Genomic DNA, 72,089 nt, shown 5'->3' on the forward strand with positions numbered 1-72,089 from the left:
ATAGTAAAGCTCATCAGCTGATTGCTCAGCCGAGCCCCAGCATAGTATGTCAAAATACATATGAGAATCAATACATTGAAAAGTTAACCATGCTAAAAGCTCCACAAGACAATTCTTAATTTACGTGTCATGTTAAGTGCCTATGGTCAGCTAATCCAATTAATGTCTGACCATCCCCACTGACCAGGGGCTACTGAGAAGCTGACCCTTGCAGCAGGAGAAACAATATCATTAGCTATGTGCTGAGAACTCAAAGATACATCACACAAATATATTAACATATTAGGTCGACCAGCTGCAACATAAACCTCCCTTTGTGAGGTACAATAATACCTCACAAAACTCGACGAACTAATATGTACATACATCAACTCGATGTCCCTGTCAAGGACTAATGAATACACAAATTGAACATCAAAACCCATTAAAATACACCTACAACACTCACACGATCACAATAAGAACAAACATATAGAAGACATAGAATAAAACACAAACTAGTGAGACATAATCAAATACAACCTTAATAGTCCATCAATTAAATCAAAAATTCCCCCATGAACTCTGTTCCTTACAAACCCTGGGGACAAAAGAAATTCTCAGCCACCGTAAGTGAGCAGTCCATGGCTTCATTATTTGGTATGTAAATGAATAAACCTCCGATCAACAATCAGACACACACATCATATACCAGAGGCTGGACACATATAAGGGTATTAGTTAGAAACCCCCATTTACTCTAATTATGTATCCCACTTTTGTTGATATGGGACACCTCCCTTTTATAATTTCTTCATCCCAAGATATATCATCATACCCAATATATGTATGCCTCAGGTATCAACATAAACATCATCCTTAAATAACTTAAATCAGTACAGTACAGAAATGCAAACAAAAGAAAGTTACTAACATTCCTGATATATCAAAGTACTTCATATCAGCCCTCTTGCAAATCAGATATCGTACTACTGCATTACCAAATTTGAGAAATACCGCACTGCACTATTCAGATTAATAAAATCAAATCAATTAAACACATGAAGTAATCATTGTACATATTGTAATATATGTATCAGTTAGTATGCATGTCATAACCTAAATAACTCCGTTGGTTGCCTACTTAAACATAGAATGAATACACTTTGCTCACAAGCCTCACATCTTTACCCATCTCTACTAGTGTATATTCTTTTCTTCCAGAGATTCTTCCAGTACTTCAATAACCTTAGTCCCATTTTCAAAATCCATTTTGACCTACGTTTTAGACACACATCTATCATTCCCTTATTATGTACGCTTATTCACTATGAGTGTCATGAGTATTTTTGAGCCTAAAGATTTCCAAGTCTGTGTTGTGGTCTTTTATTTAGTCTCATCAAACTTCTAGCCATTAAGTTTCACTGCAAAACATCAATTCTAGTTAGCAGTCTCAAACCTTAAATTATCGTTGCCATGTTCATTCTTCAGTCAGGAACCTGTATACGTGTAACCATTATGTGTTCTTTAGTCTGGGTATACATATATATATATATTAACCTACGATCATGTGGACTAGCAATTATATCACGATAAACAATAAGAACTCTACTCGTTATGTGTAGGAGGCCTCTACCTCACAAGGTCATTAATTAGAGTACCCTATTAATTCCTATACCGTTATTCCCTTTTTAGTACTCCTAAACAAATTTTGTTACACACACCCATGACTGAATATTTGTATATTCCATTACCTCATTATGTTCAAAGTACATCATGAGAAATTAATTTTTCCCATCCTATGACTTCCCTATACTTTTCGGAAGGTCAATTATATACTCTTACAAGTCAGATTCTCTCTTTCTTTTCTTTCCAGCAACAATGCAACACATACATTTTTGAAGATCTCCTAATCAACCAAACTGTACAAAGCAGCATAAAGTCTTAGCACCTTGATGGCCTATACATCTAAAATATATTTCTGTCTGATCCATGAGTGAGATAATTCATACCAAACACAAGCCTCTCCTGGCCACACCTCCACTCAAAGCACATCCGTCCCGCCTTCAAAACAATAACTCCCTAGCAATCCACCAAGATTGCAGCCATATAATCCACCTTGCAATTAACTTCCCCAACATACTTAAATCCTTCCACTTATTTCAATTCAGATATTAATTATCCCAATCAGATATCACTCATTCGCATCAGATATTCATTATTCTATTCTATCTTGTGATACTTCCTTCCAAAAATACTCTCCCTGATAGTTTCAATAGTTTCAAACATGTAATTTATTATCAAAAATCTTTTTGTAAGATTATTTATAATCATTGTAAATGTATTCATGTAACCCCCTTGTCAACAATACTCATCCACCCCTTTGTCTACATGAAGAAAAATGTAGACAAAAAACAGTAATGATATGAACCTAGTACCGAACCTCGTACGATGACACCATAACAGCAAGAAAATATCTGAGTTGAGATATGGACAATACAACACTTAAGATCATTCAGACATAAATATCAGGAAACAGGACGTGACGACTTACATCTAATGCGTTAATTCCATACTCAATGGTTAATTCGACTGACTGCAGAAGGCAAATCACTGTACCCGCCGTAAGCCTAATAATAGTATCCAAAATACATCTGCTTCTGAGCGTCTCAAATTTTCAGAATCTAGGATATGTGAGATAAAATATTTGTTAGTACTTTCAAACTCATCTTGACAATCCTACCTTTTCCAACTGTCAACTTCCTCTAATAGTCCTCATGTTAATTTGTTCAGCCAGAAATCAACAAAACACATCTCTCACACATAGGTAATGAAAAAACAAAACAATACCGATATTAGAGTGAAACATGTTAACGCTTCCACCCGGTCTTGAATTATTGAGCTCCTTCGTTAAAGCCGATGTAGAGTCAATTTGCTAAATATCAGTTTCATCCCCATAGTACTTCATGCAGTTCCCCTTGCTAGCACCCTCATTGGGAAAACTGAATTGGAAACACTTAATAACTCCCCATAACAAAAGGCTAAAACAATAAACCCCCCTCAGTAAGCAGGAGCCGACGCCCCCACGTCACATCATGTGATATATACTCTGCTTAAACTGAATGCTCACTACCACAGCAGCGTCGACACATGCATAGAATGCCAGAGGTCACTCCACCAATGCAAATCCCCCGAAATTCATTCATCACACCAGTAGGCCCAATCCTACGTTAACAGCACTTCAATGGTGAAGGCATACGTTCACTTTAGCCTGTCGCCCATACAACAGAGCAGCAAAACCCACAACAAAAGGACACTCATAAAAGTATAAATCATAAAGTCCTCGTCGAATGAACACAGCTCCAACAGTGCGTTCAAAAGCCCCCACCCGTCAACTCGTCTGGAGTCGCGAGCATACGGGCTCAAACCTGCGACCTGCGCAGACTCTGTCAATATAAGTCACGTCACATAGCACTCACTTTGTTGTATGTTTTGCAGCTCACTCATCTCTTTCCACCAGGCTCAGTATCACAAATGCCAAATACCAGGAGTTATTGCACTACCCCTCCATAACTCCTGCCAAAATGCCTGTTAGACCACTTGAGGGTCCCCCTCTAACAGCCACATGTATTCTTGCTTTGACAATACACAACACTACAGTGGACAACCACACAGTAAAGACCCACTGGGGACGCAAACTAATTGTCAGAAGGGTTTGCTGTACTCAATGATAAGAGCACAAACCTCATTATGAATGACAAAAAACACTCCAAATATGGTTAACAGTCGGAACCTCGTAAACCATGCATAGTTTCCGAGGACAATGACAACACAGTAAGACTCGGGACTTAACTCCACCCACATTGCGTCCATTGACATTGCTAAGTCTGTAAAGCACCAAGAGCAGTCTATAGTCTCCCTTTGTCTAGCACAACTTCACTATATCCTATGCACCACGTAAGCAGACCCTTCGTAGTCATAGTTGTGAATTACCTTATGAGAGTGGTTTTAACAAATGAGTTGTCATCCCAAACCACAAATATCCAGTACTGCAAGTACCTTAGGCTTTGCTCCCATTTCAATAAACCCCATATCTTAACAAAATGTATATTGTCTGTGGTACAAATCGCAGAAGCCCACAAATGTGTACTGACATTTCCAGAAACTAACTATATGCTAAAGTGTACAATAGAGCACAGGTCCAAAAAATAACTTCATTAAACAATCTCAAACGAATCAACAAAAACCTTTAATAATTCTAGCCATAGCTATAAGCAGGAAAACTAAGATCAATAATCAATTGAGGTAACACAGCAGCAAAAAGAGAAGATCAGGAAGGTCAAGGGCCACTGCCCCGTCCATCTCTCTGCGTGCCCGCGTGTGTATGTAAGAACAAAAGCCACAGAGCAGGGACTCTCAATGCACTCAGTCCCCCCAAGAGCCCAATAAAAAGGGCAATAAATTTGACGGGGGACCAAATGACACAAGGAAAACCCCATTCACTTACTACACATCAGCCGGAACAAAAGACCTCCCTTAACCAACCCTCACACAAATGTTGTGACCTACACCAGCAACGTCTTATCAAATATTATAGAATCAGCCAATTAATATCCACCATCATGGAATCCAGTCACCTCCTAATTATTACTCCAGGAAAACAGAACATGAAACACCCTATCACAGCCAAATTATATATTAACAGTCCCAATCAAACCTCTAATAGCCTACCTAACATCAACATCACTCCTGTGTCATAGTTCTCAAGAGTATGTTAAAGCAATCTACATTGTCACTGTATCAATTTATTTTCCTATCACTTCTAACCACCATAAACCATTTCAAATCAGATTGAGCTATACCTCCAGACTAACATCAAGAAGTCATTTGACAAAATTCAAAATCACAAGACAGAATAATCTCTCATTTCATTTACACTATGTTAGCACACTCATTGCTGGAAAGAAAAAGACCTTCATTTCAAATCACTACTTAACCACAAATGAACTGTTTGCGGTTATCCCATTACATTAGAAACACATACTGTAAGCTATAAATGATCAGATACTCAGTATGCTTTAGGCTTCTTTAACTTCTTTCTACCTGAAAACTGATCCTTATTACCAATTAAATACTTCATCAAAATAGAGTCCACCAACATTGTTGGAATGGATGGCCACCATGTACTTGAATCAAACCCAAAGTGCATTATCCCAAATGTCAGCATAATTGCTATCCTAAGTCTGTTCATTATACCGTGAAGAATGTAGTTACTTTGTCACTACAGGCATGGGCATGGGTACACTTAATAAATACACAACTACAAAATATGTATGACCGCTTATGTCAGTAACATACCAATTAAGTGTTCTGACAGATTATATATTAGTTTAATATCCCTATAGGCAATTCTAACTATAGTACTTGTACCGGTTCGTCACTGCAAAGAATGCTCTTTTATTGTGTACTCAACTCAAAACCATTGTGGTGCACGGGCCAGCTGTCAAACCACTCCTTTCGCATAATCACTGGACCCATGTGCAAGCAGAAATTTAGACTAGAATAGCACAATACTAACTCATAGTCTCCGTTTATGTTTGCCTCACATGCAAATATCTTTGTGTAAGTATAATCTATCAATATATATTATTAACCTATATTGTGCTCAGCTGTTGTGAAGAGTCAAACAAGTACAATGTCTCACACACTAATGGTCCTCTAAGTCGATGGGATGTAAGTCAAGTTATAATCAAACACCCAATCTAAATTTTAGCTGTGGTAAAAGGTTAAAAATATCTTGCATGATTCAGTGGGATGAGCCTGTCAATGTCCCAAATCGTTTGAACTGTAGTTAAAGTCATCATTACAACTTGTTTAGTTTATTTCCATCACTATCATGTAATTTTCACTGTGATGTAGTTGTCACCGATTGGGCAAATACTTTAATCATCAGCTTTTTGATTTGATGTCCGCAAAGACGAACATGCGTTTTGAATTAACTTAGTCTAAATATATGAATACTAAACTCTCAGTAACATTGTCGGGGCATAGACTACTTACATACGGACATGCATAACATATGTTTTTTTTTCTCTAGACACATTTCTATTGACAGTACCTAGTATGTATCATATATGCAAACCCACACTTGCTCTGCTCTCCCTTATTGTCAACAGGAATGTAATGTAATAGTAACTGAATTGAAAAATCTGTTTAAACCTATAATGGACTACTATATTGACAATACAGAAAGGCATACATAATACCTTAGTGTTTAACTTAAACAGCACCAGCATTTTAAAATATTAGTTCATGTGTTCAATGATCTATCTCCATAATAATAGTTTTTCCTCTTTAAAAAGAAAACATGTATTAACCCCTTTCGCACAGACTTTAATTTGCTCACTAGTTGCGCTATGACCTCAAATCATTTTGAAAATATAACGTTACACCAGTCATGAAATCCTTAAGAGGATGTATTGTCAAGTATTTGAGGCAGTTGGACATGTCAGAGTTGGACCACCCGGTTTCTAATCAGCAAATTGACATTGGTCGTCAGTGAGATCAATATGATATCTCACCTCCCTACCACCATACAATTCTGGTTGAGTATTAAATTAAGTGCCTTCTGGCCACTTCTTCTTTTAGCTTTGCCAATTTGACCTTTAACCCGTGATTTACAACCACCACTATGCTTTTTTCCACTTCACTTGTCTTTTAGATTTTTGTTTCTCAATTCACGGAAAACATTTTTTGGAGACAACAGGAATTTGCTGTTGTCGGTGTCTCACATGAGGGCCTTCATTCATGACTGAACCATCTCTCAAATACTTCTTCACTACAGTGAGAGTCACGTATAGTCTGTGACTCCATCTCTCTTTCTGAACAGGAGTTAAATAACATTCCTTCAAATAAAATCACTAAAAAACAAAAGACTTATCTTCCTAATCTATAGTTCCAACATTTGTTACTTGTGTAATTTGTCTTTTTTACAATTTAAACACCAAAACTATACTGAACCAGCCCATGTTTTTCCTACATTAACAGTTAATACTATTAAAATACAGGTTACTGCCCTTTAAACACTTTTCATAGCCCCCAGATTGATGTAGTTCGGTCACGGCTGGGCGTGTCACACCAAAAAACCTCGTCCTTGGTGTCATTGGGTCATGGATCAGCATAGCTTTGGGGTCCAGAACTTCAGTCCAGTCCATCCAGCGTATTCTCACCATAGACAAATACAGAAGAAAATAACAAAATTAATGCCAAATCAAAACACTCTTCAACCAATTTACTCTAAAGTCCTCCTCAGGCAAGGAAGACCCCAAAACATAATAGACCCATCTATTACCGCAGTATTTAAGAACACACAGACTGCAGACAATATGTTCCCAAATAACCACAATAAATTACAAAAAATATCTTTTTAAAATCATGAATACTCAGTAAACTAGTTAATAAACTTCTAATCAATTATATTATAACCAAATAAAGACTTCATAACCACCTCTGAAGATTTAAAACACTAGCACATGAAAATACATAATGGCATTCTGAGACATTTAAAAAACACAAAAACAAACAAACAAACAAACAACTATAGATGTTTGGAACCCTGGATGTCTAACTGGGTTCCTATCGCTTCTCTCCCCCCCTCATCCACTGGTGGATGACAACGAGAGAGAGAGAGCGCCACACACGCACATGAGAGGTGCACACTCCCACAGGGCCCACAGCCACACACACACACACACATACACACGAGAGGGAGGAGAAAAAATGACAGCCCCAAAAAAGGAGCAGGCCGCTCTTGCGTAGGCAAGCGAATTTAGCAACTATCATCAAATTGAAACAATGGCAGAATTGAATAATTAAGCCAATCATATTATTCAACCAACCATCCAAAAATATTTTCTTTTCCGTTTTAGAGAAACACATAAAGACAAAGACATAGACAGACAAACAAAAACCCACCAAAAAAATCACTGACCGTGCGCAAAATCTAAATTCAATAGGCCCTAAATCACTTAACGTACATGTAGGCCTACCACTAAATTTCCCCCTTGGGATAATAAAGGTATCTATCTACCAAACTTCCTGGTGCACCTTATGTCACCAATAGCGCTTTTCTCTTTTCAAAACCACCGGTCTCAGACTGTATGCAAATCTCAACTTCTCTGTATGCGCGTCACACGATCCAACTCTATCTACCAATACGCACATCACATAATAAAAACCCACTTTATCAGGTCCAACTCTATCTACCAATACTGACCTCATTAGCAACCGTTATACTGACCATACAGCGTCCTATTGGCCTTCCCCAAAGCAGAGTATTTCGCATTCTCGTCAGAAAGCCCGAAAAAACCCTCTTAACTCCCACACATATAACGTTGCAAAGTCATGACTTAAAACACATATTGCATACAGGCGCAAAGTACAGCATACAGTTAAATCCTAACACACACTGTGGACACACCCATCCCTTCAACATAATCTAAGTCCGTTGCAGATGCAGCGTAAATAACTTGGAAAAAATACAGTATTACCCAAAATGATGGAAGGACAGGAGGTAGGGTGATCAATCGTGAGGAGGAGATGAGGAGATCAGCTACGCGCTCCACGGAGGTCAGGCCAGGGCGAGGGTAGAGCCGGATGCCTGAAAGATGTAGTAGTAACAGCAACACGCACCCCCCTCGCAGGGCTCACGCTTCACTGTTGGGCCCCAACTGACACAGCTCCCTCCGTGTCGGCTCTCCGCAGTCGTCCACTGACAGGCACGGCACCAAAGTTCACAGAGTCAATATTGAAAATGTTCATGTAGATTCGTTGAAAATCTCTGACTTCATCAACCAAAAAACAGCATCTTGATGTCGTCCAACCATCTTTGAACAAATGTCCAGTTGTCGCAGCAGTTGTAACTTTAGGGCTGCAGGCAAGCAGTCAAAAAAAAAACAATTAGTGTTCCTTCTTTCTTTCTTCAGTCGTGATGCAGTGGTCAATCTTCAGGGGCCGCGGACACCGCTCACACACCCAGGTCTCTTGATATGCAAAAAGGCCAGTTTCTTTGTCAAACAGGCAGTAAAGCGCACAAGACAAAGGCACAGGCCACAGGGGCACCACTCGCAACGCACAAAACCAACACTGGCTCTCTTCCTCCGCTGAAGTATCTTGATCACAGTCCAAAAAAACAGTTCTCCGTCCTCCGTCGCAAACAAACCCTGATCACAGACTCACAGTCCCCCCTAAAAAAAAATCTGCTTTTCTTAAAAAGTCATAAAATACGCCACAAATCACTCCTGGCTCGCGTCGCCATTTTTGTAGCATCTAACATGAAAAATAATACTAATATCAATGATAGATACTAATATCAAAAATAGGGATTGTCCACAAAAACTTCAGAGTTAAAATGTTGCTTCTTGTTTATTAAAGCCTTGATCAAAGTAAAAATCTTCTTCTACTGAGGTTCCTTTTCAATTCTCAGCACATAGCATATTTTCCAATTAGAATTTATTTAGAATTTAGCTCCCGTTACGGAGGGCCATTCCCACTAACATTTCTGGGGAATGAGCCCCGATTCTCAGTTGCGCATTCCTTTTATGGCTCAAACCAGACCATAAAACACACCATAAAACAGGCACGCACAAAAGAGAAATAGTAAAGCTCATCAGCTGATTGCTCAGCCGAGCCCCAGCATAGTATGTCAAAATACATATGAGAATCAATACATTGAAAAGTTAACCATGCTAAAAGCTCCACAAGACAATTCTTAATTTACGTGTCATGTTAAGTGCCTATGGTCAGCTAATCCAATTAATGTCTGACCATCCCCACTGACCAGGGGCTACTGAGAAGCTGACCCTTGCAGCAGGAGAAACAATATCATTAGCTATGTGCTGAGAACTCAAAGATACATCACACAAATATATTAACATATTAGGTCGACCAGCTGCAACATAAGCGAAAGAGAATCTTTTTTTAACTCAAATCCTTTGAACAACATATTTTCACCCTGCTAGAAAAAACAGCAGACCAGCACAATTTTCATGCTGGTCTGTGCTGGTCTATGCTGGTTCATGCTGGTTCATGCTGGTCTGTGCTGGTGCTGGTCTGTGCTGGTTCATGCTGGTTTAGATGGTGGGACCAGCACCAGCACAGACCAACATGAACCAGCATAACCCAGCATAGACCAGCACAGACCAGCACAGACCAGCATGAACCACCATCTAAACCAGCATAAACCAGCATAGACCAGCATGCCCACTAAACAATGTCCGTCTATTATACTTCTAGGCTAAATTTATACCGGCTATTTTTGGTATATTTTTAGACCGAATCTAGACCTTTGAATTTTAAAACATTATTCACTAAATATTGATGAATAAAACAATTGTACGTTACATATATGATCTCCAACTATTGGATTAAACTTTTGCCATTGATGCCATTGATCCATATACAGTTCAGTATATTTTTAGACCTCATTTAGATGTTTAATCCGCGTCTATAACGTTAGAATTATTTTAAATAACCTTTTTATTCGCTGTTTGAAGAAAAATAAATGAAGCCGGAAAAAGCTCTTGTCTATAAAGTGCTCCTCATGTGCCTATTCAATATATATTGATTAAATAAAATCATTTTAATAGCTATTCATCAATACAGCTAGAGTGGGTACTCGGGACCAGCCTGGTTCCCCCGGGGGGTCCCTGGAATTCCTGGCCGGGCCCCGGTGCTCGGTGGTCGGCTAGGGACCACTGGAAGGCCCCCCTGGAGGAGCGGCGGCCTAGTGGTGCGCCGGCAGCCGGCCAGAGTGCGTGGAGCCCCCGGCCGGGTCCGGGGCAGCGAGCCGGACGCGTGGGCGCCTGGCTTGAGTCCGAGGCCCGCACGGCACTGGAGCTGCGGAGCGTGTTCAACCGCTACACTTTGGCTCATTTTCCCACGTTTTGAATTTTTACCATTTTCTCCATGGGCGGCCAGGGACCCCCAGGGGACCCCCCTGAGAAGCGGACCCCCTCCCCGGCCGGGCCACGGCCCGTGGAGTGGAGCATTGGCTTGTAGATCGGCTACTTTTGGCTATTTCTTTCCAGCCCAACCCCCTGGGTGCCTGCCCCGTCCCTCCTGGTCGCTCGGGGGCCGAGTTACGGCCTTTTTAGTTGGCTGCAGTGGCGGGGGTCTACCACTAGGTGGCGCTCCGGGGCGCTGAGGCCGGCGCGTGGGTACCACCCCCGGCTCTCCCGGCTGCTCCTAGCCCGAGTTATGCCATTTTATGCGTGCTGCAGTGGCGGGTCTATGCGTGGACGGCTATGGGGCGCCGAGGCAGACGTGTGGGTACCGGCCCCCGCTCCCCCGGCCGCTCCTAGCCCGAGTTATGCCCTTTTTGAGCTCTTTGGCGGCGCCGCCAGGGGGTCCCTGGGGGTCCCTGGGGGTCTGAGGGCCCCCAGCCACTCTGCGGCCCCAGGCAGAGGCCCCAAAGTCGGACAGGAGCGGAGCGGCGGCCCGCCTGGTTCTCCAAAGCCATATCCCCAGGTCCACGGTCATATCGCCAGGGGTCCCTGGAGGTGGTCCCCGACCAGGGGTCCCTGGAGGTGGTCCCCGACTGGGGGTCCCCGGACTCTGCGGTCTGAGGCCGAGGCCCCGGAGTCAGATTCGAGTCGAGCAGCGAAGGCCTCTCAAATCCCACTCATGTTGTCAATGATAATGTCATTCAAATAGGGCCAAACACCCATTTTAACTAACATGTTCCGGTGGCGCAGAGGATCAGTACCGGACTCAAGATCCAGAGGTAGTAAGTTCAAATCCCACTCACAATGTCAATAATAATGTCACAATCTAATATGGTCACACCCATGGAGCAGAGCATCAGAACAGGATTCAAGCACCAGAGCAAAGAGCAAATTAAACCAGCTAAACCTAAACCAGCTAATAATACCAGCACCAGCACAGACCAACACCAGCACAGACCAGCACTAAAACACAACATGTGCTGGTTCATGCTGGTTTAGATGGTGGGACCAGCACAGACCAGCACCAGCACAGACCAGCAGTAAAACACAACATGCGCTGGTTTGTGCTGGTGCTGGTCTTACTGCTGGTCTTGTGCTGGTTTTTCTAGCAGGGCAGATGGGGTTCCCCATTCAAATCCATATCATTTTGGGGGTCCTTGACATGAAAACGTTTGAGAATCACTGTCCGCTTAATTAAGCGCTATTTCCACCAGGCACGGTAAAGATAATTATCTTTAAGATAATTATCTTTACTTACCCATCATAGCCTATCCTTCACCATTGTATTTGTTTTTCTTCAAAGTCAGTGTGAACACTGCCACCCACTTGACTTTGCCAATGACGATTTTTTAACCCATTAAAACATGAAATTATTTTATGCTTTAAACAGTGAAAAATAGCAGATATACAAGCTCACAGCGTGCTGTGAGCTTGTATAAGCTATTTTACAATATTAAAGCATAAAATAATGGTTAAAGTAAAACTACATTCCCGGCCTTCCCGGATTAAACTATTCTTTTATAGTTCTAGACAGTGAATGGCCCTTTTAGGCGTGTTTTTCGTAGACCTTGTCTGGAAAAAGATCCTGGCAACCCAGTGAATGAACCTCCCACAACGGACTGCTGTCAGTGTTGCCAGGTGGGCTTATTATAAGGGACTTTCGGCTTGTTTCTCTGTAAGGTTGCTCGAAGCCTAAATATGAGACATTTTTTTGTACACTATTTTTTGCATACTATTTAAATTGCTTTTAAAATAAATAAGTAAATACATAAACGCTGTTATTTGCTCCAAAGTGACTGCAAAAGAGTCCTGCTATTTGTTTCAAAACGCTTTAGCCTACCCTGACACATTACTGTAGGCCTACAATGACTCAGTAGGCTATGTGACATAGCGCTGTTTACACAATGTTGTACCCCCCCACCCAACTGTATGTAAGTTCCCCTTACCCTTGTTCTGTTGTTTTTCATTATTATGTTATGACACCTGCTTTGGCAAGCGATAGGCTATTCTACTTTCATGATGATTGATTGATTGATTGATTGATTGATTGATTGATTGACTTTATGTATCCCATATAACATTGAAAGACAGACGGATAGAACACAGTATAGCCTACTTTGCATAGGATAACATCAACAACAAAAGGGAAAACAGCATTCAAAAAAGGAGGGGAAATAGATAAATAAAATAAAAACAAAAGGAAGATATTTCGATTATTTTAAAATATAGCAGATCTACAAGCTCTGTTATTTTCAAATATCCGATGCATATAGGTTTATAAAGTGGTTCTTATAACTCTATGGGTGGACTAGGCATCTGGCACATCAGGCATAATGACGGTGGGCCAACTATATAAGTAGGCCCGTGGGCGCTGGGCCCCAAAACGTTTTTTTTTTTCTCTTCCAAAAAAGATCTTTGACACCGTTTTAGGACAATTACAGTCATTTTTAGGCAGTGCGGCCATTAAGTGGAGAGAGCCAATCCTTCGGTAGCACAGGCCCACAGAGCAGAGAGCAGGGATGTAGTGGGGGGGAACGCGGGGGTACGGAGTGCCCACACTTCTCTCAAGTCAAGTCAGTTGATATTATATTTTCAGGTCGTTCTGACCCAGCAATTGGTTGAAATAAGCTTGCCAGCCATGCTGAAATGAGCATGACTAACAGCAGATGGTAATATAAGATTTGAAAATGGATTAATTAATTGGAAATATCAGTTGTGGAGCTATTTTGCATGGGAAGTTTGGCTGATGATCCGGTCATCAAATTATTGGTTGAGAACCACTGGTCTAAGGCTATTTCTGCTGCCGCGCAGACCCGCTTTAAGCCAGCGAAAACGTTATGTGCACGTGCACGGACGCACGTGCGTGCACGCGCGTCAATGCGCGTGCACGCACGTGCGTCCGTGCGCGTGCCCACACTTCCAAATTTAGCACTACAACACTGGCAGAGACATCACATGATTGGCCCACTGGCTTGCCTATCATGATTGATGTGGCATTGTGGCGTATGATGATGATGATGATGATGATGATGATGATGATGATGATGATAACAACGATAATAACAATTGTTGCTTATTTTGGGGGCTTTGTTTTCCAGTTGTAACTTAGTAGGCCTACATCATGTCACGGTGTCAGGCATATTCGCCTAAAACGTATTCGCTTAAACGTATTTGGTCCTTTCGCCTGGCACTTTCACCGTGGAGGAGAGTGTTTTCACCCACCCTGTCTGGCCGATTCGCCACCAGACTGTACATGTGTGCTTGTCAGGTTGGGGGGTCAAATATGCATTGCACTTGTATAGGGCATAACTGTGAGATAAGAGCCATGCAAATGCTTCACATTCTTCCGTATGAAGAGCTTTGGAATCAGGTGCGTCCAACGTGCACTGCGCAAATAGGTCATGAGTCACAATGTCCCGATATACATCATAGCATTTGATTTGGAAGATTATCATAGGCCTACTGCTGCTGCTATGCTTTATGGTGAAGAAGGTTTGTAAAATATAGGATCAAAATTGTTCTGTTGGGAGGCGCGCAGATCAACCCCGCAAGCATAAACTTTCTGTGTCTGGTTCTGTGTGTTCTCCTCTGCTCTGTGCCAAATTCTGTCTGTCTGTCTGTCTGTCTATATACCTATCTGTCTCTCTGACACACAGACAGACATGTGGCAGCCCGGCCAGTGCGCTGCATTGAGTGTCGTTGCCTACTTAAAGACACTCGACTTAACATTTTAAGCCAGGCAAAATGGATAAAAAGCCAGACCCTTGAACATTTAGGCGAAATGGCTCTCCAAGGGTGGTGAAAAGACTCTCCTTCACGGCGAAAGTGCCAGGCGAAAGGACCAAATGTGTTGAGGCGAATATGTTTTAGGCGAATGGGATGGTGACCCATGCATGTCACTATACTGAAGTAGCTGTAGGCTACTTTAAGTGTTGGGAATGTTGGGAGTTTGACACCACATCCAGGAGAGATTCAGGAGAAATGACAATTCAGGAGCACTGCAGGAGATGGGGTCGAAACTCAGGAGACTGGATTCAGGAGGGTTGACAAACACTCCTGATGCATGGTTTGCTTGTTTCCTTAAAATCTGGCAACGCACGCCACTGTGTGTGTGTGTGTGTGTGTGTGTGTGTGTGTGTTCGTCCACTCCGAGCTCAGAGATCAGTTCAGACTGAATGTGATTGAAGTGAAACAGACACTCACATGGATCTATAAATCTACACAACGGGTTTACTGCACAAACAGCTCAGAGACGTAAACAAGGTAAGAAATGCTGCTTATTTTTACTATTGTTTTATGTATTATTATGATCTCTGGACCGCTGCATTTAGACACACAGTTTAATACAACATGTCATTGGTGGTGTTGTTTATGGAGACAGAAACACAACAAACAGACAGACAGACGAATCCGGGAAAAACTTTTACTTTTACTTCTCCAAAAGCAAAGTAACGTCAGGTGGTGTCGCACCGAATGTGGTGACCTGTGCAATTCAGTATATTCAGTGTGCAAAGCGGCCGCTTGTTCGCAAAATGATAACATGTGTGTGTGTGTGTGTGTGTGTGTGTGTGTGTGTGTGTGTGTGTGTGTGTGTGTGTGTGTGTGTGTGTGTGTGTGTGTGTGTGTGTGTGTGTGTGTGTGTGTGTGTGTGTGTGTGTGGCAGATACACATAATAACAAGATAAGATAACAGCGACCTCTGCAGTAACAGCATCCCACAGGACACCGGTGTCGGTGTAACACGCCTCTCAGTCACCAGACCAGATGATGTCTCGTGATGTTATGCAGTGAATGTGCTGCCAATCAAATCAAAACAAATCAAGCTTAATCTGATCCATGCTGCTGTTGTTGTTGTCACCATGATGACTGGGTTGACTGCTACTGTTTTTTATTAAGAGTTTTATCGTTTCTTATTATAATGATAGTGGCGTAAAGTAACTAAGTACTTTTACTTAATTACTCTAAGCATCATTTTGAGGTATTTGTAGGCTACTTTACTTGAGTATTTCCAATTTCCAATAATTATACATCTCAGTCTCTCAGATCCAACCCTATTTGACACATAGGATATATAAAAAAAATGCAGATCTACAAGCTCACAAGGCGTCAGATGGCGATGCGTTGTGAGCTTTTAGATCAGCTATTTTCAAACATTTTATACTTTTACTTTTTTTGCTTTGGTGCTTGGTGCCTATACTTTTTTGTACTTTTACTCAAGTACATTTTAAATTCCTGGCTCTTACTTGTAACAGAGTATTTCTATATAGTAGTATTGATACTTTTACTTAAGTACAAAATGTGAGTACTTTTTTGCACCACTGTACGTTTGGACAGATGTGTTTGTACAGTAGGCTGGTTAGAGTGACGTGAAGGCTTGGAATGTTGAGCTCTAGTGTTGTAGGATTTTCCCACCCTCCCAGAGGAAGATAGGCTATCTACTAGAGCAGTGGTTCTCAACCTTTTCAGTCCGCAAACCCCAAAATAATCATATTTTAATTGGGGACTACCCCAAAATAATCATAGTTTAACTTGGCACCCACAAAAATAATCCTATTTTAACTGGGGACCACCCCAAAATAATCCTATTTTAACTGGGGACCACCCCAAAATAATCATATTCTAACTGGGGACCCCCCAAAATGATCATATTTTAACTGGGGTCTCGACCCATTGAGAACCACTGTACTATAGAAGAGACAGCTCAAAGGACAGCAGTAGAGCTGTCTGTCATGATTATTGTCTCCAGAGGACGAAGGGAAGGGAGAGTATGTTTCCGTCCGTCCACCCGTCTGTCTGTTTGCTAATCTAAGGCGCCGTTGGCCCGGTCGCTGCCAAACTGCACACACATGCTAATTCAGAACCTCTGCCCGACTGCCCCACATTTTCACATGGGCCTGTTCTAGTGCCATCAGGAGGCTGATTTATTTTTAAACTACCTTTTGGCCAGTACTCCTACAGATTTTGTCCAAAAATCACGCCAATCGGTAGAAAGTATCTCTACAGTCATGTGATCGACATGGATCTGTCCAATTTTCCATATTCCATCCTGATTGGCTAAGATTGGCTTCCAAAGTTTGCTTGATTGGCCAGTTTTGAATAAAATGCCTGAAATCATGAAGGCAGCCAGCGTGCGATTTGGTGAAACTGAGCATGCACATTCCCAACAAGCCGAGGAAGAAATGCCACTTTAAAATGTTCAAATCAGCTTCATGGTGGCGCTTTAACAGGCCGATTCGTGTTTTAACTTATAACTCCATGATCAGTGTAAAACGTTGTATGCGCACTCCCTAGAGGACAAGGAAAAACCTTTTTTCATATCTGCATTTTATAGCGCCACCAGGTGGCTGACTTATGTAAAACAAATCATGCATGCAGTGTCACATTGCCGTTAAAGGCCAAAGAAGACATGGCACACTTCTCACATTGGCCTATTATAGCACCACCAGGAGACAATAACATACCTGACCTGGTGGAGACCTGAGCTCAGACGAGCACTGCTTCTAGTTGAATCTAAGTTGGCGATTAAATCGCCATACATGAATAATTGCGATTGAACATTTTAATTGTCTCTTTTGGCATTGAAACAGTACGAATACAAATTAAATATCTTGTTTGCCATTTTACACTTTGTCATCCAAACATTTTTTTTTAACTGAATAGGTGCTTACTTGATGTACCTACATTCTCTTTTCTAGATGAATTTTTCTATGCATTTGATGGGGATAGCTTCGCTGTTACTACATGCCATCTGTTCGACACCCAACTCTAACCCTTACCCTAAACCTAACCTCCGTGGGGTGAGTCGCTAACCCTCCCGACGCTCCTTTGTCGAACTGGCGGTCGTTCGAAAGAGCAAGATTTCCCCCATTCGATGGCCTTGCTTAACCTTGCTCCAGTCGCTCTGGATTAAGAGCGTCTGCTAAATGCCAGTCTCTGGTGAAACACAATATGAAACACCATAAAAATTCACTTTTCCTATTTTAAAACCTTTTTTTGGGGTCCCACTAGCACCATCTATCCTCACAAAGTCCCATTTCAGACCGTTGTGTCTTTCTCTGGTTTTGGGAAGGTGGAGGTTAAAAGCATCCCACGGGTTCTCAAAACAGGCTGTCCAGATTTGCTGCCGTTTGTGACGTCAAACGGCCATTTTTGAACATTTTTCATTTTTTATTTTTATTTTTTTCAAAAAGATTTTTTTTTTTTTTTTTTTTTTTTTTTATTTAGCCAAACCTTTTGAAAAACGTTTTTGGGACACAAACAATATGACATAAATACTTTTTAAATGCATGGTGTATCACCTTTAAAAAGCTTAAAGTGGAGTCATAGCCCATCAATTTGCAGGGAGCACTGAGTCACATGATACGACCCAGCTGAGTCATGTGATACGACCCAGCTGAGTGAAATCAGGAGGGCTGTGTGTGAAATCCAGAGAGAAATAAGCAACCAGCATTATGAGAACAAGACTCCCAATTTAGCCTCAAACCTTTTGAAAAACGTTTTTGGGACATACACAATATGACATAAATACTTTTTAAATGCATGGTGTATCACCTTTAAAAAGCTTAAAGTGGAGTCATAGCCCATCAATTTGCAGGGAGCACTGAGTCACATGATACGACCCAGCTGAGTCATGTGATACGACCCAGCTGAGTGAAATCAGGAGGGCTGTGTGTGAAATCCAGAGAGAAATAAGCAACCAGCATTATGAGAACAAGACCCCCAAATAGTGACTAGAGTTCATATGAGCATTTTAAACCTACATCCATTCCATATTTGAAAACAGCAGATCTACAAGCCTATAGGGTCATAGAATGCAGAGAGACGGTGTAGTGTCTGTATGTTTGGTGTTGTGCTCTGAAAATAGCAGATCTACGAGCCTATAGGGTCATAGAATCTTTGTGTGTTAGAAACCCTTTTTTCTCCTTTTTTATATTAACCACTTGAACCCTAACGTCCATATTCTCAGAACTTTAGCCAAAAATAGCGCAAGGCGTTGTGAGCTTGGTTTGGTGTAGAGGGGGAAAAGAGCAGACTAAGTACAGAGTGTCTGTGTCTGTATCTGAAAACACCAATTGACATGAGTCCAAAATACACAGATGATTGTGCTATCAAACAATGAAACTATGGAATCTATGAAAAGGTTGTGGGGGTCCCTGCTTCATCTCTCTCTCAACTAAGGGGTCCTTGGCCTGAACATGTTGAATATCTGATCTATCTGTCTATCTGTCTGTCTGTCTGTCTGTCTGTCTGTCTGTCAGTCAGGATGCCTGGGTTTTCGGTGGTCCCAGAAAGCAACACCCATGTCCTGGCTGAGTTCGACTGTCTGGATCAGCTTCTATCAGCGCTCCGCCTGGACTCTGGGAGACTGAAGGTATGTCTGATTAGGATTTATGATCCATTGATTGAATGAATGAATGATTGATTGATTGATGTATTGATTGATTGAATACTATATTGTTGGTCAGCTATTAGGGATGTTCACAATTAATCTAAAATCTATTAATTGCCGTTAAGGAATTAATTGATTATAATACATTCATTGTTTGATCACAGTAATCTTTAAAAAAATGCCATCATATTCAAGGGCGTTTGGAGAGAAATGAGACAGTTTCCAATTGAGCACTGCAAAGGGCAAGTGTTCGTGTCCAGCTGAAGCTCATTCGTCTGATTATGATTGATTGAATACTTTATTATTGATCAGATTATGTAAGCAGCAAGTTCAAGCTCATAGCGCCTTGTACATCAGCTATTTTTATAATATAGTGTTAAATAGGTTTAAAGTGGTTTAAACTATGACTGGGGAGTGGGGACCCCATTTATTTATGGAACTAAAGACCCTTCATGCATTATTGTATTTTATGATTTTCTTTATGATTTGTATTATTTTATGATATACTATATACAGGATGGATGGATGGATGGATGGATGGATGGATGGATAGATGTCATGTTTCAGTGCACGTGTTCATCTCATGTTTCAGTGCACGTGCGTGGCGGTGTCCAGGAAGTGGCTGGCTTTGGGGACGTCAGCAGGAGGTCTTCATCTCATCCAGAGAGAAGGCTGGAAGCAGAGGCTCATCCTCACCCACAAGGTGAGCTGAATGTAATGACATCATTATACTACTGACATCATTACTGCACTGAATTACTGTACTAACATCATTAGTGCACTGAATAACTGTACTGACATCATTACACTACTGACTTTATTGCACTACTGACCAGGCCTGGAATTTTGTCATTTTAGGAGCAGGGCCACTTGGGACTTGGCCTTTGGTGTTGTCCATCTTAGTCCATTGAAATAATTTGTTGAATTTAAGGGTTAGGGACTTCATAAACTTTCTTGCCTGGTTCCAGACCATAGACCCATCCCACTCTCAGAGTGGACTGTTTCTCTGGTCTGGAATATCCAATCCGCGCAGCAGTTGAAATGATTCAAACAAAGTTCACACACACAGGCAGGCTGAGGCAGGCACACACACACACACGCGAGCACGTGCTGATTTCACCAAGCTGTTAAAGTTGATTACATGTTTCTGGTCGCAGTTCTGTGTGGAAGCAGTCACTGGCACAGACAGAGACACACACACAATCACACACACACGCCGCGACCGTGCGTCGCGTTCACCGTGCGTGCACGCTTGCAAAAAAGTCCCTCCCCCATAAATCGCTCAGAATAGGGCACAGTTTCAGACTAAGGCTTGAGCTGAGTCTGAAATCAGGCTATAAACTTTCACTTTTCACAAGCGAAGGTGGTGTCTGTAGGGCCTCTGTCTGTGGGAGCTGTAGTAGTAAAGAACTAGAAAAGATGCAATTGGAAATTGCAAGTGTGGTTGCTGACGTGACTATATTCTGCAATTCTGCAGTAAGCTGTCATCAGTGATGTTATTAGGTTTTCAATGCAATGGGTCCCGGGACCCACATGTGGTCATTCAAATGGGTCCCAGAAAGGTTTTACGAGTCCTCAATAAAATGTTTTCGAGCGCTGTGAGCTTGTAGATCGGCTATTTTCTTCAAAAACGGCCGTCGATGACGTCAGCGACGGCAGCAAATCTGGACAGCCTGTTTTGAGAACCCGTGGGATGCTTTTAACCTCCGCCTTCCCAAAACCAGAAAGACACAATGGTCAGAAATGGGACTTTGTGAGGATAGAAGGTGCTAGTGGGACCCCAAAAAAAGGTTTTAAAATAGGAAAAGTGAAATTTCATGGTGTATCACCTTTAAGTTTCATCAAGGCAAAAAAATGTCACTTTCACTTCACATGTGTGCGGGGGACGCGAGTTTGGTTTGAAAACGATTAACCGTGCAGCACTTTCTACGCGGATTTTATTTGTGTTGACGTAGGGTAAAGTAAGATGCTTTCACCCATGAACAATGGTGGTGTCTGTGGACTTTTAAAATGTTTTTCTTTTACCACGACGTGGTAAATTATTTTAACATGGACTCCAATGGAGGCACGTCCCCGGGACCATGATGAATGAATTGCATTTTTATAGCGCTTTTCCAAGTGCTCAAAGCGCTTTACAATGGTTCATTCATTCATACATTGGGAAGTGAAGCGGCGAACATTCGACGCCAGCGTCCTCACTTCCCACATTCACACACCAATGGTGGCAAGCTTGCACCAACCAACTCATTGGAGGCAACGTGGGGTTCAGTGTCTTGCCCAAGGACACTTCGACATGTTGACAGGAGGAGCTGGGATTTGAACCTCCGACCCACGGATCATTGGCCAACCCACTCTACCTCCTGAGCTACAGCCGCCCCACACCATGACGTGAATGCGTCTCTGGGCGACGTGAACGCGTTTTTGACGCAGGACGCGCACGTCACTGTGTCATGTGAAGCTCGACCAATTGATTCCCTATTGATTCCCACTCCCATTGATTCCCTACTGATTCCCACTCCCATTGATTCCCTATTGATTCCCTATCCCTGTCAGACAGATGTCTGTCTGTCTGTCAATTTCCAATAGCGGCGGAAAGGTTACCCTAGAAATAAAGTTTCCCCAGGACTATAATGTGTTGCCCTGTTAAGCAACCACCCTAATAACTAGAAAAATGCAATGGTTGAAAAACGTGTCTGTGTGCAAAGCGCTTAATAGTGTACAATATATAGGCAACCACACTTGCAATTTCCCAGAATTATTAAATGTCCACCTCAAAACATAAAGGGGGACTCTAACCCCCCGGCTCCACCGGGCGCGTCGAGCGTCGCGTCAACGTCAACGTTGGGAACGCTCCCGTTTTAATCAATGATGGGTGCTCCACTGCCGACGTCAACGTCCGCGTCGGACGCTCGCTTGACGGCGTCCAAACTCAAAAATCGCCCCGGTTCAATTTTTTGACGGCGTCCACAACGTCCAGTCATGTATAAAATATGAATAAATGCATTGTATATCTAAATGTTGGCTACATACGTGCTTTTCTGCTGTTGGCTATCCATTCACGTCATTCACAAGGGTGACTAGATGTCCCAGAAATCCTAGCATATTTTTTTATGTAATTACAGCGGTCTTCTTTGATAAAATTATACAACATAGGCTTTAATCATGACAAAACAAAGTGGTCCGTGGTGCATTGCTGCTCTCTGCTGTGAGCACAGTGTGCTCTATACGTTCACATTCAGGTCACAAATAGTTGTATTCCTGTTTGAAAGTGATTTTCATGTAGTTTTGGAAATGGGCTATATTGGCCATAGAATGAATACACAGCCGCTGCGCTGCAGTGGAGCCGGTCGGACGTCAATGTGACGGCGTCAATGAAGCCGGTACGACGCAGAGCAACGCGACGCCGCCGGTGGAGCCGGGGGGTTAGGGATATTAATTACATAGTTAACTCATTTTCTGCCAGCTTTATTTATCTCTTAGCCAGGTTTTTTTTTTTTTTTTTGAAGAGGTGAAAGCGGCTTCCAAGGAGTGGCTTTGTGTGTCCCGTACATATCCATATATGGTCATTCCAGACCAGAATGAACAGGCTTTGTCTGTCCCGTACATGTCCCGTGCATGCAGAATTGAGGATTGGTCAAGCTTCACATGACAATTTGGCCCTCCAGATAAAATCATTCATTCATTCAGAATTCATAAAAATATAGAACTAAAGCACATAGAAAGTATAGATCTAGAACACAGAATGTATAGATCTAGAACACAGATTTCATAGCTCTAGAACACATAGGATAAAAATTCACCGCTTCACTTCGAACCGAGGTTTGATTTTTTAATTACTTTTGAAAACTTATAGAATGAAATGCTTTGATCAAATCTGGCCATCGATGGTGCACAAAGGTGTATATTGAAAATAAATCAATGTTCAGTTTGGATAATCCCATGTAAAGACATGTTGAATGCAGGCTGCTCCAGACATTTTTACAAAATGAATCAATGAGAGCCAATGGTGTGTGTCCTTCACTCACACACACACACACACACACACACACACACACACACACACACACACACACACACACACACACACACACACACACACACACACACACACACACACACAATCATGTCAGTGACAACACCTGCAGGCTCATACACAAGCCAGAGACCAAGTCTGGCTGCATGGCTTGGTGAACAGCACCCTCTAGTGGCCAACAGTGGACTCCCCTTTGGCAGGTAGGATTATGTTAGCCTGGGGCCAGCCTTCTAATGCAGCTAACTAACTGCAGTATAGAGTCTGGAGGTTATCCCATCCACAAGCATTTCATGGGAGGAGGTAACAAAAAAGGATAGGGCGTGTGTTCTCAGTCATAGGGCGTGTGTGACTATATTTTCTAAGGACCCTATTTGATCGCATTGTCCAGATGTGATTTTGTTAAACAGACTGCTGGTTTGGTGTCGCACGCTGTTTGTTTTCTTATCTTCCTCCTCCTTTTTGCCTTGAGCTCGCTTGGAAATCAAAAGACATCATTACGGCTGGCAATGGCGCACAGCTTGTTTAATGCGGTGGTCCTCAACCTTTTCAGGCTGTGACCCCCAAAATAATCATATTTTAACTGGGGACCCCCCCACCCCGACGAGCACTAAGAGTTGAGGCATTACATGTTTTATAACATGGTTCTGTTGTGACAATTTGTCCAATGTTTAATCTGTCATTTTAGAGGTATTAAAAAGTACTTCAATTGTCACTTCAGAAATGTGCAGATACCCTCCATATACACTTTATGTTGGTTTGTTTACTTTTGAGGGAGAAAACAATGTTGCACATTAAGTTAATCATCTGGGGAGCCCTCCAAATAATTTGTCCCGACCCCCAGGTTGAGAACCACTGGTTTAATGTACGCTTAACCGTGTGCGGTTGTGTCTTTCAGGAGGGTTCCATCACGCAGGTGTCCTGCTGTCCACACGATGAAGACTTTATCGCCGTCGCAACCAGGTGAGAGAAATTACTGTTGACGCTTCTAATGAAGACATTACTGTTGATGTAGCCTCGGGATCCAGGCATTTCAAGAAGAAAAGCCTGGGCTAGCCCCCCTGTAACTGTGGTTCACGACATTTTAATTGTATATAAAATATATGTAGCCGTTCAGATATCTTATTTTATATCAGTACATTGTTACTATCAAAACCTCCACCGGCTGTCTGTCAGTCACGTCACGTCACGTCACGTCACACTTGTCCCCTTCTCATATCTCCACCACCATTGCCCCTATCCATGCCAAACTTTGCGCTCACACTCCTTGCCTGCCAAACCACAACCTCCACCCCTCATTTCTCACATTGCCCTCTTCTAGCGCCACCATGCAGCCGATTCTTGCAAAACCCATTTTTGGACACTGCTCCTACAGATTTTGCCCTAAAATCACGCAAAGCGGTACACACTATGTCTAGAGTCATGTCATCAACATGGATCTGTCCCATTTAGCGCCACCATCAGGCCGACTTTTTCAAACACGTTTTGGACACTGCTCCTACAGATTTTCCCCTAAAATCACGCAAAGCGGTACACAGTATGTCTACATGTGACCTAACGGTCACTTATCTGTCCGCATTAGGCGAGACTACTGTTGATGCTTCTACTGAAGACATTACTGTTGAGGCTTATAACTCATTTACCGCCAACATTTATGTATCTCTCTCTGCCAGCATTTTTCACTATCCTTTGAACAAATATAGAAAAATATACGTCGGTCGATCCAATCCAGCCATCGATGGTCTCAAAAGATGCACACTGATGTCATGTAATCATTTCACGGCCTGACAAATCAGGGAATTCTTTTTCCAGTTTGGATAATCCCATGTAAAGTTAGATCGTGTTGAAGGCAGGCTGCTCCAGACAGTGTTTACAAGTGTGGGAGGGGGCTTAGTGGCGGTGGTGTATTAACCTGTAGTTGTTGTCTGGTGGTGTAATAACTAGGGTGTGGTTCCTCAGCCAGGGTCTGGTGGTGGTGCAATGGTGGTGTAATGTGGTTGTCTCTAGCCAGGGTCTGGTGGTGGTGTGGGAGGGGGTTTAGTAGCTCTGGTCCAGAGCAGACCTGTCGCTAAATGACTAGACTGGGATTTCTCAGCCCCTGCGAGCGCTCAACTTGAGTAAAAAAAAAAAAGAAAATACTTCACTACTCACCAAACCAAAGTTAGTCTTGCGTTCTTGAAAGTCTATTCTCCGTGGTGGGAAACCTCTCAGCACCCCACCCACTCTGTAAAATACATTATTTTTGTCATGAAATAAAACGCAACCACCTCGAGCCACCCAGCGGCCACCGCAGACACAACGGTTCACAACCCGGAAATAAGCGGCGGACGAGTTGGATGCATTTTATTTCATGACAAAAATAATGTATTTTACAGAGTGGGTGGGGTGCTGAGAGGTTTCCCACCACGGAGAATAGACTGACAGAAACGAATTTTCAAGATTTTTCAAAAATAGCAGATCTACAAGCTTTTTTTTAAATATTTAAAGCATAAAATATTGCTTAATAATGTGTTCAGGCCTAAATGGGTTAACTCCATCCTCCTCCCAGCCAGGGTCTGGTGGTGGTGTGGGAGCTGCAGCAGGAGCGGCGGGGTCGCCCAGAGAGGGTCTCGCTGTCCTGGGAACACCGAGGCCAGAGCGTCACCTCTCTGGCCTGGGACTCCTCCAGTCTGAGGGTCTTCATAGGAGACACGCTGGGGAAGGTCTCCTTCCTGAGAGCCGCCTCCTCCAAGATGGGCAAGGTGACGTCATCGTCATTATTATTATTATCATCTAATCCAGTGGTTCTCAACCTGTGGGTCGGGACCCCCAGGGGAGGGGGGGGCCCAAATTATTTTGAGGGCCTCAACTCTTAGTGCTCGTCAGGGTGGGGGGGGGGGGGGGGGGGGACCACTTTAACCATTATTTTATGCTTTAACTATTAAACAATTTAAGATCTACAATCTCACAGCGCGGCACCGAGTGCTGCGCTGCGAGCTTGTAGATCTGCTATTTTTGAAAATGTTGTGCAAGTCTTGGAATATTTGTTTACCCAATTCTATATTCTTGTAGATCTGCTTTTTTTTATCTTGAAAATGTGTGTAAGACTTTGAATTTTTTACCCAAATCTGTAAATTTCTTCCAAATCCGTCTAAGGTTTTGGAAAAACTCATGTTTCTATGATCAGTGGTTCTCAAACTTTTTCATGTCAAGGACCCCCACAATTATATGTAATTGGTCACATATCAAAATATTAGCTTCCAGGGACCCCCCGAAGCAAAAGTTGAGTTACAAATGTTCGCTTTAAAAATGTATATGTAAATGTAAATGTAAATCTCGCATTGTGAGCTTGTATATCTGCTATCTTTCAATGTCTAAAGTATAAAAAAATTCCAGGCCTTATTAACAATTTTGCTGGCATTTTAAACATAGCTGTAGTAAGCAGCTGCCAAATTGTCCTTACCTTTTAACGTGGGCACGCGCACGCATCGTGCACAATCTGTGCGCGACTCATCTAGTAGACGTGTAGACTCGGTGACAAGCTTTCGAATAAAAAACCCCCCATTGAAATAGACATATCCGTTGCCACGCTGTATCCCTGCTTATCCGCCAGTGTTTACATGAAAAAACATTGAAAAAAGCCAACTGTGCGTTATGGTAACAAGTGGACACGTTCGCGCACAAAACGCACGATCTGTGCGGGGATCATAATCCAGGCGTGTAGAGACTGGATCAAAGTTTCCAAACGCAAAAATCCGATTGAAAAACGAGTGTTCCATCGCCGAGTAGCTTTCTCTTCTGTTACAATGTAAACTAACGGAGGCGGGACTATGGCCCAGGCTCAGACCGGATACGGAAAGCTAGATCCGGTCCAGACCGGAAATGACCAGATACAGTTAGGGGGGGGCCTAAAGAGCCAGAATCAGCGAAAATCAGCGATAATACTTTTAATCCTCTCATAATGATTAAAGCTAATTAAACTTCCGGGATCTACGGGCATGGCACCGCGGTACAGCGGGAAATCTACGGTTTCTACGGGGATCGCGGAGTATGAGTTAATGGGTTAAAAAAAGGCAAGAAATCACTTACTGCTCTGCTTTTTAATGTTTATTATATTGTTGTTCTTGCTGTGTGGCTGAATGACCAGCAGGGGTCGTCATTCGTCATGTTCCCCGTCCAGACCGTCACCACGGTGGACTCCCGAGTGGTCCAGCTGGGCTACCATGACGGACGTCTGCTGGTGTCATCACTGAGCCGCTGTTACCTGTGTGACACCGACAAGTAAGGATGCATTTATCTATAGGTCACTGTTACCTGTGTGACACCGACGAGTAAGGATGCATTTATCTATAGGTCACTGTTACCTGTGTGACACCGACAAGTAAGGATGCATTTATCTATAGGTCACTGTTACCTGTGTGACACCGACAAGTAAGGATGCATTTATCTATAGGTCACTGTTACCTGTGTGACACCGACAAGTAAGGATGCATTTATCTATAGGTCACTGTTACCTGTGTGACACCGACAAGTAAGGATGCATTTATCTATAGGTCACTGTTACCTGTGTGACACCGACAAGTAAGGATGCATTTATCTATAGGTCACTGCTACATGTGTGACACCGACAAGTAAGGATGCATTTATCTATAGGTCACAGTTACCTGTGTGACACCGACAAGTAAGGATGCATTTATCTATAGGTCACAGTTACCTGTGTGTGACACCGACAAGTAAGGATGCATTTATCTATAGGTCACTGCTACCTGTGTGACACCGACACATTTATCTATAGGTCACAGTTACCTGTGATCCACTCATCCAGGCGCCAACGTGTTCGCTGCCACTGACGAGATTGACGCGATATCTCTTATTTCATTTAATTGAAAACCGCGATGGAGTGGATCCGCTCTATACACTCCAGCTCGAGTTCGGAAACAGTCAGTAGGCCAAAAAACAGCCAATCCGCCTGCTTCCATTTTAAATTTGTCTCTGTTTCCTTTTCCTGCTTAGCGTTATCGGCACTTACATGGCTAGCTTCTAGCTAGCGTGTAGCTTTGAAACACATCAGCGGGACATGTACCGCGGCATGCACGGTGATCGTGTTCATCGTCCATCAATTTGAACTCATATGGCATACAGCTCATGTATCAAAAAGTCCATATTTCAAAATATTACAATATTACAATACATTACAATATTACAATACATTACAGGAGACCTCTCAAAACGAGGATTTATAATAGAGAAATGTCAACCTTCTGAAGTCAGAGTTGCTTGAAGTCCAGTGGGAAGTTTCTAAAGTCAGTTATGAATTGGAGTTCTATGGCATCTGCATGCTTCTTTACACAATATTCAATTTTTTTAGATGGATCTGTATGTGACAACCCAGAGGGGAATTCTAAGACATAGGCTAGGCTACTAACTTCTAGAACCCAGAAGGAAATATGGACCTTGAGGTGAAAATGGTTGGAAGTTTCAATTCATCGTTGTGTCTGCGTTTGTGTCTGGGTTTGTGTTTGTGTCTCCAGGGAAAAGTTCTGGCGCGTGGGGAACAAGGAACGTGACGGTGAATACGGTGCGTGTTTCTTCCCTCAGGGCCGTGGCGGGGGGTCCGGGGGTCCTCTGGGGGCCCTGGGGGGTCCTCAGCAGCCCCCTCCTCTGCTGTACTGCGCCCGGCCGGGGTCCCGCGTCTGGGAGGCCTCCTTCAGCGGAGAGGTGCTCAGCACACACCAGTTCAAACAGCTGCTGGCCTGTCCTCCTCTGCCAATCATCACTTACAGGTTATTGTTGTTATTGTTGATTGCTGGCCCACAATAACTTACCTGACCTGGCGGCAGTGCTTATTTTGAGGGGGAACAAGGGGGAACATGTTCCCTCACCTCTTTTTTTTTTTAAATATAATTTTTATCCCACGATTTTCTAACCCATTTTTTTCACCCAGTGCCAATTGCCTATGTAATCCTGGGCTCTGCTCTCCCTCTGCCGCGCCTGGGGAAACAACGGACTGACCTCATGCTTCCTTCTATGCATGAGTAGTCCAAGTTGCTTCCAAGTTTATGTGTGCAGCCCGGGATCCGGCACCTATTCACTGACAAATTAAGCACTGCCTGGCGGAGACATGAGCTATGAGGAGCAGTTTCTATGTGATTTTAGTTAGTTGTAAACACACAGATTCAGACATCATTTCGGTGACTTAAAAGAAAACACTCATTCGTTTTCTCTCTCCCAACAGAAGTGAACCACGGTACAATCCAGCACAGAAGAGCTCACAGTCCATGGCCTTTCCCAGGCTGCTCTACATGGGGTAACTCAAAACGTGTTTCATAAGTCTGATTTTCTGCATTCAATCAACTCAGTGAAGCTTATTAATATGCCATGGTATGACGGTGTCAAAGAAAATATTGAAACATATCTGTTGAGCTTGCAGATCAGTTCTTTTTGGCAAGCGATGCCATTGTTTAAATACTATACTAGATTTAATCATTTCCTAAGTGGCTCTGTTTGGTGAAATATGTTCCAAAATGACTGATCTACAAGCTCATAGCCTTTAGATTTAACTCTGGTACTGAACCAACACTCTATAGCAGACCTGGGCATTGTGGCATTGGTTCACTCTGACCGGCCCTTGTAGGGTTAATGGCAAATTACAAAATAAACACATTTTCTAATTTTACCTCATGCATGGACTAAAGCTGCATTTCTTTTATTTTGACGTTTTATATATACATATGGACACAATGCGTACATCAGCACGTGTGTGATCATTGGATCGTAAAATGGCTAGATAGATTCGGCTAAAAAAAGAAAAGTCGATGCCGAATGCCGGGTTTTCATTAAAAATTGGACTGCTAAGTATTTATTTACTGAAGTCGGAGGTAAAGCCGTGTGTTCAGTTTGCAGCGAGCACATCTTGCGGGGAGCACTGCCTTTTGGCCGGGCCCTCCACAATACTTTCTGTTGTTCATGTGGCCCCATGGAAAAAAATAATTGTCCACCCCTGCTCTATAGCAATGATTACTATCACAATATAGAGCTATTTAAAGGTGATACACCATGCATTTAAAAAGTATTTATGTCATATTGTTTATGTCCCAAAAACGTTTTTCAAAAGGTTTGAGGCTAAATTACCACTCCTGAATAGAGAGCCTCTCTCATTTTGAATGGCTCTCAGAGCATTTTCAGCTGCAGTACCACCTTTGGCCTGAACTGCGCCACCCCCCCAAAATCTTTTTGAAAAAAAAATCTTCAAAAACGGCCGTCGATGACGTCAGCGACGGCAGCAAATCTAGACAGCCTGTTTTGAGAACCCGTGGGATGCTTTTAACCTCCGCCTTCCCAAAACCAGAGAAAGACCAACGGTCAGAAATGGGACTTTGTGAGGATAGAAGGTGCTAGTGGGACCCCAAAAAAAGGTTTTAAAATAGGAAAAGTGAAATTTCATGGTGTATCACCTTTAACACAGTTACTGAACAAACACACTATAGCAATGATTACTATCACAATATAGAGCTTACCATTTTTTCTTTTTTCTTTTCATGTTGCAAAAAAAATATTACTTTCTCCACCTTTTACATTAAGTTGTAGATCTTAGTCTTGTCTTGTCTTCCAGAGAACAACACCTGCTGACCTGGACTCACTCAGCCATCTACATCCTGACCCCTGGCAGTGGACAGGTTCTGCTGTGGTCAGAGATCTCAGGTAAGGGTCGGAGGTCAGAGGGGTCATGAATTATTATTGGTTGTGTCACTGATAATTTAGACCTGGGATTCTTCTGTGTTGACTGTCACACAAGGAGAAATGCACTCCTTAAAGTTGAAACAAAATAAGTTAAAGACCAATTAACCAGTCTGCTTGAAAAGTAGGCCTGTATAACAGCAGCCAGTTGACAGTGCAGAGACATAATTGCCTGCCTTTGATGCGTTAATGAGCGGCCGTCGACTACTTACTAGCATCAGCTGGACACAGACACACACAAACCTGCTATTTTTGAAAAATCTCAATTTTTCTTTTTTGCAAATCTTTGAATACGCATGCTGATTGGTTGGGTTAAATTGAAGCTGACGTGCTGATTGGCTGCCCCCCCCCCCCCCCCAGACGTGGTGGAGGTGGCGGTGTACCGCAGCGAGCTGTTCTGTCTCCATGGTGACGGGCGTCTGTCCCACCTGGTCCTGGTGTCTGTGGAGCGCTGCGTGGAGAGACTGCTGAGACGAGAGGCCTGGAGCCTGGCTGCTGCTGTCTGCTGCATGTTCCCTACTGTGGTGACGGCTGGGAGGGTACGCACGCACACACACACTGCTGCATGTTCCCTACTGTGGTGACGGCTGGGAGGGTACGCACGCACACACACACGGCTGCATGTTCCCTACTGTGGTGACGGCTGTGAGGGTACGCACGCAAAAATAGCAGATCTACAAGCTCACAGCGGCACTCGGTGCCACGCTGTGAGTTTGTATATCTGCTATTTTTCCAATAGCTAAAGTATAAAATAATTAAGGCCCCTCCACCTTGGGCCCTAGTAACTCAGGGGTTAGAGAGACACACATATTGTGAATGATAATTAAGTTTCTAAAAAATACATATTTAGCCACTTGTACACATGCTCCCACCCACTGAAATGAATGAGCAATCAACATTTTTTAAATCGCTAAAACAATAGAAAGCAGTAAATGAAAAAAACATTTTAACACTCATCTAAAATATGAATATGAAGGGTCGTGCTTGGTCTTCCTCCTTGGGCCCACCTTACCGATCATCACCACGAAAGCGTGGATTGGCTCAAAGTAGCTGACAGAGTACAGCATCTTGCAAGATACACCACACCTCCAAGATACCCATGTACATGACAAACTACTTCCTAAAGGTCAAGGATGTACACGATCACAACACCAGAGGCAGCTCCACCAATCATGTTCAACGTAGATTTAACACTAAACAAAGCTCTTATTCGTTCCCCAGCTATACCACCAACATGTGGAACGCCCTTCAGCTAGCCCTTCCGCTAGAGTAAATCCCTAGCCTCCTTCAAAATTGGTATGAAAAGTCACCTTCAGGCGGCTGCTACTTGTGACTTGTAAATAGACTAAGCCCCCCCATTTCCTGCTTTTGTAATTGATGTTATGCTTTTTCTGCTTTTGAAATTGATGTTATCCTAGATAAAGTACTATGTTCTATCCTTCTGTCTTTCAATGTTATATGAGATACATAAAGTGTGGTTCCTGTGTAAATAAGCCGCAAGGCTTTCTAGGATCTCCTTTTAGTTGACCTTGTACCAGTGATTTGTGCTGTCATGAAACTGTACTTTTTTTTTCTTATCAATCAATCAAAGCCGTGTTGTAGAAAAACAAAGTTGTCCTTTAAGAAAAATAAATAAATAAAGATACTCCTATTTCTTAATTTAAAAACAAAATGGCACTGGTTTGAAATGTCATGAAGGTTAGAACGTTCAGGATAGAGGTGTTTATTATTAAAGAATGTATTATCTGTGTGTAGAAACTTCCTCTTCCTGTTTCCAGGCCAGGAAGTCGGTCCCCATCGACCGCCTGGACTTCCTGCGCTCCCAGCTGGGTGCCGCCGCCCACTCGGAGCTGATTTGCCAGTTGGATGAGGTCATCGCCCGCCTGGAGCCGCTAGACTCCGCCTCCAGCAGCCGCAGGAGCAGCATCAGCTCACATGTACGTTTCACCTACGACCTCCTCGTGAATAAAAACATAGTTTTTTATTATATATATATTATAACCCATATATATTTGTTCACCCTTTTTCTCCTCAAATTAACGCATTCACTCCCAGAGTAAATAAACTAATATTCTCAGGGTGACAAGCGACCTCACCCTGAAGGGCGAGGTCATTAATATTGATGACATCAGGGAACTCCATATATGGGCATAAAAGGATGCCAGAGTGTGATGTCAGAGCGGCAAACCCATTCTGGTAGAGTGGTTCCCCTGACATCACAGTGACATCAGAGCATGATGTCAGAGCGGCAAACCCATAGACTGTAAAAATGTGTACAGGTCTACACGGACGGAAGTGGACAAGCTGTAACGTTTCTCATAGAAAACATAGTAGAAATCCCAGCCTGACAGCGTTTTTTCCTCTTTCCTTACCCTTTTTTATTTTATTATTATTATTTTTTTCATTTTGACCATCTGTTCTCTAGTTATGAGCCATTGAATATAACATGTCTGACCAAAAATGTGGAAAGAGAGCAACGGACGTGAGATACAGCCAACTAAAATATGAACATGTTCTTGGCGTAAATGTTCTTGTGTAATTCTCTACAGACGGGCGTGTAAACCCGTCATGAATTGTGTCGTGTGATTGGCCCGACAGGAAAGCTTCAACGTCCTGGACTGCGGCATCTACCGGGTCATCAGCCGCAGAGGCAGCCAATCGGACGAGGAGAGCGGCTCCCTCATCAACCAATCGGTGTCGGAGGAGGAGCGGCTGAAAGACTTCGGCTTTGGACAGGAAGACGAGCAGCTCGACCCAGGTAACCGCTGCTTAAGGTCTCCCTCTGCTGGGGACAGAGAGGTAACACAGGTACAGTCATGGACAAACTGCTGCTTAACCCTTAACTCAGTGAATGCCACCCTTTATTCAAAATCTACAAAACTGGTGCCAGCCATTTTGCTTAATTTTGCCTTTTTATGGGGGCCAAAATCATATTTTGTACTTAAATTACATATATAAATCTATGCTTCTATCGAAAGCCACACTACCCCTCTTACAAAGGAAAACATGTATATTTATATATATATATCCTATCATTAGATTTGGGCTTCAATAGAACATGTGTAAGATGTCTTGATCATCATCATATGTGTGTGCTGTGATGGGCCCTATGTGCAATCTGGAGTGCAATACCATTTGAAAACCACCAGAGGGTGGTCTCCTACTATCTGATCAACTAACAGAAGAAGGAAGAAGACGTCCATCTTTTTTTTGGTTTGGGCCTGTTGTTTACATTTTGGCCAGGCCTTTTAGCTAGCATGCTACACACTTCGGAACCCTGGCGATCGCGATCAAGGATAGGTAGAGAAGAATGGATGGCACCGCTGGAATCCTGAGAATTTTCTGCGTTTTTTGAGTACTTATAGTTCGTCAGGGATGCACGGGAAAGTGTATAAACGAACGTTTTAGATAACATTTAAACGGCCGGAACCAATCTTCGGCTATACCGATTTTCCGCCGGACTGTGTTACACTGGTGCTACAGTCAAATCGGCCGTATCGCTCAGGTCACGGAGGCATATGGCCAACTTCTAGAGCGATTTTTTTGAAATTACAATTATGAAAAAATTAAAAAACTTTTGATTAATTAAAAAGACGTAAAAGACGTTTATGGCACCGAGGTCCAAAGACGTATAAGACGTTTATGGCGTTCAGTGAGTTAAGTGCTGTTCGGGTCATTTTGACCCGTTTTACATTTTCATTTGGAAAAAAAAGGTAGAAGTTAAAAATGTTTCCACTTGAAACTCACTGGCCTTAAAGATTCTTCTGAGATAAACATGTAAAAAAAATATTTTTGCACTACACCCATGCTACACCCCCCTCATATTTTTTGAACCTTAAGTGCTGTTCGGGTCATTTTGACCCGGAAGCACAGAAATACACAGTATTATGCCAAAACACAGACACACAGTCACCCTCACTTCTAACACCCCCCTTCCGAAGCCCCATTCCGAACCCTCCCCCCCTTCCTATAAGCATGAGCAATATTGCCCAGTATTAAATGAAGTCGTTTTTTTTTACATGGATTTCAGCTAAATCAGTAAAAACGCCTAGCTCTTTCAGTGTTTAATGTGATATAGCAAAGCAGAAATGCAAACATTTACCAAATATATCATATGAATTGTTTGGTATTGAGTCAAAGTCAATGTATCATGATGATTTGTTAAGTTAAAATTTATATTAGTGTTGTTTCTTTTAAACCAAATATCCACCGGGTCAAAATGACCCGAACAGAACGAAGGTGTAGTGAATCTGAACAGAACTTAAGGGTTAAAAGAGTAGTTCACCCCCAAAATGACTTTTCTATTGATTATTCACACCATAGGGACTTGAGTTCAATAATATTTTTACATTTTTTGTCACTTTCCTTAGACAAAAAATGTATTACAATAAATGTACCCCCCATTGATTCCGCATGGGGACCCAAATGCAATTTGTACATTGACTATAATCACATTTTTGTCTTAGGAATGCGATGAATACAAAACAAATATTATTGAACTCAAGTCTCCATGGTGTGAGTAATCAATAGAAAAAAGTCATTTTGGGGGTGAACTACTCCTTTAATACTCACCCCATGGAGACTTGAGATCAATAAGTTTGCCTATCATTTAATAATGGACGATTTACTTTTCGGGCAAGTGGGCATGACCTGAGAGCAAGTAGAACATGACCTGTACTTGCCCAATGGGCAAGTGCCTCTGAGACCTTAGTGTCAACCTCTGTATTGTTTCTGTGATGTCAGGGGCAAAGTGATGATTGTATTGTCAATCCATCAATCAATCAATCAATCAATCAATCAATCAATCAACCAATCAATCAATCAATCAATCAATTATACAATTTATTTGACATTTCCAACATCCTGTAATGATAAAATGTCCTCTCTTCCACCTCTCTGTCCTTCCATTACATTCTGCATACGATCACCTTTCTGATCACCAATCACCATCTGATCACTGATCAATGTCTTTGATTGATTTTACCATCTGTGGCTGTTTGTTCGTTTGTTTTATACCTTTCAGTTTGCTACCATCACATTTTCAAGCAGTCCATCCATTGGGTGTGTGCGTGGGTGTGCGTGTGTGTGCGTGTGTGTGTGCTTGTGCGTGTCTGTGTGCGTGTGTGTGTCCTCCATCACACAGAGCTCCTGGTCAGTGAGCGGTCAGAAGTCAATGAGAGGTCAGAGGTCAGTGAGAGGTCAGACTCGGGCCAGTTCCTTCCTCTGTCGTTCCGTTCCAAACCTCCTCGCATCGCCCTACAGGCCGTCAGGGACAGGTGAGCATCCTTAATAGGCTACTTCAAGGCAAAAATAATTACCCTATGACCTATGTCATTGCTAAGGATTTAGCTCACTGCTAAAGCAAAACTCCGGTTTATTTATGTGGTTTTGCTCGCTCTAAAGGGATTCAAATGTTATGCGTTCAAGTGCTGTTCCTATTGGCTTCCATGGAATACCTACTGCTACTTGTAACTTTTGTCGGAGTTGCTCGTTTGCTTTGAAAGGCAACGTTTCAAACGGAGTGCGATGGAGACGTCACGTTAAATCATGTAGGATGAACTTTAATTTGTCATTTCTTGAACTTTGATGGAGGAGCAGGTTAATTTAGCCTACAGTGTTGATCAAGGGAGGAGGAGGGTGTCTTATGCCTGCTCTGTCTGCCTGCAGATCCACGGTGCAGCGAGCGAGAGCACACACTGACTCGCATGACGCACACACACACACACACACACACACACACACACACACACACACACACACACACACACACACACAGCCACGTTTTTCACAGCGCAGTGAGCGCACCACTGTCTGTTTTGCCTTTGTTCTGTGTCCGAACGGGTGAAGCGATGACTTTATAATTTTATGCGAAAAAGTGCGGAGATTGTGAAATTAAGCGATGCCCGCGTATATTTTTTCGCGATAGTATATATATATATTTTTTCCCCACTCAGAACAGAAAAATAACAATCGCGGGCATATCAGTGCTTTTGTAACGGCCGGTAGAGAAGGCAGTGTTTTAAACATGAACGTGATTTAAAGGTTAAATTAGGAGATAAATGCACTTTTGTGCAGCAGCATAACACTGCTCTCTACGAGGGAACATGATTTTCCGGTCACGTGATACCCCGTTGCATTTCGGGAACTGGAGTGTTTCTCTTCACAGGCAGTGCCTCGTACAGTAAACTTCGGCCGTATGCAGACCTTTGGTTCACTCTGACCGGCCCTTCTATGGTTAATGGCAAAATACAAACATTTTCTAATTTTACCTCATCCATGGACTAAAGCTGCATTTCTTTTATTTTGACGTTTTTTTATTCACGTACATATGGACACAATGTGCACGAGTTTGTGATCATTGGATTGTTGTTTCAATAACGAGCAGGTGGACAGACTGATCACACACACGTCAAGACGACCTGCCTTACCTTACCCATCAAAAATGGTTGTGTTCCCTTCCTAGAGGCCCCACTGAAAGTGGAACAAATGAGTGAATGGACTAGAGTCACACTTAAAATCTGGAAGAAAATAAGATCATCCTTTGGAGTATCTGGACAGATCATTTCATTAACACCTATTGGATATATAAAGGAGTTTATACCCAATCAACTAGATGCAGGTTTTAGAAATTGGACAGCACATGGTCTCACAAGTATACACCAACTATGTGGGAGGGATGGCCTTAAATCATTTGAACAACTGAAAATTGAATTTGACCTCCCTAAGACGGATTTCTATAGATACTTGCAGCTAAGACACTTTTTAACAAATCATAAAGATTGGAAGAATGCCATGAAACCCACCCCAATAGAAGAACTTCTGTTAATATTCGAATTTGATGAGGAGAGGAAGGTAATTAGAGACTTTTATCAACTTTTTCTAGATCGGTCTCCTAACAATTCCATATATATAAAGGAAAAATGGGAAGCCGAATTGGGTATAGACATACCATCAGATCAATGGGAAGAGATATGTAGTGAAGCACACTTGGTAACTATTTCGAATACTTGGAGGGAATTCAAATGGAAAGTGATAACTAGATTTTTTAGGACGCCGGTGATTGTGGCTAAAATGGGACCGACTCATTCTAATAGGTGCTGGAGGGACTGCGGGGCACATATTGGTAACCACACTCATATATTTTGGACCTGTCCCAAATTAAGACTATTTTGGAAGGAGATCTCTGAGGCACTGTCTTTGGTCAAGCTTTTGATGTAGATCCCATGGTAATGTTGTTGGGGATGGTACCTGAGGGAATAGAGGGCAGAGCCAAAATATATTTACTCCATATACTACTCACAGTGGCCATAAAATGTATTACAATTAAGTGGTTGAAACCGGACCCACCAACATACAACATGTGGGTGGTTAAGGTACGTGAAATTTATCAAGTGGAACAAATTACTTACGCCCTAAGACTTCAATCAGACTTGTTCTTTAAAAGATGGACTCCAGCTACACCAATTTTGATGGATCAAACTTCTTCTGTTCCCTCAAATTTAAATGTTTTGATTTCTCATTCTGCCCCAGCTCTCTCAATACCTTCCCACTTAGACTCTCTCTCCTCTGCCATATTCACATAGAATTCACATAGAATACACTGTTCTACTGTATTATCTATTCCTAATGTGCGTTTTTCGAATGTGCTTTTGGTTTGTTTGTTTGTTTGTTTTGCTTTTTTGCCAAATAATCTCTATTTCTTTTTTTTCTACAAGGTGTATACAGCTGAAAAATGTGTAAGAAAAAACAAAAAAAAAAAAACAGTTGTGAAAATATGTTTATTATATTTGTACAAGTTGCCTAAACTGAAATAAAAACAAAGTTAAAACAAAAAAGAAAATGGTTGTGTTTGGTATGGTAATAACATGGTGGTTGTGTTTGGTCCTGTGTCTCTAGCTTTGTGACAGCGGTGGTTATGTTTGGTATGGTAATAACATGGTGGTTGAGTTTGGTATGGTAATAACATGGTGGTTGTGTTTGGTATGGTAATAACATGGTGGTTATGTTTGGTATGGTAATAACATGGTGGTTGTGTTTGGTATGGTAATAACATGGTGGTTATGTTTGGTCCAGTGTCTCTAGCTTTGTGACAGCGGTGGTTATGTTTGGTATGGTAATAACATGGTGGTTGTGTTTGGTATGGTAATAATGTGGTGGTTGTGTTTGGTATGGTAATAACATGGTGGTTGTGTTTGGTATGGTAATAACATGGTGGTTGTGTTTGATCCAGTGTCTCTAGCTTTGTGAAGAAGACCACAGAGAGGATGAACAGTCTGCAGATGAACGCTGAACTGTGGCAACGGCCTCCGGACCCCCGGGAGGGAGCCGAAGGGTTAAACATCTCTACGCTGTCGTCTGAAGACGATCTGAACCAGTGAGTGTTCCTTTGTTTGTTCATTCAGTCATTTGTTCATCAATCTATCAATCACTAATTCACTCACTCACTAACTCTTTCTTCCATCCTTCCATCCTTGCATCAATCAATCAACTTCATTAAGACACATGGTTCATAGCACTGGTCCCCAAGCACTGGGTTGGGACCCATTCGTGGGTCGTGGACACATTTTCATGGGTCCCTTAAGGACACATGGTCTATGGCAACATAACAATTAGTGTACAAATACAAAGACAAACAAAGGCGGACAGTCCACAGTTCTGAGACAAACCTGACAAACTCAATAAAGGGCTATCAGTGCTTTAAAAAGAACTAGCCCTTACCCGTTCAAAGATATGAGCTCCAAAATGATGTGCAGTGTGTGGGTTATGGTATGTGCACTGTGCATACAGTATATGAGGGATGGAAAGTAACTTTAACTGGTGCTTGCATGATAATATGTAGGAGCATCAATGTAAGAAATACCCGTTTCGTTTAATGGCTAACCCCCCCCCCCCAGCCCGCCCGCCCACCCGCCCACACACCTGCGCACACACCCGCCTGCCTGCACACACACACACACACACACACACACACACACACACACACACACACACACACACACACACACACACACACACACACACACACACACACACACACAGAGAGAGCTGGTTAAACATGTTGCCTCATGCTAGATGCAGAATAGATGTGCCTCATGCTAGATGCAGAATAGATAGTAGATACACCATAAAAATGCTAATATACAGTATATGATTTGTGAAAGTGACAAACGGGCTTCACAGTTATGTTAGGTGTGTTCATATGCTAATTGTGATGCGATTTCAGATCAATTGCTCCAGCCACTGAGGAGAAACGCTGTTTCAGACAGACAGACAGACACTCACTCAGACATTCGCAAAATTATAGTATAGATAAGCATTTCATTCATTCATTCATTCATTCATTCATTCATTCATTTATATATCAGTAACACACAGGCTCTGTATGTTAGTTTTTTTTTACCTTAGTTTTCACATTTGAATGTCGCTACTTTTAATATTCAAATATGACAAAGCCAAGTATCAAACGTGCAAGATATCCAGAAACGCTCGGAGAGGCATCACCGAGCGTTTCTGGATATCCGGATCTCTCGTAAGATATATATTTTTTTATTTTTTTTATTTTTTTGTCGCTGAGTGGCAAAAAAAGGATCAGCGAGAGCAAAACTGGAGCAAATATCTTGCTGTGTGTAGCAGTCGTTGAGTGTTTCTTGTTTCCCAGGGTTTTCAGTGAAATGACCGACGCAGACGGTGACCTCCAGGAGCTGCGGACGGCCACCCAGCGAGCTGCGTGAGTACAGCGCACCTTATCACATCTTATCATTTAACCTGCGGCAAACCCTGTCATTTTAGATTGCTGCGTTGGCTATATAAAAATTATACAACAGGTAGTTCCGACGAAGTAATCTGCTTGGTTGAATTAGCTATTTGTTGAGCATTGCGGATCGGGTCTCATCAAACAAAGAAATCAGGTGTGCTGGTCGCAAAAAAAGCTGCCGGCTCGCTATCATTGTTTTCATAGGTGATGCCTTGTTGTAAGTGGCCACTTACTCCTCATTTCTCACATGGCCCTCTTCTAGCGCCGCCATGAGGCGGATTCTTGCAAGACACATTTTTGGACACTGCTCCTACAGATTTTGCCCTAAAATCACACAAACCGGTACACAGTATCTCTAAAGTCATGTCATCAAAATGCATCTGTCCCATCTAGCGCCACCATTTGGACAATTTTTTTAAAAACACATTTTTGGACACTGCTCCTACAGATTTTGCCCTAAAACCACGCAAAGGGGTACACAGTATCTTTAAAGTCTTGTCATCAACATGGATCTGTCCCATTTCCCATATTTCCTCCTGATTGGTTACCATTGCCTTCTAATGTTTGTCTATGCGACCTGACGGTCGCTTATCTCCAGATTTAGGGAGTCTTGGTTGTTTTATTTTTGAAGGACAACTGTTGTATAATTGCAGTATTACACTTGTATTACACACAGCCCCTCGTGTAATATTGCTTAAATATGTTAGAAGACGTCCAAGCTCACTGCAGGCTTTGCACATCTGTTATTTATTTTATTTTGTTTCAAAAAGAAATCTTGAAGGTGTGAGAACTAGCGATTTACAGTAGAATCAGCCTCATATCTTAACGTTAAAGGATTTGAGTTTTATTAGAGTGTGTTGTTGTTTTTTTCCCCCCATCTCAGCTCCCAGATCCAGGACCCCCTGGTGCTGTTAGACCCCGCCCGCCTGGCGGAGACCCTGCTGGAGTGGCTGGAGGTGTTGGAGCGTCTGCTGGGCCCTGAAGATCTGCAGGAGACCTGGACCAGAGGAGATGGACGTCCACAGACCTTCTCACAGCCCCCCGAGGCCTTGCTAGGACATCCACAGAGCATAGCAGAACCTCCATGGGTAAATTCTCCTTCTGCAACACTGCCACCCAAGTGTGGAATTCCTTTACTACTTCCCTTAACCCATTCAGAACGGGTACACTATATTGTGTATCATTATTTTATGCTTTAACTATTGAAAAATAGCAGATATACTGCGAGCTTGTAGATCTGCTATTTTTGAAAAATCTTGAAAATTAGAATTTTGACCAGATTCTATAAGTGTCTTTTGAATCCTTCTAAGATTTTTTGAAAAACCCATGTTTCTATGTCAGCAATCTGGCCAGCCATCTTCAAAGAAAAGGTCCTTTTCACTTAACTGGAGCTCAGTTAGTCTGTTCTTGAGAGACTACTATGTCAGTGGTTCTCAAACCTTTTCATGTGAAGGACCCCCAAAATTATATGTATTTGGACACGGACCCCCGTCTCAAAATATTTAGTTCCAGGGACCACCCAGAAGCAAAATTTGAGTTAAAAACGTTCGCTTTGAAAATACATATTATTCAAAGATTTGCACACATTTTTCACGACTTTTTCAAAAATAGCAAATCTACAAGCTCGCAGCGTGGCACTCGGTGCCGCGCTGTGAGCTTGTATATCTGCTATTTTTCACTGGTTAAAGCATTCAATAGTTTTAGGCCTAAATGGGTTAAAGATGAAGAGCCATGATTCCCCCCCCCCCCCTAAAACATGATTATCAGGTATTATGATTATACTAGAAGGAAGTTTTTTTTTTCTCTCCAAAAAAAGTGTACAGAAAGAGTTAAAATTAGGTTTTTATGTGGCCACACCCACCAGTTCATTAGGTATGCCTTGTTGTCATGGTGGGTGGTGACCCACAGTGTTGGGTGAATGGTAAAAGGGGAGGGGATGATTATATGATGTCATTTAATCACTGTTTTTGGATCGGCACTTTTGACCCACAGGGTGTCAGCCTCCAGGAAGAAACCCCAAACACAAAGGGAATACATAATTGATCATAACAACCACACCAGGGGGTCTAATGAAGTACTGTCAACCTCCTAGACACATGAAAACCAGAAAAAGTACAAAACTATGGCACCTCTTTAGAACATGTAGCTCGTTGGCCTCCTTCAAAACTGCCCTGAAAAACTCACCTTTCAGGAGGCCAGAGGCGGAGGTAGTTATCAGTTCTTTTTTTTTGTATTGACTTTTTTTTTGTACTGTTCTTAATTTTTGTCTTATAAAATATTCAATCGAATCAATTAATCCACAGGCCTCCTCGGAACCTCCCGAGGTCTTCTCGGAACCTCCCGAGGTCTTCTCGCAACGTTCACGGGAGATCTCGGGAGATCATCAGACCTCCTGGGAACGCCCGGAGGAGGCCTCGTCGGAAACTCAGCGCCAGACCAGCTCCGAACCTCTGCAGACGTCTGCGCATCCAGAGACCTTCGCAGAGCAGGAGCAGCCGTCGCCAGCCTGCCGCCACCCAGAAGAACCAGTGATGGAGGAGGAGGAGGAGAGGGCTGTAGATCCAGAACAGAAAGGTAGGGCTGGGCGATATGCTGATAAATATCGTTGAGACGATACAATGTCTCCACGACATGCCTTTTCAGAGATATCGTATATAGCTTTTGATACATTGAGGGAGCCTTATAATACACTCCTGTTGAATTGTTAACTCGGACAGTATACAAATGAAACCAAATTTGGTTTAATTTGTACACTGTCAGAGTTAAAGACTTCCCAAAAGGAACCCAGAGAGTTCCTGGGCCCCACATTGAGGACCACTGGTCTAAATGGTCTGTTACTCCTTTTTCTTTTAGTTTCTGTTACCTTGTAGGTGGTTGTTGTACTGTTAAAGGAGCTATAGTCAACTTTTTCTTGAAAAACGGATGCTAAAATAAAAATAATGTTTCGAAAATCTTTTATATATGTGTCATATATGTGTTTCATTTTGGCCATTGTCAGACCGACACTTTGTTTACATTCTAGTCTATATATAGACTAGGATGTAAACAAAGTGTCGGCCCTACAATGAAAAAGTTGACTATAGCTCCTTTAAGTAACTTAAAGAAATAACCATAAAAACCAACATGAACGAATAATCGTGATAAGATGGTGTGATACAGCTTGGAATAATATGGTGATTGTATGTTTCCATATTGCCAGCGGAAGCACCAGAACCATTGAAGGAGGAGGAAGATGAGAGGGTTGTGGATCCAGAACAACAAGGAGGTGGTGACCAGAGTGACAGCGCTCTGAAGGTAACCAGCCTGTCACAATTATTACGTAATCGGTCAATCGCAATTATTTGACATCATCTCAATTATTTTGTCATAATCGTTTCCGTGTTGAAAAATGTTTATATATTTTCAAACATTTTCAAACATGGTGGAAATAGCCGATCTACAGGCTCACAACGCGTCGCATCACAATGCGTTGTGAGCTTGTAGATCGGCTATTTCCAAAGTAAGGTCAGTCATTTCTTTGTATTTTTAGGTTGTGTGTCATATCTACCATGTGCAACTTTAAAGCCTACAAGCCAGACAGAAATGTAATTGTCAACGACAAAAAACATAATTAAATCGTTATTTGCAATCACTTGAGTGACAATTAAAGGACAACTTTGTTTTTTCACAACAAGGGTTCATATTTTAGATTGTAATTATAGCAAATAAAAGATGAGTTTTAAAATGTTTTCATTTACTCCTTTCTATGGTTTTAAATGTAGCCACTTGTACGCATGCCCCCTCCCACTGAAATCAAAACTGCTAAACGTGCTAAAACGATAGAACAAAGTAAATGAAAACATTTTAACACTCACCTTTTCTTTTATCTAATTACAATCTAAAATATGCACCCTTTTTTCAGATTCAGATTCCTTTATTTACCATTGTGTATCACACATAGAAATTTGCTTTGGCAACATACAAGTGTGCATTCAATCATTTTTTCACAAATAAAATGAAACCAACAAACACAAAACAACACTGTGCAGAAAATAAATAATAAATAATATAATATAAAGTGCAGTAGTGTTCAGTAGTACTAGTGCGACATATTGCTGATGTCCCTAAGGGGCAGGGGGAAAAAAAACAAAGTTGTCCTTTAAAGGTGATACACCATGCATTTAAAAAGTATTTATGTCATATTGTTTATGTCCCAAAAACGTTTTTCAAAAGGTTTGAGGCTAAATTACCACTCCTGAATAGAGAGCCTCTCTCATTTTTGAATGGCTCTCAGAGCATTTCAGCTGCAGTACCACCTTTGGCCTGAACTGCGCCCCCCCCCCCAAAAATCCTTTTGAAAAAAAAACATTTTTTTTTGAAAAAAGTTTTTTTTTTTTGACAAAATATTTTTTATGATGACGTCACAATCGGCAAATGACGTCACAATCGGCAGCAAATCTGGATAGCCTGTTTTGAGAACCCGTGGGATACTTTTAACCTTCGCCTTCTCAAAACCAGAGAAAGACACAACGGTCAGAAATGGGACTTTGTGAGGATAGAAGGTGCTAGTGGGACCCCAAAAAAAGGTTTTAAAATAGGAAAAGTGAAATTTCATGGTGTATCACCTTTAATCGTCATGTAAAATGTCGTGACAGCCCTATCTGCAGGAGGTGTGAGGGTGTTCGCAATTATTTTGTTATTATAATTGTCATAATCGTTTTCATATTATTTATATATGTTCAAACATAATGGAAAAGCATAGAGACGCAGCCCTATAGAGGGTATGCGCATGCATGAAGTGAATGGCAAATCGAGTGGCAAAGTGAGTTTATTGTCGTTTAATGCAATCAGATAGAACCTTTATTTTTGGATGCATGTGACTGTCAAGGCCAGAAAGTAGTTTTTTTTATGCCACTCAGTAGGCGTTCCCGCATTACTTCCGGGTATGATGATGATGTCACACGCATGGGTGTCACAAGGGGGGGGAAAGGTTTGGAGGGATTTGGTGCGACACCCCTGGTCACACGCATACCCTCTTATCTGCAGGAGGAGGAGGAGGAGGAGGTGGGTGCTGTGAGGGTGGTCTCCCCCAGACCCCTCCCCTCAGAGCTCATGGAGGACCTGACTCAGCTGGCCACGCTCTACCTGGAGCTGAGGAGCTTCGGGGGTCCGCAGGCGTTCCAGAAGGAATGCGTCAGAGCGGTGGGATCATCCAGCCTCCAGGAGGAAGTAGGGGTGGGCGATATGGAAAAATACAAAATCACGATATTTTCTCAAGCTGTATCACGATACACAATTTTATCACGATTCTTTTTCACGTTGGTTTTTATGGTTATTTTTCAAGTTAACTCTGACAGTATACAAATGAAACCAAATGGACCCGTTGGGTCCATTTGGTTTCATTTGTATACTGTCAGAGTTAAGTGGAGACCTTGAACATTTTAAAGTTTGAGAACTGATGATTTTGACCAAAATGCAGGTTTAATTGAATTCTGCAATGAATCTCTGTATTAACGATTAAACAGGATTTTCTACAAGGCTCCCTCAATTGTATCACGATATATACGATACCTCTGAAAAGGCATATCGTGGAGACATTGTATCGTCTCAACGATAATTATCACCATATCGCACACCCCTAGGAGGAAGGCGTCAGGCTGGTGGGAGCATCCAGCCTCCAGGAGGAAGGCGTCAGGCCGGTGGGAGCGTGCAGCTTCCTGCGTCGATACTTCTACCTGCTGGACCAGGAGCGCGTGAGGAGGACGTGCATGCTGTGTTTCCGGGAGCAGCCGCAGCTTCACGCCTCCTTCATGGAGGCCATGCTAGGTCAGGAAACCAAGACGCTGTCTGTGTTTACAGTTTAAAATGTAGGCATTTAGCAGATACGCTATTATCCAGAAGGACCATTTCACCTCTGGGACAACCAGATCTTATTTTATTGTGGTTTGGGAAACGATCAGCACAATACTGAGTTATACTTTGTGTTCAATCTGTGTTTTTAGATATTTTAGTATTTCAGCATGCTACCCAGATCTTATTTTATTGTTGTTTGGGACACGATAAACACAATCCTGAGTTATTTTTTGTGTTCAATCTGTGTTTTTAGATATTTTAAACATAACATTTTGCATGTTATGTTTCTTTGCCAGTGGTGCTCAAACTTGTCATGTAAAGGACCCCCAAAATTATATGTATTTGACCACGGACCCCATCTCAAAACATTAAGTTCCGGGGAGCCCCCCCAAAAGAAAAAATGTAGTTACAAATGTTCGCTTAAAAAATACATAATATTCAAAGATTTGCACACATTTTCACGACTTGCCGCGCTGTGAGGTTGTATATCTGCTATTTTTCAATAGCTAAAGTATCAAATAATTAAGGCCCCTCCACCTTGGGCCCTGGTAACTCGGTCCCACTTTTCCCCCCCTTGTGACGCCCCTGCAGAGATCACCAGCTCCAGTAGAGCAGTGGAGGTGTTCCAGAAAGGAGATCTCCTCCGGTCTCTGCGCTGCCTCAGAGAGCTGCAGCCTTGGAGCGCTCCTCACCTCCTAGCTCACCTCCACAGGTACCATGTCTCCTTACCTCCTACCTCCTTGTCTCTTTCCCTTACGTCAGGGGTCTTCAACGTTTTCAGTTCAAGGACCCCTAAGTTGAGAGAGATGAAGGAGGGACCCCCACAACCTTTTCATGGATTCCATATAGTTTCATTGTTTGACAGTGCAATCATCAGTGTATTTTGGATTCATGTCAATTTGTGTTTTGAGATATTTAACCACTTCCGTCAATACTTAATAAACTTGACCTTTCACTCTGTACTTAGTCTGCTCTTTTTCCCCTCTACTCCAAACCTCCTTGCAGATAATAGCTGATCTACAAGCTCACAATTCCTCGCAGCGAAAGTCGTTGTGAGCTTGTAGATCTGCTATTTTTGTCTAAAGTTCTCAGAATAAGGACGCTAGGGTTCAAGTGGTTAATATAAAAAAGGAGGGGAAATTTTTTTTTATCACACAAAGATTTGGAGGACCTCCTGTAGTAACCCTGAGGACCCCCTAGGGGTCCCGGACCCCCTGTTGAAGACCCATGCCTTTCGTTCTCCTCTAACCCAGTAGTTCTCAACCTGTGGGTCTGTTAAAATATGATTATTGTGGGGGTCGGGCCTGAAAAGGTTGAGAATCACTGCTCTAACCCAGTAGTTTGGTTCCCTTTTTGTCAACTAAATAGAAGGTTCAAACATCTCAACACTGGTTTAAAGAGTGTCCACCTCATAGGTCTTCATCAGGCATTCCTGTCACATTTTCCTGAAGAGCTATAAGGTGGAAACGTCCTGAATACGGGTTCTAGATGTGCATTGTGCAAGTGTAGCAGATTGACTCACTGCCTGATGGCCTCAAAAGATTTGTGGGAGACCCCAGTTTGAATCCTGGGCGTTACACACACAATCTCCTCAGTATTATTACAGCATAATAGAACTCTACAAAAAAAAACATATGAATTAGTTTGTAATTACAAAATCCTTTATACGGTCCTATCAGTAAGTTGTGTTGACAGTGGTGTGTGTGTGTGTGTGTGTGTGTGTGTGCGTGTGTGTGTGTGTGTGTGCGCGTGTGTGAGAACAGGCTCTATGACAGACATGGCGAGGCCGCCGTGCGCTCCTTCTCCCAGTTCTACCCCACCATCACTCCCTGTGACATCACGGCCATGGCCCAGCGACATCACTTCCTGGCCTACCTGGACAATCTGGTCCAATCACAGGCCGAGGAGCAGAGGTACGTTTTCTCATCTCCAGGGCTCTCGACTGAGCTCAGAAATCAGATAGAGTTATGCCTCTATTTGTGTCCGTAGAATGTGGTTTCTGATGTGAGTTATTCCTCTATTTGTGTCTGTAGATTGAAGTTTCTGATGTGAGTTATGCCTCTATCTGTGTCCGCAGGTTGTGGTTTCTGGGTTCGCTCCTCCAACCAGAGTCACTCAGGCAGGAATGGTTGGAGCTGGCGCTTACCCATGATGCACCTCAGCTCTGTGACACGCAGAGCGCAGACGGACAGGCCAGGTGAGTGGTTGTTTTTGTGACATGTGATTTATGTTGTATCGTAGATTGCATTCACATCATTTTTGAGCGGTGCAATCCGCTCCTACATCTGACTTTGTGTGTATGTATGAGCAAGGAACTCCATACGTGGAGATAACTAACGTCACAGACAGAGTGGCCCATACAAGGAGATATGATTGTTTGTCGTGTTTGATACCATGCGCAATGTTTAGGGCGGCAACAATAATAATCGATTTAATCGGTGATCAACAATTTAACAAATGTATTGGTTAGTGATCAATCCCTAATTTGGGCATGTCATTATGCTGAAATTTACTTTCAAAAGAAGTCATTACAGCAGATCTGCAAGCTGTCAAGATACTCTGGACGCTTGTAGATCTGCTCTTTACGCTGGGGTTATGACATCCCATTGATGTAATGTGTGTCTTTGTCCTGCAGGTGGCACTCTCATTATTTCAGCTGGGGTTATGGACGCCTGCTGTCTCTGTTGACTCGACTTCCTGCCGACCTGAGCTCCAAGCAGAAGATGGCCGAGACCTGCAGAAGCCACGGGTAACAAATACTATTATTACAAGTAACACTCCCTAAGGTTGAGTAGCGACCGCAGGGGGTACCAGCTAATTTGACTATTTAGACTTACCTAAAGATTTTAAAAAATGGCAAAAAAGAAACATATATATGTGCATATGAGACATGGTGGGGGCGGACATTAATTGACGATAAATATTGCGTGCAGGCGAGCATACTTGCATGTAAACTTGCAAGCAAAGGCTCTTTGAAGCACACGTGCGGAGGAAAAGGGCAGAGGAGATCTGTACACTTTGAGACACTCAGCCAAATTGATCAGAGTTTCAGGCGTGCTGGACATCAATTGAGCTGATCTGAACTGAACAGGCTTCACACTGATTACATGACACAACTGCTGCAGGATCTGACTCGCCTGCCAGTGAGGAGCCCCCACCAGGAGGACGTACTGTTGTATCCTACTGACTCACCTGCCAGTGAGGAGCCCCCACCGGGAGGACGTACTGTTGTATCCTACTGGCTCACCTGCCAGTGAGGAGCCCCAACTGGGAGGACGTACTGTGGTATCCTACTGACTCACCTGCCAGTGAGGAGCCCCCAACGGGGGGACGTAGTAGAGCTTTTATCCTACTCCTCCCGCCCAACACTCCCCGCTGACGGGCTGGGAGACGGGCTGGGAGTCCATTTCCCAAACCAATCAGAGTGCAAGGGGGCGTCGCTCCAAGCGTTATATCGTCAGGGCTCTGAGCTGTGTGCTACAATATGGGGAGCGGGGGGGTGGAGGGGGGGGGGGAACACAGATCTGTGAGCCAATAGGGAGCCGGCGTTGGATTCCAGGTAAAATGACTGACATGACTGACAGTGTTTTTAAGTGTGTGTGTGTGTGTGTGTGTGTGTGTGTGTGTGTGTGTAGCTATTGGACAGGGTATCTCCATCTATGCTGTGAGCTGGGATGGCGAACTGAAGCCTTCTCCACCGTCTGCCAGTTGGACGACATCCGCCTCCTGGAGGAACCCAACGGTACTGCAGCTCATAGCACTGTTTTACTACACCTCTGTTTAATAACAACATTTTTATTTTCTTAATAAAACACATTTGTTTGTTTTTTATAAAACGTGTCTTTTTTTAATGAAATGTATGTCTCTTTCTTTAGGCCCGGAGCCTCAGAGTCTGGAGGAGTGGAAGTTGCTGGTTCAACTCTCTCAGCAGAGCGGCGGCGGCGGTGGAGCGGCTTCCAACAGGAGCGCTGGCGGTGCAGCTGCTGCCTTGCCCAATGGCTCGGGGACGGTGTCGGCTTCGTGCCGCGGCAGGGAGGTGACCCCGGAGACCTTAACCCTGCGTCTGGCCAGGATGCTGGGGCCCCAGCGGGCCCTTGGGGTCCTCCAGGACGCTGGCATGGAACCCCTCCTCTCCGAACACTCTACTTTGGTCTGCCACCTACTGGCCGTGGCCGAGAAGAGACAGAGGTGAGCTCGCTGTTAAAGTGCAGGCACCATGCAATTTACCTTGTAAAACTGTTGACACATCGACATGTCTCTAAAAGTCCCCCTAAGTATTTTTAACATATTTGAGTCATATTACCTTGAAAATACATAGTTACATTTGAGGTTTATAAACGAATAAGATCAACTGCGGTTGTCGCTTGAAAATGACGAGAGCCAGCGAATCTCTCTTGCCCTCTTGTCTCGTTCAAATGCTAGCTGGACACGCCCATTTCCTGATCATCACATCTCTCATCCTCTTATAATGATTAGCGAGCCTCGGTCAAAGTGCTTGGTTTAATGTTTGATTTTAACTTCTAATCTTCTAATTATTATTAACTTTCCCTCACAAATAGTCGCCCTGTCCGGCTGTCCCCTATTTATCTTATTTTGTCGTGATTTGTCCCAGGAACGGGAAGGAAAAGCTCCATAACAATTCACCGAGTCACAAGGCTTGTTCGTTCCGCACATGAAGCCCTCATTCTGGGCATGAACAGCGGACAGTAGCCTCTGTCCGCAAAGCCAGGAGCGAAGTCAAGACCCGCCCCTTGCAACTGAAGAAAGTGTGCGAGCTCTGTTTCACCTGAATACAGTGAAATACAGAAATACATAGAATACAGAAAATGGATTCTATCTAATCAGCACTTCCTTGTTTTCCAAGGCGACCGTGTCGCACTGGGAGGGACGCCCAGTGCAACACTTGTGGAATACTTTCAGTCGTCTGTAAACAAGGAAATACTTTGTTTTGTTTTTAGTTTTGAGTCAAATTATTAATTTTATTTAGTAGCCGGGTAATAAGCGTGATAATGAATGGCTCAGCCTGATATCTCCCCTCGGCTGCGACTCGGGGAGATATCAGGCCGTCGGTCTGTTATGTACCGTGAATCCCCGCGGAGCCATTCATTATCACTTACGTAATTCCCACAGCCTTCTCCATCTGCTCCCATTCATTTAATGGGGGTCACGTGACCAAGATTCTCTAAGTGACACGCCGTTTTGACTTGTCACTTTCCGAGGTGGTTGGGAGGTGCTTCGGGAGTTGGGACCTCCTTCTTCCTACAGCTCCCAATATTAACCCTTTCAGGGTATAGTTGCATTGGCAAATATTTTCACAACTATGTCACAGTTCTATTGACTATTATCACTTACAAGAAAATGTAAAATTTATTACAAAGATTTAACTCATACTGTGCCGATCCCGAACTAGTTCGGCTTTATTTCAATCCAATACAATTTTTTTTTTATTAATTCACTTACCCCGAGCTGCTTGTAGAGTCGTGGGTGGTCCTGGCTCGCTAGCCGCTAGCCAGTTAGCCATTCTACTCTGTCCGACGATATATTCCATTAAAATGGTTTAAAATACATTTTTGAGCTCCCCAATGTTCACCCGATGTTCGGCGCCGCTTCCGATGAGTACACGAGTGTGCCGATCCCGAAGTAGTCCGGCTTTTTTTAATTACATGAATAAAATGATAAGAGACCTTCTGAAGCCTGGCCTGATTTTTCTAGCTACTAGCCGAAAGCTAGAAACCTCCCGGCCGGCCGTCATTTGCGAACGAAATCGCCAATCTCCGCCTAATCCAATGAAAGACCAATCTTTGAAGGCTTATATCTCTGGATTGTGTCTCTAGGGAATTGGCGCGAGGTTTATTTACGGCGAAATCGCCCAAAAATGATCTTTTAGATGACAAAATGGGAATAGCCATTCTGTTAGCATTATCATCCGGGACATTTCCATGACGTGCATGAACGTGCACACGTGAGGTCCTGGAAGGTGAAGTCCTGGAAGCTAAAGCGCTCGCCTATGAGAGATGTGCTGGCATTCTATGGCCCCTAGAGGGCGCTGGCACTCAATGAGTTAAAAGAAAATGTGAAGGAGAAAGCCTAAAACCCCACCAAGGGGCTTGAGAAGTGCCGGGAATATTTTACATGCAAAAGATAGAGTAGAAGTCCTTACCTCTAAACGATGAATTTGTGTTAAATGTGACGCTATGATTTTTCCAGGCTCTATGCTGTTTCTTTGATACATTTGGGTTCTGCTCAATGTTACGGTTTCCTTATGTGATGTCCGACTGATGTCTACTTGTGGGCCAGACCCCTATACCAGGGGTCTTTTTCAGGCCAAGGACCCCTAATAGTTAAAGATTTGTTTTTTGGGGCTTTTTATGCCTTTATTTGATAGGACAGTAGACTGACAGGAAATGGGGGAGAGATGGGGAGTGACATGCGGCAAAGGTCATCCGGATCGGGAATTGAACCGGCGACGCTGTCAGGCATCAATGCTTATGTGGTATGCGCCTGGACCATTAGGCCAGCGGGCACCCCAAGGACCCCTTAGTTGAGTGAGAGATGAGATGAAGCCCACAACCTTCTCATAGATTCCATATAGTTTCAGTATTTGACAGCACAATCGTGAGTGTATTTTGGATTTCATGTCAATTTGCGTTTTCAGATATTTAACACCTTGAACCGTCAATACCTAATCAAACTTGACCTTTGACTCTGTACTTAGTCTGCTCTTTTTCCCCTCTACACCAAAGCTCTTTGTCGAAAATAGCCGATCTACAAGCTCACAACGCCTCACAATGCGAGGTGTTGTGAGCTTGTAGATCTGCTATTTTCGGCTAAAGTTCTCTGAATATGGACACTATAGGGTTCAAGTGGTTAATTGCGACCGCCAGGTCGCAGTTACTACCACCATCAGGCAGATTTTTTCGAACACATTTTTGGACACTGCCCCAACAGATTTTGCCCTAAAATCACGCAAATCGGTACACAGTATGTCTACACTCATATCATCAACATGGATCTGTCCCATATAGTGAATCTGTCCCATATAGCGCTACCATCAGTCCCATTTTTTCAAACACATTTTTGGACACTGCTCCAACAGATTTTGCCCAAAAATCACGCAAATCGGTACACAGTATGTCTACACTCATGTCTTCAACATGGATCTGTCCCATATAGTGAATCTGTCCCATATAGCGCCACCATCCGTCCCATTTTTTCAAACACATTTTTGGACACTGCTCCAACAGATTTTGCCCAAAAATCACGCAAATCGGTGCACAGTATGTCTACACTCATGTCATCAACATGGATCTGTCCCATATAGCGCCACCATCTGGCCGATTCTTTCAAACACATTTTTGGACACTGCCCGAACAGATTTTCCCCTAAAATCACACAAATCGGTACACAGTATGTCTACACTCATGTCATCAACATGGATCTGTCCCATATAGCGCCACCATCAGGCTGATTTTTTCGAACACATTTTTGTACACTGCTCCTACACATTTTGCCCTAAAATCACACTGCGACCTGACGGTCGATTATCTCCCGATTAGGGAGTCTTACTGGTATGGCTGGTTCAGATAGGGATCTCCATGTATGGGCATGAAAGGGATTGTATGTTCTGATGTCATGGGAACCACTCTAACAGAATCCCTTTTATGCCCATATATGGAGATCCCTGGTGTCATCAATATTAAGCCCATATCTAACAGGACTTCATATGGGAATGCCCTTATATGGAGGAAGACAGCCCATATCTGTGTGGCTGGTTCAGACAGGGATCTCCATGTATGGGCATAAAAGGGATGTACCATATACAGTACATGGATCTCCATTTATGGCAGGGGCGTAAATTGGGTATGGCAGGGGTATACTTTTAAATATAAATCCATGAATGTCTCTTTGTTTATCTGTGCTGGTTATTATGTTGTTAAATTATAGTAAAATTACTACAAATGCAAAATTTTACAAAATGGTCACTTTAAGGTATTATAATTGCCATATCCAGCCCAAGAAACCGTAGAAACGGGGGGAAAAACTAAAATGTACTTCTTAACTCATTAAAAGCCAACCCCGCGATGTCGCGGGAAAAGTAATAGAGTATCTATAGTGCCATCCACGCGATGTCGCGGGAAAAGTAATATATTACTGTAACGGCGAGTAAAAATACCTAGTACAATGGCCGACGCTCCGGAGACGAAATCCGCGCTGATTTGTCATCATCACGGCTCCACGAGCACACAATAGTCATCCCATAACATTGAGGTGGACGGCCGATCTCATCTTTAATGTCCATTATCTCAAAACTACACTTTAGAAGCTAGGATGGAGGCAGATGCTCGCTTATTTTACACAGTTATAAAAGCTCCCGGTCGGCCATTACACAACTCCACGTGGACACGCATCGGTTCCGGCGCACGATCCGATGACGTCAGACCGGAAGTACTTCCGGTCTAGACTTCTGGCCTTCAAAATAAGACAGCGGCCGTTAATGGGGCCGGGAGGGGGCACTCTGGACCCCCTAATCCGTTAATGTCCTGGGCTCAGAATGAGTTAAAATACATGTATCATGCCTGTTGCTAAGGTATGGCAACATGACTGGTGTCTTCTTTTGCTGAACTGACTCCACTGATTTATGGGTACCTGGGGTCTCCATATTGATAACTAGTCCGATATACATCACTGGCCAGATGGCCAAGAATTTTGTCGCCCTGAGGCACCTTACTAGTAATAATAAATATATTATGTGTTGTGTTCATCATTTCTCAGGTCTCTCATCCACACCATGTTGGAGCGCTGCGATCGCTTCCTGTGGTCCCAACACGCCTGACCTGTGACCTCTCACCTCTGACCTGTGGTCCCAACACGCCTAACAACATGCTGCCCTTTGACCTTCAACCTGCTGCTGAACTGACCAAAATCTAAACATAGCGTTTTCCACGTCGATACGGTTTGATCTGGTGATCAGAACACGTTTTACACTATAGAGATTTTTTTTTCTTTCTATAATCTCTATAATCTGCTGGTCTGTGTGTTTTTGCTTTGAAAGGTCTGGTAGTAGAAAGACAAAGAATAATATGAATATTGACGCTCTAACCTATTAATATATGTGAATAAACTATTAAGTTAATTGTTGAATCGTTTCCATTATTCTGTTAATTAGAACAGTGGTTCTGCTTTAATTAAACTGACAATTCATCTTGTGCATGTCTGTGATCCAGAGGTGAAGCCATCGAAAATTGGGAAGATATCCTGTGACTACTTGAGAAAGTAAGGAAAAACTAAAAATAGCTGGCAGTGGTTAGTAGTTTGATTAAAGACCCAGTGTAATGGCCATTTTGGGCATTTTATTTTGAAGTTTCAGTCTGAAAAGCAAGCCTGTGTGTTTCTGAACCAATCAGAAGGGACCAGCCCTTCAGGCAATGGAACGTACAATCTGAGTCATGTGATGCCTAATGTTTTGTTTGTAGCCATCATTAGCAAGGCAGAGAGGCACAGGGAAATCGCGCTCTTTCGAACGACCATCATTTCGACCGGAGGGTTAGCGACTCACTCCACGGAGGTTGGGGTGAGGGTTAGAGTCGGGTGTCGAAAAGATGACATGTAGTAACAGCGACACGCTCCCGAGAGGCACGACCAGGCTGCCTCTTGTACAGAATGTTTGTTACCAAGTTGCTTATTATTCTAACGTATAATGTTTACAGATACATATTTTATTGTGCTGATTAAGTTTACAATGAGTTATACATAGTTTGGACGTCATCTTGAATGAGATTCAAAACGGAGTAGCTCTATAATTAAAAACAGCTGTGTTTGGAGGAATGCCAGCAATGGGAATCAAACAGGTGAATGTAATCAAAGGTTCATTTATATTCAAGAAGACCTGTCTATGTCATCACACAGCACGTTTCTGTCAACAGGAAATAATTAAGAATTGGCTATTTAGGGACTTTTGATATAAAAATAAAATAAACAAAAGGGGTTTATTTTCTATTTTTTTGGCATCTAGTCACTAGATGCCAAAAAAATCATGGCAATCATATGGGCATATGGGCATTCCTAACACTAGATTCTAGTGTTAGGAATGCCCATATGATTACCATGGATAAGCTCTAAAAGTGGCAGTAAAAGGATTAGTTCACCCTCAAAATGACTTTTTTGTTCCTATCAATTACTCACCCGATGAAGCCTTGTGTTCAATCATATGTTTTGTTTGTGTTTGTCTCATTCCAAGACAATAATTTGATTATAATAAATGTACCCCCATTGATTCCAAATGGAGACACAATAAATAAAAAAGGAGAACATTACTAGTCTCCTTGGGTTGAGTAATCGATAAAAAAAAGTCATTTTGGGGGTGAACTCCTTTGATACCTCTACACTGAAAAATAAAATGAGAACCTCCACCCTTGTTGGGGGGGAGTCCGTTTGAGAACCTTTTTTGTTAAAGACAGATTTCCTGAGTCTGATTCACTCCATGTGAACATGTGACCATTTAAACCAATCAGATTCCTCTGTGGATGTGGCACAGATCTGATTCAGGCTGGATTTGGTTGCCAGTGTAAACAGGGCCAAAGACTTGAAGTGTCAGGCTGTTCTTTTTTGGTGTTCTTGTTGGTGTCTCCCAGTTATACTAATGGTTCTTACGCACTTGGGTGTTTGTCGAACACTTGCCAACATTCTTCTGACCAGGTTGATGTATCTTCTGCGTGTTAATGGCTACAGTTCAAATAACTATTGACCTGAAAAACTGTGTATTTCTACTTGTATGTACAGCCCTTGTCAACAGAGTCAATTCCACAAAGTCTTACTTTGACTATGGAAATAAAGTGCTGATTCTCCAGAAATGCTGAACTTAGACTGGGATTGATGCTGACACACAGATTGGATCTACGGGAGAATCCATGTCAAGCTGTTACATTTCTATGGATATTTCACATTTAATTTATATCATGTTCTGTGGAAGGAATTAATACTATAAATTAGTGTAGGAATAACTTCAGAGAAAAAAAGGCATCCATATGACATCTGAGCAATAACAAGCTAGACGATCTGTTTGGCATTAATGTGCAACATGTCATAAGTAATTGACGTTGCTTCAAAACCATTGCTCTTGGGTTGAGGAAGGCTCCCATTCTCAAGTCGAACCCTAATTGATTCCTTGCATCTACTCCTTGCCTCCTTCCTTGGGAGGGACAATAAGACGCGAGGAAACGACGCAAGTGAGGGATGAGAGGATAGAAAAGCCAACTTTTAGTGACATTTCTAATGGTGCCATATCTAGGGGCATCACAAGGTAGGGAAATGTGGGACTGAGTTACTAGGGCCCAATGTGGAGGGACCTCATTATTTTATACTTTAGCTATTGAAAAATAGCAGATATACAAGCTCACTGCGCGAGCTTGTAGATCAGCTATTTTTGAAAAGTCATGAAAATGTGTGCAAAGATTGACTAAAGGGAATGATCACTGAGACCTAGCATCGACACTTTGCGAAATATTCTGTTTAAGTGGAAGAAGGTGGCCTGATTGTGAGATCAGCCATAAAATGAGACAACAGTGTGCAACATAGACCCCCCCCCCCTCCCTGCACATCACTGTTTTTTCCATAGTATTATTACTAACTCCAAAGCATGAATATATTATTTTAATAGCATAGTATTGAATGCACAATAACATGCTATGTTTCTACACATGAAACACAATTGTATACATTGATATACAATATACAGTATGTTGTAGCCCCGCCACCACCCTACAAGGTAGTGCCTTCTTACTGGCACAAAAAAAGCGGGAGCACATAACCCCAGTTTTAGCAGCACTGCACTGGCTCCCTGTACATTTTAGTATTGATTTTAAGATTATTTTATTTTATTACAAATCCCTGAACGGCCTGGCCCCCTTATACTTGTAAGAACTGATGGAACTCTGCGTCCCAAATAGAGCGAACATAAGGATTATAGACCCATAGCTCTCACTTCAGTGAATTTGCAGTGGTGGAAAAAGTACTCAAATGTTTTACTTAAGTAAAGTATCAATACTGCAATGTAGAAATACTCTGTTACAAGTAAATGTCCAGAATTAAAAATGTACTTGAGTAAAAGTACAAACGTATTGGCATAAAAAAAAAGCAAATAGGCACACAAATCTCAAAACATGTCATAATGTGTTGTGAGCTTGTAGATTTGCTATTTACCAAACAGGCTGTTTTGAAACATTTTAACAACACATATCTTGTGCAGGTGGTCCCTGGCTCAACTTGTAATTTTAGATGGGGGTCTGTCTAAAAAAAATACACATACATTTGAAATTGCTTGAGAACCACTGGTTTAAACAATAATCAAAAACATTTGGAAGTGGATATTGAAAGAAAGCCCAATATCAACTACACCCCAATATCAACTACACCAGGGGTCTTCAACTTTTTCAGGCCAGGTACCCCCAAACTGATGGGGAGATGGAGCAGGGACCCCCTGAGCCCGTGTGTCTATTCCACAGAAACAAGGGGGTAGATCTTTGGCTAAGGGGGTTGGCATTGTTTAAAACTACACACCTGCAGTCATGTAGTCAGGAAATGAAATGAGGAAGCGTCACTTTGATGCAAAACGCATCACAGTGACACTTGAAATACTACCAAGGGGTGTTGTTGGCTGGATTATTCATGAAGCTTTTCCGGAAGAGAAAGATCCCATGATTGGCCGCTAGTTGCACTGTTTTCCCCCCGCGAGGTACCAAAAAGATTTTTTCTCCACTGGACCCCATTCATTTTCCTCTTGGATTTTCTAACCTTAATAAACATCGTCATAAATATTTTATGGTTCATGTCGCTAGTGAAAAACTGCCTTTCAATTACCATGATATGCATTTTGTGCAAATATGATCCCATTTATGTTAAAATTGATGATAAAGTTGCGGGGGCGTGGCCAACTAAACTGATACCAGCCGGCTGTGTTCTTCTTCGTGTGCTTTATTTCGGGAGGCTCCGACCACATTCTCCCATGTATCCCTGCGGTTGCACGTGACCGTTGGCAGCCAATAGCATTCCTTATGATTCCTGGGGTACCATTCAAACAATGATGGTGACACCCATCCAAGGGACAAAAAGGCGTCATTTTCGCCGCATAGAAACCAATGGCTTCGCGTCGTCCATATTTTTTTTTTACAGTCTATGAATACTACAATATCTAAAAACACAGATTGAACACAAAAAAAGAACACCGGATTGTGTTTGTGTCCCAAACAACATTGAAATAAGTTGTCTCAGGCTTCCTACACACAGTAAAGTCACCTGCCCTCTCCTTGTCCTAGGGGAATGAGGGGGGAGAGTGGAATCCAATTCATTTTGGTTTCATGCCTCTTGGCTTAAAGCGACAACGCCCTACCCCAGGAGGCTTGCTATAGAGGCATGTGTGACTTCCATAGGGACTGAATTGGATTCCACTCTCCCCCCCGGGTTACATGTCTCCATTCCGACACTAACCCTATCTCTAACCCTAACTCTATGGAAGTGCTGCCACTCAGACAATAGGAAGTCAATGTCGGAGTGGCGACATGTCGGAATGGAGAGCAGTCACCTCCCCCCTCATTCACCTAGTCCTAGGACAAGGGTATATTACTCTTTAGTGTGAATGCAGCCTCAGGGGTGAAGTGGCCCTTTAAGAAAACTTTAATTTGGAGTTGAAAAAGTGGCGCCATCTTGTCAGGTTTTCAGCTATTAATTTCAATGGAGTGATGCCACTTTCTATGACAGTAAATCGATACTGTAACACCAACATTATTTGAAGTATCTCAGTATAAAAATAAATTAAATGACAAACATTTACCATCAACACCTAAAACTAATTCACCCTTTGTCAAGTCCCGCCCGTTGTCCCGCCCCTCTTCGCACCCATTGGTTGCTGTGTCTTGGTGGGACAAAAGTCCTTTCTCTCCATCCACTACCATTGAAATTCAGTTGTTTGTTTTTGTTATTTTGTGTGTTCAATTCTCATTTCAAACTTGGTTTCAGTAAGAAAGGAGCCTCTCAGGTGCAGTATAGTGACTGGGCATGTTTTAAATGTTTTTATTTCTCCGAAAATGATGTTTTAGCAAATTCAACATAAAAAAAGGCGGAACCAGGGCGGGACAAGGCAGATAGAGCCTGCTGGTTGGTCAGTCAGGGACCAACCAGAAGGCTGACAAAGGGTGGATTATGTAAGGCTGTTTAAGAAGAAAACAAAGGATCCGGCAAATGTCTCCAAAAGTGGAGTCCCAATGGAAGGCCTCTGTTCACAGGATCAGTATAAATCTCTCTAATATATTTATTTAACCAACTCCCTGCCAACATACAGCTATTAAATTATTTCTCCCTTGGTTTGAATGCACCTTTTTCAGAGCACTACACTGACCGAAACTCTTGTCACATTGTTAACATTATGAAGAGTTTTCCCTTGTGTGGACAAGCTGGTGTGACTTCAGCAGACCTGACCGACTGAAACTCTTGTCACAATGTTTACAATGGAATGGTCTTTCTCCGGTGTGGACACGCACGCTGGTGTCTCTCCAGGTCAGCTGACTGACTGAAACGCTTGTCACAATGTTTACAGTGGAAAGGTTTTCCTCCATTATGGATACGCTGGTGTATCTTCAGGTAACTTGATTGAGTGTAACTCTTGTCACAATGTTTGCAATGGAAAGGTTTTTCTCCAGTGTGGACTCGCTGGTGTGTCTTGAGACGATCTGAATGCCTGAAACTCTTGTCACAATGTTTACAGTGGAAAGGTTTTTCTCCAGTGTGGATACGCTCATGTACCTTTAGATTACCTGAATCATTAAAACCCTGGCCACAATGTTTACAATGAAAATGTTTCTCTCCGGTGTGGATACGCTGGTGTGTTTTCAGGTGAATTGACTGACGGAAACTCTTGTCACAATGTTTACAATGGAAAGATTTTTCTCCAGTGTGGACGCGCTGGTGTCTCTTAAGTTCAGATGACCGACTGAAACTCTTGTCACAATGTTTACACTGTAAAGGTTTCTCTTCAGTGTGGATACGCTCATGTGCCTTTAGATTACCTAACACACTGAAACTCTTGTCACAATGTTTACAGTGGAACGTTTTTTCTCCAGTGTGGATACGCTGGTGTGTCTTGAGGTGACTTGACCTATTAAACCTCTTCTCACAATGTTTACACTGGAAAGGTTTCGCTCCTGTGTGGATACGCTGATGTGTTTTCAGGTGAGATGATGCAGCGAAACTCTTGTCACAAACTTTACAGTGGAAAGGTTTATCTCCAGTGTGGATACGCTCATGTACTTTTAGATTACCTGACTCACTAAAACCCTGGTCACAATGTTTACAATGGAAAGGTCTTTCTCCAGTGTGGACACGCTGGTGTGTGTTCAGGTGACTTGACTTATTATACCTCTTGTCACAATGTTTACACTGGAAAGGTTTCCCTCCCGTGTGGATATGCTGATGTGTTTTCAGGTGAGATGACGAAATGAAACTCTTGTCACAGTCTTTACAGTGGAAAGGTTTTTCTCCAGGGTGGACACGCTGGTGTGCCTTCAGGTACCTTGACTGACTGAAACTCTTGCCACAATGTTTACACTGGAAAGGTTTTCCTGCCGTGTGGATAAGCTGGTGTGTTATCAGTTGAGATGACGAAATGAAACTCTTGTCACAGTCTTTACAGTGGAAAGGTTTTTCTCCAGAGTGGACACGCTGATGAGTCTTCAGGTAACTTGATTGAGTGTAACTCTTGTCACAATGTTCACAGTGGAAAGATTTTTCTCCAGTGTGGACAAGCTGGTGTCTCTTCAATTCAGATGATTGTTTGAAACTCTTGTCACAATGTTTACAGTGGAAAGGTTTTTCTCCAGTGTGGATACGCTGGTGTCTTTTCAGATGATGTAATAGTCCAAAACTCTTGTTACAAATTTTACACTGGAAAGGTTTTTCTCCAGTGTGGCTACGCGTGTGTGAATTCAGGTTAGACATCTTACTGAAACTCTTATCACAATATTTACATTGGAAAGGTTTTTCTCCAGTCTGGACTCCTCCACTTGTCTCCCCCCAATCAACACTGTCTTCAGTGACTTCAGTGTCAGATTCACGTTCAAGCTCAACTTCAGAGCAGTGTGAAGAGACATCTTCATCAACTTCAGGTTTCACTGCTAGTAATGTCAACATTGATCCACCAGGCTCCTCAGATCTTTGAAGCATCTCCTCCTGTTCCTCTTTAATGTGTGGAGGCTCTGGTTCCTCCTGTTCCTCTTTAATGTGTGGAGGCTCTGGTTCCTCCTGTTCCTTTTTAATGTGTGGAGGCTCTGGTTCCTCCTGTTCCTCTTTAATGTGTGGAGGCTCTGGTTCCTCCTGTTCCTCTTTAATGGTATCTGGTTCCTCCTGTAGCAGACTGGAGCTCCTCTCCTGTTCAGAAGAAACCTCCTCTTTACACACAACCATGTGCAGGATGTCTAGGAACAGAAAAATAATAGTGAACACTGGGTTCCTAAAATGTAAATCTTTTTTTTCCCATCTTCCATGTACATAGCTATTACCTGTGTTGTGCTTTGGACTTTTTTTTCCTTTTTTTACGTGCACATCACAGGCATATGCGCGTGGCTTGCTGCTTGCTTGGTGCTAGTTGAAATACTGTATTAAACATTTTTTTTATGTTTGTTTTTATTTTAGTTTCAATTAATACATTTTTTGCTTGGCTTGGACTTCTTCGGTGGCCGTGGCAGGGCAGTCGGCATTGTAGATACCAGGCAGGCAGTACACACTGCAGAGAATACTAGGCGAACATCCTGCTGGCCGTTTATACAATGTAAATGAGGCATGCCCGAGTATAGACCTTATTCACACCGCGGCCATCTTGGATCACATGACTTCCTGGGTTGGCAGCCTGCATTACAAACCATTGTGAACAATGGAGCGATGGTCCCAAAATATGAGTTCTGTTCAACCAATTTCTTTTGAACAAAAAAAAACATCAACACCCCTAAAATTATTTAATAGAAGGGTACATCCACAATATTCATGGTAGTTAGGTTGCAGTGTTACTCTGTACAAAGACTTGCTACAGTATCTGTGCAGACTAGTGCTTGCTCTGCCATCATATAGTTAATATTACTGTATCGTGATTCGTGCGTATTAATCAACAACAAATAGTTAATATGATGGTGGAGCAAGCACTGCACATACTGTATAGTCTTTGTGCACAGTAAGGTTGCAACCTAACTTACCTTGAATATTGTTACCGTGGATGTAATCAATCCTGTTAGAGTAGCCCTTCTATTTAATCATTTTGGGGATGTTGATGTTGTCGTCTGCCCATTTGTCAATTTGGTAAAAAGAAATTGGTTGAATAGAACTCATATTTTGGGACCATCGCTCCATTGTCCAAATAAGAAACAGCAATGGGTGCGAAGAGGGGCACAACCATGGGCGGGACTTGACAAAGGGTCCATTGCCCTTTCAGACCCCAAAAAATCCTTGATATCTTGCTTGTGTTGCGGGCTTGTAGACCTGTTCTGCCAGTGCAAAGAGATTTGCAGCACTGTCGTAACATACTGCACTTATTTATTGGCAGTGTGAAACAGTTCAAGCGCTGCTACAAGCAGTCACTCATTCAACATTATGCCCAGTTGATTTGATTTTATAGTGATTTACTATGATTCTTTACTTTATATGATGTCTTTTGATTATTATTATTTTTTTCTTTACTTTATATGTATTTTTACAGTATTACTTTTATGATCAATTCAGTCACTGTATGTACATTTAGGTAATTGTTTTTAGGGTATTGTTACTATTGTATAACTTTTTGTAACACATTTCGTTTTATAATATTTTGATATTTATCATGGTATGAAGGGGGCCAGACAAAATAAGTGTTTGCTTCCCCTCTTGAACACAATTGTTGTTTTTGAAATTGTGATGATGGTGATGTATAGTTTTCTGTACTGTTTTATTTGTTCAAGATAAATAAAGATCAAATCAAAACAATCAAGACAAAGCCGTACATTTACCTGTCTATGGGAGCACACTACGGGCTACTACTATGCGCACAGCCCATCAGTGATTGGACAAGTTGTCTGAGCGAATGGGTGAGCTACTGTAATTATGCAACCTCCTCTCGCCTTTTTTCGTTCAGGAGGTTGAATTATAATTGTAAATCTGTCAGAGTGCTCATTACGGCTGGATGCTGCAGCCCCGTAGCAGGCACTTTTATCGGCGCCTATGGTACAGAACGGGTTAAAATAATGGGGATATTTTTTTTTATGATGTCATTAAATCTGTGAATTTCAATTGGGCCTTTTGACTCAGAGGCTTTCAGCTTTCAGAAGTAACCAAAAATACACAGGGAACTGAGGGAAGACATATATGCATGTTATAAGTTAGAACCACACCTGGGGGTCTATCAGAACAATTTTAACTCCATAGACACATACAAAACAGAAAAAAGTACAAAACTATGGCACCGCCTCTTATTGTAATTCCGAGTGAAACAAGGGCTGGGTGGCTCTAAGCCACAGTTTTCCAGTTCAATGCTTACAACAGCCACACAGCGTATACACAGTATGTGATCTAAACTTGTTGCGTTGCACCCTTCAACAAGGCAGTGCTGAGTCAAGTGTATGTTACTGCATTGTCTATTTATCACCTCAAATGTCTTTTGGAAACATTTAATGTACCGTTTATAAAATAATGACGCATGATTCGACCATCCACTTTGTTTGGATTCAACAGAATGACACTGCCCTCTAGTATCTAGCATATAGGCTAATGAATCATAGTTGTTTGAAAGACTACTCTAAGTGACTACTCAGAGTTACTACGGGGGGGTCGCCAAATCTTTGTGTGATAGGATCATTCTTTAAATTTAGATTAACAACTTGAACCCTCGCATCCCTATTCTGAGGAGAACTTTGGCCTAAAATACCATCTCTCATAAATAACAGCGCGAGTCGCTGGGAGCTTGTAGATCGGTAATTTTCTGCAAATAGGTGGGTGTGGAGGTAAAAAAAGAGCAGACCAAGTACCGAGTGATAGGTTTTACAAAGTATTGATAATTTAAAGCTATACTATGTAACTTTTTTAATAAAACAAATCTTAAAATTGTCCTAATTATTAAATCGCTAAAGTTTTAGAACACCCACTCTGTTCATTTCAGCTCCCAAAGCCTTTTCTTTATATGTGTTCTACTGAGCCCTGGTGGCCGTGACCGGGGCTGTTTTTCCCGGCAAAATTACGTCATATGCATCATCCTGTACACGTGTCTCCCTACCGGCCAATCAAAGCCCAGATCATACACTGCCGAGCTCTTCAGGAATTACACTGCAGTGTTTACACTGGGCTAGGAGTTTAGCATGTAGCTCCCCAACCGAGGCTCGTAGAGGGACACGAAAGACCTCTTTGGATAGGTCTCGGCGAGGCGAGGCGGACGCGGTGGTCTGACGGCCCGATCCGCGGCGAAAAACGGCCGAAAAAAGCAGACGCGACCGTGGTTTGCTATAACGCTACTGACCACTAGTTGAGCAACTTACACAGTATAGCTTTAAGTGGTTGAATGTCTGAAAAAAAAAACACATTAACACGAATCCAAGATCGACTGATGACAGTGCTGTCAAATAAGTCTATGAATCTACCTATGAAATCGATGAAAATCTGCAACACAGTTTTAAACAACATGTAGACTTTGCACCAACACTGGTCAGGGCTCTGCCATCAGAATAGCCACACCAGGGACCACACGTGGGACCGGACCCCGTGGGTGCCAAAGGCTCACCATTGCTCCACCCCCTCTGTGTTCCTATCGGCTGGGCTTTAAACAGCCCTAACTCCAGTTCCCAGCATGCTAAAGGACGTTGTGGGTGGTCCCACAGACTTCCAATTTTCCGGGTTCAATCGGACTCATACCAAACACTATAAAAATGGGAGCCAATGTCTCTCCGCTTGGCACTCAGCATCAACGGTCCCCATTACACCCACCGATATTCTCTCTGAACTCTTACCAATGTTGAGCAGGGTCCACTCTGCACTTGATCCTCTCTTTTTTCCCTTATTAAACACCAAATCTTTTGTGACGCATTATGAATCAGAATATTATTATTTATTTATTTTCAAATACACCTCCCACCACCATATAGATGCTAGAGTTCAAGTGGTTAAACCTCAAATGAAGATGCTTATAAAAAGTATGTCAAATTTGCATGGTTTTCAACTACTACCAATTACAAACTCGAAGTCTCGAACCGGGCATTTCTGGCTTTCATGGCTGGAGGTGCTTCTGTTTCATGATGTCATGCACATGGCGGCTTGAACTGTGTGACAGACCAACCCCGTTCTAGATGATTTGGCCTGACGCTATGGCATGTGGTGCAGTTTCTCTTGTGTATTACATATTTAGGCCTGATTTACACTGCAGCCAAATCCAGCCTGAATCTGATCTGTGTCACATCCAGATTGGAACTGATTGGTTTAAATGGTCACATGGTCATATGAAACCAATCAGATTCCAATCTGGAAGTGACACAGATCTGATTCAGGCTGGATTTGGCTGCAGTGTAAATCAGGCCTTAGTGATGCCTATACATATTAATTGATTGTTTGTTTGATTGATTGCATAGTTTGTTAGTCAACAATGCCAATAGCATGGAGGTACTGTAACATATTAAGGATAACAAAAAGTCCTGGGGACTTGTTTCCATTACGGTCATATGAGATCATGCCAAGATTATCGTACAGTGAAAATACGTACTGAAGTGTGGGTGGTTTTCAGGTTCCTCCTGTTTGATAGAAATGTCTTCAGGTTCCTCCTGTTTAATAGAAATGTCTTCAGGTTCCTCCTGTTTAATAGTGATGTCTTCAGGTTCCTCCTGTTTAATAGAGATGTCTTCAGGTTCCTCCTGTTTGATAGAGATGTCTTCAGGTTCCTCCTGTTTAATAGTGATGTCTTCAGGTTCCTCCTGTTTAATAGAGATGTCTTCAGGTTCCTCCTGTTTGATAGAAATGTCTTCAGGTTCCTCCTGTTTGATAAAAATGTCTTCAGGTTCCTCCTGTTTGATAAAAATGTCTTCAGGTTCCTCCTGTTTGATAGAAATGTATTCAGGTTCCTCCTGTTTAATAGAAATGTCTTCAGGTTCCTCCTGTTTAATAGAGATGTCTTCAGGTTCCTCCTGTTTAATAGAGATGTCTTCAGGTTCCTCCTGTTTAATAGAGATGTCTTCAGGTTCCTCCTGTTTGATAGAAATGTCTTCAGGTTCCTCCTGTTTAATAGAAATGTCTTCAGGTTCCTCCTGTTTGATAGAAGTGTATTCAGGTTCCTCCTCTTTGATAGAGATGTCTTCAGGTTCCTCCTGTTTAATAGAGATGTCTTCAGGTTCCTCCTGTTTAATAGAGATGTCTTCAGGTTCCTCCTGTTTAATAGATATGTCTTCAGGTTCCTCCTGTTTAATAGAGATGTCTTCAGGTTCCTCCTGTTTGATAGAAGTGTCTTCAGGTTCCTCCTCTTTGATAGAAATGTCTTCAGGTTCCTCCTCTTTGATAGAAATGTCTTCAGGTTCCTCCTGTTTGATAGAAATGTCCCTGGCTGAGTCTGGAGAGTTCATCTTCACCTGCAGTCTGGACTCCACACACTGTTCTGAAATGAAGCAAGTGAAAAATTAATTTAATTACAGTAGAGTTAGACTGGTGTCAAGGATAACAATAATGTAACGGCAAAGTGGCCTACGTACGTCAGGGGTCGGCAATAGGCGACCCGCGGGCCAAAACTGGCCCCTTGTAAATTATTTCTGGCCCCTCAGATTATTTTGAGAATCATGTTTTTATTTGTATTATTATTACCCTTATTATTATTATTATTATTATTGTTCTCCCATTTATCCCCATTTATTGAAGCTTCAACTGAACAGTGAAACACAGTCACTGATTGGCCCGGTCATTTTATGATTTCCAGACTGATAACGTGTGAGTGAATCCATGCAGGGGAGGCCTTAGCTATGTTTCACCAGTTTCAATTGAAACGGGCCTCAGCCACCAGGGGGCCTCCAAGAGCTAGCCAGCCAGCATTATTCAACTTGCAACACACCTATAACACTTTTTAATAATCATATAACCTTGTTAATATAATGCCATTTAGGTCAATGCTATAACATTATGTAGTGATATAATAATAATATATAAATAGCAGGCAGTCATTGACTATAAATGAACTTCTGTGTGCGATTGTTGCGTGGCTATACTGTGGCCTGGGTGCGCTGGCGGTGGCGTGGGGGGGCCTCATCAATAGCCAGGGCAGATTGTTTTTATAATGGAAGTGGATGGGGGGGGGGGGGGGGGGCTTTAAATAGCAATAATTAGTCATTATTGCTATTTAAAGTACCCTAGAGAAAAACATTTACGTCATATCTCCATATATGGACATAAAATGGACGCCGACAGACAGACAGATACAGATATCTCCATATATGGGCATAAATGGACACAGGCAAACAGATGGTCAAAACGGGTTCTATGACAACAGGTATAATGGGGTTTGCATTAAAGGGCGGGGGATTCATTCCCTATTTACATCGTTCCCGAGTTGGCCAGGTCGCCGACTAGACGCTGGGCCGCCCGAACCTTCTAGTATTAATAAAAAGGGAACACAAAAGTACAATAGTTACATTGCAAAACAGGGGTTTTCCCCAAAAAATACATGTTTTAATTAGTTTAATCAGGGGAGAGGGACAGAAAAACCAGGGCAGATTGATTTTTATATTGGAAATGAATGGGGAAAAAAGATCACTAAGGTTTGAGGCAAGTACAGATCATATTCTACTTGCCCAAAGGTCATGCCCACTTGCCCGAAAAGTAAATCATCCATATAAAATGATAGGTAAGATTGTAATTACCGCTCAATTTAACACTTATTTCTTTGATTTCTGGGGTGAAAAAGAAAAACAAATACAAAAATCATACTATACGTCAGTAGCTACTTCCTAATCCGAAATACCAAATTTATAGCTGTGATTGAATGTGTGTATGGTTTTCACACTTGTTATTCTACATTTTTAAGTGTAGCAATAGTGAAAACTCCACCTCCACCTGCCTGAAAGTTTTATTTACCTGCCGGGGGCAGGTGGGAAATAGCCTCAGTGCCTGGGTTAAGGTATTTATTTCACTCACTCACCGTATTCTCAATCTCATCCCACGTTGCCAGAGGAACTTTGAGTGAAGGCCTGGTTGCTCAAAGTTCTATCTGGGTTGTTCTCTTTGTGTCTTCAGTTTTGTCCCTCAAAACGTCCAACTGGGTTAAGTTAAACTTTCACTGGAAAACGTCTGTTCACTTGTGATGGACTCTGACTACAGGTATAGGCTAGTTTAGCGTTTTGCGTTAGCCCACAAAACAAACCTCACGTGGTACCCGGTCTTGATGAGCCCTCCCTACTGTATCCGGTCATTTCCACGCACACACACATTGGCGCTTGCAAACCGTTTCCGTATCCGTTCCCGACGGGATGTGTAACCTGCAAAACGGAATAGACCAACCCCAGATCACGCTGACGTGTCACGCTAGCCACCAGATCCCATATCCCAAAAGGGACAGGCACCGTGATTGGACGCTTGTTTGTCCAGGAGACTGACTAAACGTGTTTGATGATCATCATATTTTGAAATGTGTCTCACCATGTGTCTGCAGATGATAATGTGTATTAATAATTAAATGTCATGTGAAACTAGAGTTAATCTTCAAATAATAATACATTCTACCTTGTTGTCCTGACAACTACCAGACGCGACCATCGCTCCAGGCTATGGGGTCACTCAATAGTGTATATAGTGCATTGCGCTCCACTGCCCTCCAGTGGTGACATCCATACAACACAGTCTACTTGAATAGTTTTAACAACTCTAATCCTGGACCTTTCACCTTTGAATCGATGATACAATATTCGATACCTGGGAATCAATACATGCCTTTTTTTTTTTAAAAGACATTGATAGGATAAAGGCACCACGGTCCATTACAAGCAAGTGGTGGCATAGGGAATGCATGCCCCGCTCTTTATTGCAAACCCCATTATACCTGGTATAGCCTACGACCAAAATAGCCATAGACTTCAGGACTGCAAATATGACACTCAAATCGCCACTGACATTATCCGACCAACCCATAACCCTCACAGATTCCTTCAAATTCCTCGGAACTCACATCAGCAATAAACTCAAATGGGATTATGACATCACTACTATCACCAAGAAAGCTAAACAGCGACTGCACTTCCTCAGGTAACTGAGGAAGTACAGGGTGAACCAACGACTGTTGCTCTGTTTCTACTCTGCCATCATACAAAGCATCATCACCTCATCTATCACTGTTCAAGGTTCAGCTGATCAACTCTCAAAATCCAAACTACAGCGTATAAGGCAGCAAAAATCTTTTGTTTATTTTATTTTTATTTTGTTGCCGAGTGAGGTCAGCAGACAAAGTGACATGAGTGAGAGGAAAAAACCTGGGTGAAATCTGCCAATCTCAATAGGCACTAACGGTACGAATACAGTTTGTAAGATGATTCCACAGAGGCAACTCTATATGGATCAATGCAGGCCACTTCAGGGCCAACTTAGTGCCTGAAAGTTTAGTAAACCTAACAAACATGTGACTCGTGAGAGTCAAAAGTATAACAAATATATCTTCAGTATCACAGCTGGCTCTTACCATCTATCTATAAATTAGCCAAATCTCTCTCTCTCTGTGTGTGTGTGTGTGTGTGTGTGTGTGTGTGTGTGTGTGTGTGTGTGTTTATGCCCATAGCCAGGGGCATGGGCATAAGGGTGGGCAAAGGGTATTGTCCCATGATTGGTCAAGCTTCATGTGGCATCATATACCTTACTATAAAACAACTTATAAACTTCAAGGCCTCCCCAAATAATACGAAATCTTAAGAAACAAAATGCTGCCAACCAATCATCGATGATATATACGAAAGAGGAAGACCCCCATGACACTGACTGAGAGTACACATATGGAACCAAATGGATCACGGGTTTGGTTACATTTGTACACTCTCAGTTACAGACCTCGCAAGGGTCCTTTTGGAACCTCCCCTCAAGGAACCCTGAGGGTCCCTGGACCTCACTTTGAGAACCACTGGGATACGAGTAGTGGTGGGCGTGTCCTGGACCACTTGGCTGTTTCTAGTGACAAATAAAGGGGAAGGGAGACCACTGTAAAAGTACAACAAATACGGTTTATTAAATGATCGATAAACAAAAAGCAAATAAAGAATTTATTTGACAGTAAGAGTACACAACAGGACATGAGTCACATGACCAAGAATAAAATAAAATAAAAAATATATCACGAAAATGAGACACATTTGTAGGCTCCTGTAGGTAGGCCTGTCACAATTAT

General features: G+C 42.5%; 1 protein-coding gene across 5 annotated transcripts; it reads left to right on the forward strand.

Annotated features, from left to right (window-relative positions):
* Positions 1–15,131: 15,131 nt before the first annotated feature.
* Positions 15,132–55,811, forward strand: hps5 (HPS5 biogenesis of lysosomal organelles complex 2 subunit 2). 5 transcript variants are annotated; one of them, XM_080753755.1, is made up of 27 exons: positions 15,132–15,245; positions 19,244–19,352; positions 19,963–20,073; positions 24,299–24,363; positions 25,949–26,141; positions 27,530–27,660; positions 28,911–29,162; positions 29,615–29,686; positions 30,992–31,080; positions 31,477–31,655; positions 32,895–33,053; positions 33,715–33,874; positions 36,260–36,392; positions 39,347–39,490; positions 40,775–40,843; positions 41,754–41,958; positions 43,174–43,444; positions 44,070–44,164; positions 45,896–46,084; positions 46,492–46,675; positions 47,294–47,414; positions 48,466–48,615; positions 48,780–48,899; positions 49,338–49,451; positions 50,338–50,444; positions 50,578–50,890; positions 55,475–55,811. In XM_080753755.1, the coding sequence occupies exons 2-27, from the start codon at positions 19,245–19,247 to the stop codon at positions 55,533–55,535; spliced, it is 3,795 nt and encodes a 1,264-aa protein (XP_080609881.1). In that variant the 5' UTR covers positions 15,132–15,245; position 19,244; the 3' UTR covers positions 55,536–55,811. The 5 variants fall into 5 exon arrangements, with proteins under 5 accessions (XP_080609881.1, XP_080609880.1, XP_080609883.1 ...); XM_080753754.1 differs by having other exon boundaries at positions 15,139–15,245; positions 19,240–19,352; XM_080753757.1 differs by having other exon boundaries at positions 15,139–15,245; positions 19,240–19,352; positions 45,896–46,078.
* The last annotated feature ends 16,278 nt before the right edge of the window (positions 55,812–72,089 follow it).

The sequence above is a fragment of the Nannobrachium achirus genome, assembly GCF_963921795.1.
Source record: "Nannobrachium achirus genome assembly, chromosome: 22".
NCBI lineage: Eukaryota > Metazoa > Chordata > Actinopteri > Myctophiformes > Myctophidae > Nannobrachium > Nannobrachium achirus.

Bases quoted from the DNA above. Each gene is read 5' to 3' on its own strand.
- hps5 (XM_080753755.1), top strand. From the start codon at position 19,245: ATGCCTGGGTTTTCGGTGGTCCCAGAAAGCAACACCCATGTCCTGGCT. The intron at 31,081-31,476 runs GTAAGGGTCGGA...CCCCCCCCCCAG, and splicing joins GCTGTGGTCAGAGATCTCAG to ACGTGGTGGAGGTGGCGGTG. The intron at 46,676-47,293 runs GTCAGGAAACCA...ACGCCCCTGCAG, and splicing joins CTTCATGGAGGCCATGCTAG to AGATCACCAGCTCCAGTAGA.